The sequence below is a fragment of the Camellia sinensis genome, chromosome 9 (assembly GCF_055761805.1).
Source record: "Camellia sinensis isolate YWXY chromosome 9, ASM5576180v1, whole genome shotgun sequence".
Taxonomy (NCBI): Eukaryota; Viridiplantae; Streptophyta; class Magnoliopsida; order Ericales; family Theaceae; genus Camellia; species Camellia sinensis.
The window spans coordinates 52,181,189-52,253,277 of record NC_138969.1 but is presented as its reverse complement, the minus strand read 5'-3'; the positions used below and the strand labels follow the sequence as shown (position 1 = coordinate 52,253,277).

At 34.1% G+C, this 72,089-nt stretch overlaps 4 protein-coding genes across 4 annotated transcripts; 3 read left to right on the top strand and 1 right to left on the bottom strand.

Annotated features, from left to right (window-relative positions):
- Positions 1–17,499: 17,499 nt before the first annotated feature.
- On the top strand, positions 17,500–19,949 carry LOC114271509 (uncharacterized). Its single transcript, XM_028213125.2, has 3 exons — positions 17,500–17,723; positions 17,897–18,026; positions 19,293–19,949. Exons 1-3 carry the CDS (start codon positions 17,591–17,593, stop codon positions 19,789–19,791), a joined length of 762 nt encoding a protein of 253 aa, XP_028068926.2. The 5' UTR covers positions 17,500–17,590; the 3' UTR covers positions 19,792–19,949.
- Positions 19,950–37,102: 17,153 nt separating this feature from the next.
- Positions 37,103–38,269, top strand: LOC114315001 (nucleoside diphosphate kinase IV, chloroplastic/mitochondrial-like). The gene has a single exon (XM_082886817.1). It carries the CDS (start codon positions 37,519–37,521, stop codon positions 38,125–38,127), a length of 609 nt encoding a protein of 202 aa, XP_082742943.1. The 5' UTR covers positions 37,103–37,518; the 3' UTR covers positions 38,128–38,269.
- A 2,489-nt stretch (positions 38,270–40,758) lies between these two features.
- Positions 40,759–43,530, bottom strand: LOC114271493 (FACT complex subunit SSRP1-like). The gene is made up of 6 exons (XM_082889000.1): positions 43,457–43,530; positions 43,011–43,068; positions 42,688–42,873; positions 41,761–41,866; positions 41,004–41,140; positions 40,759–40,884 (listed from the first exon to the last, which is right to left on the bottom strand). The coding sequence occupies exons 1-6, from the start codon at positions 43,528–43,530 to the stop codon at positions 40,759–40,761; spliced, it is 687 nt and encodes a 228-aa protein (XP_082745126.1).
- Positions 43,531–48,399: 4,869 nt separating this feature from the next.
- On the top strand, positions 48,400–56,790 carry LOC114271467 (putative disease resistance protein At4g19050). The gene is made up of 3 exons (XM_082886816.1): positions 48,400–48,539; positions 52,068–56,089; positions 56,426–56,790. Exon 2 carries the CDS (start codon positions 52,088–52,090, stop codon positions 55,796–55,798), a length of 3,711 nt encoding a protein of 1,236 aa, XP_082742942.1. The 5' UTR covers positions 48,400–48,539; positions 52,068–52,087; the 3' UTR covers positions 55,799–56,089; positions 56,426–56,790.
- Positions 56,791–72,089: the final 15,299 nt, after the last annotated feature.

Below are 72,089 nucleotides of genomic sequence, written 5' to 3'. Positions count from 1 at the left end.
CTCCAGCACTTTTGTAGACAACAGACAAACCGTTTGAGCGTAAGAAGGGCCGCTCGAGCGCCCACCCACTCGATCGTAGGAAACGCCGCTCGAGCGTGGAAAACATCCCTCCAGCACCTTTGCAGACGGGCAAAGTACTGAGAGTTTGCAAATCTCGCTCGAGCGCAAAAAGGGCCGCTTGAGCGGAGTACCAAAATTCTGGGCAGCATAAGGTTTGAAAACCCAGCAGCCAACCTGTTCCACACACACTCAAAGTGCCCACATAACCAAATTTAAGAGGAAAAGACAATGAGCAACATTCTGAAACCATAAATCCGAGTCTGAACTACCACAAGTGTCGAGTCAAAACTGGGATCGCTATAACCTTCCCCCCTTAATGAATTTCGTCCCCGAAATTTCAAATTAAGTTTCAAAACACAGTTAAAACTAATTACGACAATGATAATAATTCAATTCCATCACCATGACCTATTCACCGGTCATCTCAAAAGGTCCAATGAATTGATGGGACAACTTCTCACTCTTTCCAAACCTCATCAAACCCCTCCCAGGTGATATTTTCAAGAACACATGATCCCCCACCTCAAAAGACAAGAGTCTCCTCCTATGGTCGGTGTAACTTTTTTGATGACTCTGGGCCGTAATCAACCTCTTACAAATAAGCGCAACCTTCTCCGTTGTTTTTCGGACCAACTCCGGGCCCAACATAGGTGCATCACCCACCTCGGCCCAACACACAAGGGACCTACACGGTCGGCCATACAAGGCCTCAAATGGTGCTATGCCAATACTCAATTGGAAACTGTTATTGTAGGCGAATTCCACTAAAGGAAAATGCCTCTCCCATGAACCCTTAAAATTAAGGACACAATCCCGAAGCATATCCTTCAAAATCTAAATGGTACGCTCTGACTGCCCATCAATCTGACGATGATATGCTGTGCTGAAAGTCATTCTAGTGCCCAAGGCACTCTACAAACTCTGCCATAATCGAGTCGTAAAATGCGAATCTTTATCTGATACAATCATTACTGGGACCACGTGTAACCTTATTACATCCCGAATATACAAGTCGATAAGGAAATCTATTAAGTCACTCACACGCATAAGTATAAAGTACGCCGACTTGGTCAACCGGTCAACTACCACCCAAATGGCATCACTGCCCCGTTGAGCTCTAGGAAGACCCATAAAAAAATCCATCATGACATGCTCCCACTTCCACTCGGCTATAGGCAAGGGTTGCAACAAACCCGCTGGCCTCTGATGTTCGGCCTTCATTTGTTGACAAGTAAGGCACTTCGATACAAATGCTACCACGTCCTTCTTCATACCCCTTTACCAAAACTGGCGACTAAGGTCGTGATACATCTTTTTGCCTTCCGGATGCACCGCAAGGCGTAAATGATGAAACTCTTGGAGCACTTCCACTCGGCAAGACTCTGGTACGAACAAGCGGTCACGGTATCTCACACTCTGGTCGGGATATACCTTCAGGCCCTTCTCTACCATCCCATTGGAGATCTTCTCCAGAAGAGATTTCACCTTAAGGTCACCCCTCTGTACTTCTATCACTCGATTCACAAGTGTAGGTTGTGCAGCTATTGAAAACAACACGGCAGACTCAACAGACTTGCCAACATGGAAGTCAAACTCTTCAATAGTACCCAACATCTTCCATTCCCGGATAGCAACACAAGCTACGCTGCTAATAGATTTTCTACTCAATACATCGGCCATAACATTGGCCTTCACGAGATGATAATGTAGCTCAAAATCATAATCCTCTATGAACTCCATCCACCTCTTCTGTCTCAAATTCAAGTCTTTCTGTGTAAACAGATATTTTAGGCTTTTGTGATTAGAAAATACCTCAAATCTCTCACCATACAGATAGTGCCTCCAAATCTTTAAGGCAAAAATCACCGCCGCTAACTCAAAGTCGTGAATAGGGTAATTGCTCTCAAGTGTTTTCAGTTGCCGCGAGCCATAGGCTACTACCTTCCCCATTTGTATCAACACAGAACCCAAACCTTCCTGTAAGGCATCACAATATACTGAATAACCTAAACCCCGCTCCGGAATAATCAACACTGGAGCGGTAGTCAGTCTAACCCTAAGTTCTTGGAATGTTTTCTCACAGGTCTTACTCCACACAAACATAACTCCTTTCCTCGTTAATCTAGTCAAATGTGAGGCTAGTTTAGAAAAATCCTTCACAAATTGACGATAATACCCAGCCAACCCTAAGAAACTATGGATTTCGAGAGCATTATTAGGTTATTCCTAATCTTGAACTGCTTCTATCTTGGATAAGTCTACAGTCACCCCTTCCTCGGATATCACATGTCCTAAGAATTTAAACTCTTTAAGCCAGAACTCACATTTCTCAAACTTAGCATACAGCTTGTAGGCTCTAAGTAACTTAAGTACTACCCGTAAGTGTTCCTCATGCTCCTCCTCAGAGGGTGAGTAAATCAACATGTCGTCCACAAAGACGACCACAAACTCACAGAAGATCCGATTCATTAAATCCATAAATATGGCTGGTGCATTGGTCAGTCCAAAAGGCATCACTAGGAACTCGTGATGGCCATGCCACGTGCGAAAAGCCGTCTTTGGGATGTCCTCCTCCCTCACTCTCAACTGGTGATAACCCGATCTCAAGTCTATTTTAAAGAAACAACAAGACCCCTTCAACTGATCAAACATATCATCTATATGAGGCATTGGGTACTTGTTCTTAATAGTTACCCGATTCAACTTTCGATAATCAATACAAAGTCATAACGCTCCATCTTTCTTTTTAGCAAAGAGAGCTGGTGCTCCCCAAGGCGAAGTACTAGGGCGGATGAAACCCTTATCTAATAATTTCTGGAGTTGAATCTTCAACTCACTCAATTCGGCTAGTGCAAACCTATACGATGCCATAGAAATCGGTACCAAGCCAGACACTAAATCAATAGAGAATTCGATCTCCCGGTGAGGTGATAAACTTATAAGATCCTCGGGAAAGACATCTGAGTATTCATAAACCATTCTTGGCTACTTAACTCGAGCTTCATCACACTCACTATTCAAGAGACTAGCAAGAAGACAACTAAATTCACTCCGCCCATACGGATCATACACCAAAGATGGGACTTTACCAACCCGGTCCCCCAAGAAATGCAAACAATCCCCGTTTAAGGAACATACAGTAACCCTCTGACGGTAGTAATCTATAAGTGCCCAGTATGAAGACAACCAGTCCATACCCAATAGAACATCAAAACAAGACATATCCATCAATACAAATGAAAAGGGAAGTTGGCAATCGACAACCTCTATATCATAACCTCGACACCCATGCTTCAGAACCATCTCATCCCCAATAGGTGACACCACACAAATAGGAGATGCTAACTGGGCTAACTCTAACCCCAAAATCGATGCAACTGCAGACGAGATAAATGAATGAGATGCACCTGTATTAATCAACACATTTGCAACTGAATTGCAAAACAAGAAAGTACCTCTCACAATAAAAGGCGATGGCACTAGATCTGGTGCGGTAACAGCATACACAAGCCCTGTAGGCCTCTGATATACCTGCTCACCCCTCGGAGCATAGGGTTGATGCACTGATTGATCCAAAAAGGCTCCCTGATTGGCCCTTGAGGCCTGTGGTGACTGTACTGGCTGGTGGCTTTGTATCTGTCTCGAACCAGACGCACCAGGTGTGCCACCAAACTGTGGGCAAAATCTCTTCAGGTGACCCGTTTGCCCACATTGATAACATGTGAGTGGCTGCCCTCTCCACTGACTTTGACTCTGAGAATGAGCCGAAGACGAAGCTGCTCGCTGCCCTCCTCCTCTCTGCGGGCAGGCTGGAGACTTGTGGCCCAACTGGCCACATTTGAAACAAGTGAAATCCCCTTGACCACCTCTCCTAGAACCCAAACTTGGTACTGAAAAGGTAGACCTCGAATGTGCTCTCTGGGACTGCTGAGGATTAGAACCTTTTTGCCTCTTACTGTCCCTTTGGGCATCTTGACTCTTCTTAGAGCCCCTCATCCTTTCCTCCTCCATCTGTATCACGGTCTCAAAATGAGTCGCCGCTTCTCCAAGGCACCCCGTAATCTCTAATCATCGAACCGGCCACCTTAAACATTAGCCTGATCCTCAACCTCTTCTCAAACTCTAAGTAACGGCGTTCTTCAGTCGCCACAAGCTCGGGAGCAAACCTAGACAAGCTAGTGAAGGTGGCTTCGAACTCTGCCACAGGTGTGTTCAATTGCACTAGATTAGAAAACTAGTCTCTCAACTTCTCCCTAACTGTGGGAGATAGAAACTTTTCCTAGAAGGCACTGACAAAAGCCTCCTAAGTCATCCCAATATGCCCACATACATACTTCCACCATTGACCCGCATCCCCCTTCAACTAGAAAGGTGCCAAGGTCACCCTCAACTAGTCGTCCTAGATGCCAAGCATCTCGAATGTCTTCACTATCTACTCTAACCACTCATTTGCTTTCAGCGGCTCTTTGGAATCACCCAAAAACTCGTCTGGATTCGACTGGAAGAATTCCCTCTTCAAGAAAGATAGCCCTGTCTCAGGTACTTGGGCCTAGACTTGATTTTCAGCCCTGAGAATGTCCATGGACTACCGTAATGCTCTGGCCATTTTGCGGGCTAAAACCCCCATGGCCTGCTGACCAATTGGTTCGGCCCAGTTGGCCTGACCAACACCCTCCTCCTGTGCCGAAATATCATCCGATACCGGCATCTCCTACCGTCTAGGCCTACCATGCCTACCGCCACCATGTCCACGTCCTGACATCCTAATAAAGGTAACGAAAGAGATTAGCATATTTATAAATATGTCAAAGCTAACTCACTCATGTCCTAATGCAATGGACAATAGTAAATAACTCCATATAAGCATGTAATCACATAAACACATACGAATTTCCTTCCTAAATAATGACCGTCCCGCGACGTTACTAGAGTTCCAATTAGAAACAGCAGTGATCAAGTGCTCTTCTAATAGGACTTCCAGAAACCCGTAGACCCAATCAATATCTTAGGAACTAAATCCCATACCCATATAATCATATAAGCATGTTGTAGACACCCCATTTTTGACCAACCTTAAGACTCAGACGTCATCGATTGAGCGCTCGGTGATTGTGCATGTTTGAGTTCGTTTCGAGTTTTCGGAGTTTTTGGCTGAAAGCCTTGCCTCTAGGCCTCTGAACTCTTTGTGCTTTGGCTCGGTTTGTGGACCGAACCTTGTTTTCTCTTTCCTGGAGGGAGGGAGAGGTCTTGTAGACCATCCTTTTGTGGTTGTAGACCACTTTTCCCGCTTGGAGATTAGTTTCTAGTTTTCAGAGCCTTCGGACGCGCGCCTTGTCTCAGGACCGCTTAACGTTCTCCGTTTGGCTTGGTTTTCGAACCATGCCTTGTTGCCATGGCCTAGAGGGCTACTGTGGTTTGGGAGACCACTTTTGGTGCCCCGTAGACTAGTTTTTTAGGCTCCCGGCTGCGCGCCTTGTCTCCCGAACTTTCGCCTTGCATCCTTTTTGGTTTGTTTTTGGTACAAACCTTGTTTTCCTTGTTTAGAAGGTTGTACAGGGGTGGGAGACCAGTTTCTCCCTTTGGAGACCACTTTCCTTCCTGCCAGCCAGTTTTCTGGTCAGGCAACTGGTTTTTTTGGTCTTTGAGCCACCATTTCTGGTCGGCCACCACACCACTGCCTTGTTTTCATGCTGCAGACCATCTCCCCCACATGGCCGACCACTTCCACTGGTTGGCCAACCAGTGTAAGTAGCTGGCCGACCACTTCAAGTGGTCGGCAGTTTTCCATCACCTTTTTGTAGATATTTTCTAGCCAGTTGTTACAACTGGAAGGCACAGAAGCCATCCTCCATACACGTGTATGGAGGGATGGCTTTAGGCCTAAAGCTTGTCCAACAAGCTTGTTGCATGTTTTTCTATATAAGGGAGCCTCCTCCCTCATGCCTTAGGTTCAAAAAATTGTGCTTGAGCTATGCATACATCCTTGTCTCTATATCTTCTTGCTTGCTCTATATTTGTGCTTGAAAGTGTAGTTTTTTCATATTATTGCACACAAACACACACTCAAACACCATACTCTTGTTGCTGAGGCTCTTTGAGGTTGGTTTTGGAGTCTTTGGACTGGTTTTGGTCAGAAAAAGCTGCTGGAGTTGTTGCTCTAGAGTTGTTCTACAAAGGTGAGAAACTAATCTCTTAAACCCTTATTTTTGCTTAAGGTTTTGGCCCTACTTGCATGTTGTTTTAGACCTAAATTTTTACTTCAAAAAGGTCTTATTTTTTATGTTTGAAATGTTTATTTAAGACCTTGTTGGTGTTAGGGGTGGTCTACCCCCTCTTGTGCCTTGTTTGGCCTTGTGTTTTGCTTTCCTTTTAAGCTATTGGGATCACCATGTTTTAGCCTTCTCACCACTGAAACTCAGAGGAATTTCAGTGGTGGAAATGGTGTTTTAAGGTCCCAAATAGGAGAGGGTCATCCACTTTCCTTGTGTTTTGTATGCTTGCTTCATTTGCCTCATGTTTAAGCATGTTTGTTAAGCTTATGTTGGCTCCATCTCAGGCCATTTTTTGCCTTAATTCAGCATGGCATACCACTGTTTTGATTTGGTTTTGTTACCTCATGCATGCCTTATACACTTGTAGTGTAAATTTTGCAAACTAGTCTTGTATGCCTCATGAAGTAGCATGTCTTTCTAGCTTGTTTTGGGGCCATCTCAGCATGTTCTTGGTATTGTTTTGCCGTGATATACCTCTGTTAAGGTTTGGTTTGATAGCCCCTTGCATGCTCCATGCACTTATAGTGCATTTCCAAACTAGCCTAATGTGTGTCATGCTTTTGATCATAATTCTAGCATGCTTTTGGCTCAACTCTAAGAAGCTTTTGTCCATGTTTTAGCATGCTTAAGTTCTGATTTATGTTGTTTTGGTCATGCATGCATTGCTTTGTATAGCCATGGTTCAATCTTGCTCACTATCTTTGTGCATTGAGTCCATTAGCATGCATTACTTGGACTATTATCATGATTTGGCATCATTTTTTATGTGATTTCAGTTCATGTTTCATGTTCATGCACTCACATTTGTCACTCTTTCCATGCTTTGGAGGGTTGGTCCTTTATGTCTAGGAATGAGTCATTGCGTATGCCTTCATGCCTAAGCTTGCGAGCTATCATTTCAGTGTGTTTTTAGGATTATTTTGCCATGATATAACTCTAATTTTTGTTGGTTAAGTCATCTCATGCTTGGTCTTGATAGGTGTAGTGTAATCATTCTTTTTGGCCTTGTATATTTCATGCCTTATGCCCTTCATGCTAGCTTGTTTTGGCTTCCTTACATGCATGTTTTAGACTCATTTTGACATGTTCTAGGACTGTGTTGGGTTTCCTCGACCATATGCTTTATGTTTTGTATAGCTATAGTGCAAGTGCCTATGCTAGCTTTGAGTTTTGAGCATCATAGCATGCTTCATTTGCATCGTGTGTATGATTTGGCATCATTTATCATGATATTTCAGAGTTTATAGCATTGCTATGTTCCCACTTCTTTCATGCTTTGAATACCTTTAAGGGTTATACATTGTTGCCTAGCTTATGGCCTAGCTTGTATGCTTGCATGCCTAGACTTTTGAGCTCCTATCTTAGCATGTTTTGGTCTTTGTTTTGACCTACTTGAGCTCTGTTTGTGGCTGGTTCATGCTTTTGTGCCATGTATTGCATGTCCCTAGAGTAGTCCTCTTTGCTAGCTTTAATGCTTAAGGACCCTTGCATGCTTTGCTTGTGTTGTTTGAATGATTTGACATCATTTCATACTTTATTTCAGTATATATAGTGTTGTTACACTTCCATATTTATCACTCCTTGAGCACTCTTGAGGGTTGTGCTCTTAGGCCTAGTTGATAGGCCAATGCATGTGCATGCTTGTATATGCTTTTGTGCCTTCATTTCTTAGCATTCTGGCCACTAATTTGGGCATGGCTGAGGTCTGTCCACATTCAGTTTAAGTCCATTTAGCATGTTTATTTGCATGTTGTTTGCATGCTTATGTTACATTGCATTGAGTATGCCATGTTGTTCTTTGCAAGGTGTATGCCATGTTATTCTTTTTATTGTGTATGCCATATTGTTAATTGCATTGTGTTATGCATGTTGTTGCTTGCGTTGTGTTTGGATTAGGTGTTAGTCCAAACACGAGAAATGAGGGACGTTTCATACTTGCAGTGATGAAACGTGCCTCAATTTTCGGTCGCCCACCCTCTTGATCATACATGATAGAGGTCAAGGCTTTATGTGTTTATGTGTGCATTCATTTCATATTGAATTATGCAATTTGGCTTCTTGGCCATTATGCATTGAAATGCGCGTGGTGGCCCAAGGGTCGAAAACCGCACTCCCTTGAGCTTATGAAATGATGGGGAGGGTAGTTGTGCACACATACCTTGCAAATACATTTCCATGCCCTTTCTTGCTCTCTGTTGCAACAAACTGGCAAAGTGCAGCAACAAGTGGTCGGCAAGCCAGAAAAACTAGTTGGTCGATCACTTTTTCTGGTTTGCAGCAATGGTAACTGGTCGGCAGGTGGTTGGCACCCCCAAAAAGTGGTTGGCCATGCTCCTACAGGTCCCCAAAGTGAGTTAGAAGCTTTCTGGAGCTTGGTGTAAGGTTCTGAGAACAGTTGCAAACAGAGGCAAATCGGGGCATCGCGTTGGATTTCCAAACGAGGCGACCGAGCATGCATGCACTCTTCATCCCGAGGACCTCATTTTACTGCTTTCCTTAGCTAGTTTATGCTTTGGTTCTGTACCTAAGTAGTTAATGCATTTAGCTGCTTATTTGTGTTGTAATAACTAATTAGTTAATTAGTTTCGTTTTGTACTTAATTAGTTAGCTTGTTAGTTAATTAGTTTTGTGGTGTAATAATTAGTTTAATTAGCTTAGATTAGCTAGTTAGCTCATTATTCGGACCCTTCGTCAAGAGGGCCAACTGTTGTAATAAGCGTATGTGTGTGTGATGCATGTCTTCCAACCCCCATTTCTTTCTCCCTTTTACTTAACCGCTTACGATGGTTAGTTTTAGGGCATATTTCGATTAGCGTACTTATGCTTCGCATGTGTGCATTCATTCATCTGTCTTGCATGCACCAGGGTCGGCGCATCATATTAACTACATTGTATTTCAATACATTTACTTGAATACGTGTTCAACAGCATGTTATCAAGTTGCATTTCACATGACATCATAGGATAGCCAAACCTATCTTAGTTGCATTTTCGCATGTGTTGCATTAGCCATTTTAACATGAACTAGGATCATGCATGATTTCTAACTAGTTCTCTGTTTTGGCTCGGAGTACACTGTGAGTGTTTTGTGTTTTAGCATCCCTGCATGAGATGTGTATGTTGCCATGTTAGCATGCTTGCCATGAGGCTAACTGCTTAACTGATATAACTGCATGAATGTCTGTGGATGAATGTTGAAATGCTTGAATTGGAACAATTCATCGAAATGCGAGTTTTAAGCCCACTTGAGGGTGGCAAAATCTACGACTTAGCCTACTTGCGAGTAGCAAACTTCAAATCATTTTTATAAACGAACATGCAATATTTTGTTCCAACTTAGACGATCTAGTCTATACTTGTATGCTGTGCGCATCACATAGTAATTCTAGGTTAATAACTGGAATAAGAATACATGTGTTTTCAAAAACAAAATATCATGTTAGTAAAGGCTGATCTTTGATCGGGTGAGCAAGGGTGCTCATTGCATGACTTTCCCCTCTCGTATCCAAGTTCCCGAGTCGAGGCAACTTTGGTGATAACGGACACGTGGCCTTAGGAACGAGTCAGGGTTTCTTAAATTTTCCAAAACTAAAATATTTAGGTGGCGACTCTGTATCTGGCAAAGCAGTCCATGTTTGGCACTTCTTTATTAAAATCAGTTTTCCAAAATGATTTGTCAGATTTGGACTCTTTGGTGATTTATCAGTCTTGCATTGCACTTTGCAAGATTAGATTCAGAACCGTGACACGAGTCCAAACTATAGTAGCTAAAGAACAAACGAATTCGCGCCCTCGCGAGCGGAGCCGGGATTCCTCGGGCGGTCTACACGTGTTACCACATAAGCATATAATACATACTAACGTCTCAACCAAGCAAGACAAACCCATTGTGGTACTAACCACTCCCCACGTACCCAAAGTATTCAAACCCGGTACGCTCTAATACCAAGTTGTAACATTCCCAAAATAATATAATAAACCCAACTCATGAACGGAAGAATAACAGAAATAAAATACTTTCATTCATCAGAGATCGTATTACAAAAGATACCACATACAATATACATTCATAAATATACATCTTGAATCCATAGCATGTAGTACTAGTTAGTGATCAACAAAATAAGTGCCCTATGGGCTTACATCTTTCCAAGATATGTCTCAGTTATAACAAAAGAGAGTCATAAGCTATATACATATAAAGCCCTCGACTTGAATAAACATTTAAGCATAAATAACAAAATAGAGCCTCTAGTCCCTAGGTCCTCCCAAGCTATGTCTTTGGAGGAAGCATGTCACTGGTACCTGAAAATGGTTTCTCAAGTAGGGTGAGCCAAAACCCAGTAGAAACAATTTATCACAATATATGAGGTTTAACGAAGATATGAGTGTCAAGTGTATATTCAATATTCATGACAAAACACACATTCTCCACATAACCAGACAGTACCGATATTCACATCTCAATCCATTCCCATCTATTGATTTCAAGTTAATTTCTTCCATCTCAATTCATGGGCCAAGTTTATAATTTTCCAAACAAACCATCTAAGACTACAACTCAATAGTTCCCAAATCAACACAATCATCATACAAGCACTTCAATTTTGTCATTTTACGAAAATTTCGTCCGCAGGATCGGTACCCATGTATACACAAGATTTCGGGACTTTCATCCTAGACACTCCGGCCAACTTAAGTTCAATGGAGTCCATCCCCTATCTCCTCCCAAAAATATGGAGTACATCCCTTTTCTCCTCCCAAAATATTATACATATACAATGTATTTAAAAGTACCGTCATATTCAATGACTATCAATCATACATATTCAATGCCTTAACATACCACCATATTCAATGACACAATTAAATGATTAGTTTCAATTCACCTAATCCTCATGCAATTTCTACAACAATCATAGTTATCCTTCACCGATAGCCCAATACAGATATCTCTAAACAGATATTCAATCTCAAGATATATAATTTATTCAAATTTTCCAAAGAAGAGACATATCATTTACTCAATCCCACCATGTATTTCAGTACTCGTCCAATTTCATGTTTACAACCCCAATTTCATTTATATATACAAAATAAATATCATAACCATTTTAGGGCAAACTCGCTTCCTTTCCCAAGTATGAACCATGTACCAAATCAATAATTTTGACACCATACAACATCATTATCAAACCCCACAATCATTTTCCCTTCCTTCACCAAAAACTCCTCTTTCCATTTTACACCCAAACCCTAGGTTTGTTTTCATTATCCCCAAATCCCACCATTGTTACACAACGACACATAACTAAGTTAAAAATCATATTAAAGTGTAGAAAAATCCCTACCTCAAGAAGAGAAGACCAAGTAAAGCAAAGTGGAATCCTTAACAACGCCAAAACCAAGTTCTAATCGAATCAAAATGAAGCTCTTGGAATGCTCTAACTCTTTCTCAAAGACACTAGGGTAGAGAATCCAAAGGATCTAGTCAAAATGTAGAGAGAGAGAGTATTTTAGAGAGAGAGAGAGTCAAGATTTAGATTTTTGGAAAGTTTTAGAGAGAGAAGAATGAAAAAGTGATATAAAATGTCGTTTTCGCGATCTGATATACGCACAGTCCGCCCGAGCGTCAGACACAAAAATTTGTTCGACTCGAGCGCACGAAGTCCCGCTTGAGCACAAAATACACACCTCCAGCACTTTTGCAGACAACAAACAAACCACTCGAGCGCAAGAAGGCCCGCTCGAGCGTAGGAAACGCCACTTGAGCGTGGAAAACATCCCTCCAGTACCTTTGCAGACGTGCAAAGTACTGAGAGTTTGCAAATCCCACTCGAGTGCAAAAAGGGCCGCTCGAGCAGAGAACCAAAATTCTGGGCAGCACAAAGTTTGAAAACCAGCAATCAACCTGTTCCAAATACACTCAAAATATCCAAATAACCAAATTTAAGGAGAAATAAAGAAGAAAAGACAATGAGCAACATTCATAAATCATAAACCCGAGTCCGGACTACCACAAGTGTCGGGTTAAAACTGGGATCACTATAAAAATTTTGGTGGAAAAAATAAAAAAAATGTTTAGGCCCGCCTAGGCCCGGCACAAGCCCAAGCCCAAGCCTAGGCCCAGGCCCACCAACCCGGCCCAAATATTTCCCTAGACTTGGGCCTAATTTTCTGGTTCGTAGACCAGCTTGACCTGACCCAAATTTTGACAAGAGCCCACGCAACCCAACAGGAGCCTGGCCAGGCCAAATTTAGACCCCTATATAAATATATCCATGTGAAACACGTTCTAGTTTGACTACCTTGCATTGTCTTGACCATTAATTAATTAATTCAAAATTTTGTTACTTTCCATTTTACCTTGGGTGTTTGGCATTAGGGTTTTTTTGGCTTTTTAGATTAAAATAATACAAGATAAAAATAGGTTAAAATAATTAATAAGATAAAATGTCATATCAAATTCATAATTATTTCACTTTTTCTCTCAAAAATATGATATCCAACTATAAAAAAATCCAACTCCATTTCCAAACAGAATTATTTTAACCTACTAAAATAGCCAAAAATTGAAATAGTCTACTAAAATAGCTAATGTCCCAAACATCTCAGGTTTTAAACAAGAGTAATGCTAGAAATACTAATTAGGGTTATTTTGAAAAGTGATTTGTAAGTCAATTATTTTTCTTATTACAAAAAGACATATAAAAAGTAGAGAGATATTGTAACCTAAATAAATTAAAAAGTCAATAAACTAGCTTATAAATCATTTTTCAAAAGAGACCTTAGAATAATAATTAACATACTAATAAAGACACGAGACATACATTTGAATTTCACTACTTAATATAATTCTACCTAATATTATATTTAATTAATATATGAATTTCACTACTTAATATAATTCTACCTAATATTATATTTAATTAATATATTAATTGATACATTTATACCATTACTCTTGTCTCGACTTATTAATGATGTCTGTCAAGCAGAGCATATGTAACCAAACAAGTTTTCCAAACAAATCTCTCTCTCACACACATCAAATCAATCACTTTTTCCAAAACTCTCTCTCAAAATAATTTTCCAAAACATCTTTTGAAAAAAACCAAACCAAACAACTTTTCGTACTTTTTATCTCTAAAACACATCTCTCAAACACAAACCAAACATACCCTTTATGTTCGTACAAGTTAAAAGACAAATTAATCTTTATTTAAGGATTTAGCTGAGGTAACGGCGGCTCTAGGATTTTAATCTCATGCCGTCGTCATAATAATAATAATAATAATAATAATAATAATAATAAATATTTAAGAAAAAAAAGAAAAAGCAATTCTGTAAATAAAAAAAATTTCTTACTTAGTTTTTTTTTTTTTTAAGTTACTTTTTCATAATTTTGCCACATTTTATTGATTACTTAATGCGAAATACTCACAACTAAATGCAAATGCATCACAGTTAGAGGTAAAGAGAATATGATAAATATTGCATTATTAATAAATAAATTGGTGGGTCATGGTTCTTTAATGCCGAGACAAGGTGTAAATACATATAATATGATATAATAATATAAGAGTGGTATTGTATATATCAATTAGTATATTAATTAGTGTATCAATACTAGTTATGATGTTATTATTGATCTCACTCATTATACAAATTACAAATATTAAAAATATCTTAAATTATGTCACACCATCAATTAATACACTAGTTAGTATACTAATTGGTATATATAGCATTATTCGTAATATAATTTATTATTATTATTATTATTATTATTTAAAAGTTGCAAGCAATAGCCAATGAAAAATACACTTTGATTAGTTAACATAGAGTGTAATCAACTGCATTTAAAATATGACCTTACTATTTTAACCAATGAACGATTATCTTTTATATATACAGCTTATTAGGTGTATAAACAAAATAAGAGTCTAGCCAATGGATGCAAACAATAGCAGATGAGTACACAGTGAAGATAAATGAGTGCAAATAAATATTAATATTAAAAATAATATTTTTATTAGTAATCTTTCAATTGCTAAGGGGTCAATTGACCCATTGAGTATAACGTGGTGCTACTCCTGACCTGAGATCAAAACACATTTTGATAAACATGAGATCTTAATTGATTTTCCTGATAATCAAAGCATATGAAAATGGTTTTTATACTTGCTTATATGAGTGAGATTTCAACGAACCCGAAGGGCACTTGATCCTCTCCCTTAAGTTTCACTCTCCCATGTATTCACAACAATTAACTTTTGTTTTGAAGTTCTTATACTTAAAACAATCTTAGATGAGAATTCAATGCACTGAAAATTTGAAGACGGGATTATTCCGATGTACTGAAAAAAAGAAAATTTAAAGACAGGAGACAAGAGACGAGAGGAGTACAAGTTTATTTCTAATAGACTGTGTTTTTTTTTTTTTTTTTTTAACATGAATTTATGATCCGATTAGATGATTACAATTATTTGACTAATTTGATTTATTGCATGGATAATCTTTTAAGCGGGTCCTGTAAGATGACCATGTTGGATTATCAAAGATGATAGGTCTATAATAAAGCCAACAACACTTTCTAGTCCAAATAATGGACTAGAGAGAAGTTATGTCCAAAATAACAAAATTACCAATCGTACCTACTTGGCTCATTTATAAAACACAATATAATTCCAAACAAGAAAAGTATTAAAGATATGAAAAATAAAATAAAATAATTCATCTCTAACAACTTAAAGTTTTTAGATAAGAGTTGCTCAACAATTGATATTTTTATCTTACATCTGAATCCTTTATTCAGTAGGTGTTGTGTTGATCTGGTTTTCACCATTTTGGTTTGATGATGGTAAGAAGTGGAGAACTTAGGATTCACACAAACATATATCTATCTATCTATCTATCTATCTATCTATCTATCTATCTATAGTTGTGATGTGTGAATAGAATAGATAACTCATATGTTCCTATAGTGTTCAATTTGTCAATCACTTATCTTCATCTTCAACTTACTCAAACTCATTAGCTAAGCTAACCAATCTCAACATGAACATAAAAGCAATGAGTATTGGCACCAAAATGTTTAATTATTCATGTTCCTTGGATTTTTTAGAGTGATCTGAAATAAAATTTACTCATTTGATGGTTCACACTTCAATTATTTATGAATAATATTTTTTTTCCTTCATCTGTCAACTCATACATTTTGACTACCTCAATTATAAAAATGTATTTACCATCTTTAGATCATCTCCAAAAATAGTGTATTTGTACTATTTTCATAATCAAAGGGTCAATATATGCATACTCATAAATAAGAGAGTAAAGTGATATTCACTAGTAATTGAAGGGGTTTGGGTGTAATTAATCCAAATGTTAACTACAATCCCTTCAAATGAAGATGGCTCCTAAATTGGATGGCTCAATAAATTAGATGGTTTGATAAATAGTTTTGAACTGATAGTATTATATCAAATATATGTGGGCTGGTGTGAGGTTAAAGAAGAAGAAAAGAAAGATACGGAGACATTCCCCTGGCTGTTTTGTGGTCCTTATGAAAACATAGGAATGAATGTGTGTTTAAGGCAACTACCCCTAATCTGGCCGAGTGTGTGAATTGATCAAAATTGGAGTTCCATTATGGATGAAGTCATCCACTAAGGAATCTCAGTTCACAATCCATGATTTTCTTGGTAATTTGAGGCAGATAAGAGTTTGCTTAGGAGGAAGAGTGAAGTAGTGACAGAAGAATCCTTGGCTGCTGCTGCCTGATATGCAGGGGTTTTGATTGCTAGTGGTGCTGTTGTCTGATTTGCAGGGCTTGTCTGATATGCAGCTGCTGTTTTGCTAATGTTGGCTGTTTTTCTATATTGTGTGGGACTTGGCTGCTGCAATTTCTTTTTTCTGCATTGGTGTGTATTTGTTGATTGGTCACTCACCACCTTGGTGTTGTGCTAGCAAATGATTAGGCAGGGATTGTTTAGTTTTGCTACGATACTATTTGCACTCACTCGCTTTATTGATATATGTCATTTGTATTGAACTTTGATTATAATCAATAAATCTTTGTCTTTTTTGCTGATAAATATATATGTATATATATATGGAGCGCCAATAATGACATTTTTTTTATTGGAAAAAATAATAATATATTAAATGATTATACAACATTACAAATAAATAGAGAAAAAAAAATCAATTAAACAAATCTTTCAACCTCCCCCGCATAGTACAAAAGAAAGTTGTTCTATACTCAGACACACTATAACCTTTCATAAAAATTAAGGTGGGTGCTTGGGATTGATCTTTTTTTTTTTTTTCCTGTCAAACTTTAGTGAACTTTGTAAAAATATTTAAAAAATTTATATTTCTCCACCAAACGGAGTAAAAGAGTTTTAAAAATAATAAAAATTTTAGAAAATGTCCATGACAAAACATGGTGGCCTTTTTGGTTTTATTTATTTTGTCTAGTGAACCTTTTTTGAATTTTGAATTTTTTTTTTTTACTTTCCAGATTTTTTACACTAGAAGAAATTGAAAAGTAAAATATTATGATACAAATTAAAAAATAAAATAAAATAATATGACTTCTTTAAGTTGATCCCATACTCATCCTAAACGTACAAAATGGCAACTAAACAACTAAAGGAAGTTTCGACTGTCACCTCTACAGATGGCAACTACATAACTATATAAATTAATAAATTTTCTAAACTTTTCTTATATAAGTTGTTCTTGGCATATTATTTTGGTGGTTCTGTTTCAAATTTCGAAATTTTATTATGCATCACTTGTGTGAGTAAGAAAAAATTATAAATTTTATTAGTTTATATAATATTTACTAGTAATGATATACTAACCGAAAAAAAAAAAAAAAAAAAAAAAATCTACAAAATCATGTGAAAAAAATTATATCCATTCATTTCCAATCAAAACACATTAAAATGGCTTATTATTTTAAAAATACCACTATGACATCTTTCTGTAAGTCTTTCTCTATAACTTTCTGTAAGTCATTTTATATTTCTTAAACAAATATTAAGTGATGTTCTAGGTGAGACACCATCTTGAAAATGTTTGGTCTTGTCTTTGAAAACAATTGCACCCATTAAAAAATGTTAGGTAACTTTGAAATTTAACACGTTTGATTTTTGATCATATTAGTTTATATATACAGACTACCTTTACTGAGGAGCTTTGAGGTTTTGGGAGCTGAAAATTTAGAGACAGCTACTCTCACAGAGATGGTGAGAACTCGGCGCTGTGAAAAGACGGGTTTAAAGAAAGGCATATGGAGTCCTGAAGAAGATCAGAAGTTGATAACTTACATCAGGAGACATGGCATTTGGAACTGGAGTGAGATGGCAAAACCTGCAGGTAGGAAACAATTATGTCAATAGGCGATATGGTTATGAAAACCCTTCTTACTTCTTTTACGTGCTCTTTTTGTTTCTGGGTACATAGTATTTTTGTTTTTAATTTGTTTTGGTGCACGTGTTTGTGCGACTCATGTTAATGTTGTCCTTTCTTTTCTTTTCTAATTATTCCAGGTTTATTAAGGTCTGGAAAGAGTTGTAGACTTCGATGGGTGAATTATCTAAGGCCAGATCTCAAACGCGGAAACTTTACCAGAGGAGAAGAAGAAACCATACTCAAAATGCATGAAAAGCTGGGAAACAAGTAAGTAATCCATCTGTTAAATTATCTGTATCTAGGCCTTCACTTACCAATTAGTTTTGACAAAAACTGAGGGTTATAGGAGATCATAGTTAAGCTTAAATTATTATTGTAATCTCAAGCTTTTTGCCAAGTAATTTAAGCTTGATTGATACTATGGGTTGAATATGGATTGATCTCTGAAAAGTAGTAGTTTCTCAGTAAAAAAACAAATATTGGAATATCAAATAACCTAGATCATCGTGAGTTCCTAAATCAAACAATATACTGTCATGTTGATGAAATTTACTGGTTATGGTACTTTCAATATGCATAAAAGTCACAAGATCAGGACTTAATATTTCTGTTTTAGTGCCATAACTAGTATATTGTAACAGGAAATATTGCAATATGATGTCTCTCAACAAATGTTGACATCGTAAAGCATATAGTCTGCATGGTTTTTCATTTTCATACAAGATTAGCAATTGGTACAACAATATCCATCCAACAACTTAGATGCTATTTTAGATTTTTACTTTCAAGATTGCTTTGAAACCTATATGACATAGCATAAAATATTGCCGTACGATGTGGGGAAGTAATGTTTGGTAATGGAAAACATTACCATGCAGCCTTAAAATGTCATACCATTCATGACTCGAAACATTTTAGTATTTAGCATTAGAGAGTTTTTATTCATCCTCCTTCAATGCTAAGTACTCTTGTTGGTGTACTCATACAAGAAAAGGAAAACAATAAAATTTTCCAGAGAAGTGTAAGAAATGCAGTGCATCCAAGATGAAAAGCTGTGTAGTTTTATGTATTTGTAGTGTTACTATAAGGAAATGATGGAACAATTTCTAGTACACGAGACTTTAACACAAGATCCTTGAAATTTTGATGGCACAGGTGTGTGGCATAGGATATGTGATACTTGAGTTGAAGAGGTTGATGCAATAAGGAGTAAATATTAGATGTAACGGTGATACTATGTGGCGGTATCACCATATCCGATAAAAATCTTAGTTAACTATGTGGCGGTATCACCATATCCGATAAAAATCTTAGTTAACGATTTAAGAAACTACAACATTGTTAGGTTAATGGGAGACAAGGCTTATCCACCTAATTCATTTACAGTTTTTTATTAGACAGTGGCATTATATCGGATATTTTTAATTCCAATCTAAGATGCTTATATCTATTGCATGCAGTATTTGTTTTTTCTTCAATTTATGTGTTAAGACATAGAACTACTAATGTTTTGACATCTTTCTCTCATCTCAGATGGTCTGCAATAGCAGCAGCACTACCTGGAAGAACCGACAACGAAGTAAAGAACTACTGGCACACCCACCTGAAAAAGCGCTTGCACAAACCAGCACAGTTGAAAACATCCAAGGCTGAATCCAACCAAAACAATTTACCAGAATTGAATCTATTGCTTCCTAATCCTCCAGAAGCTTCAAGCTCCTCCGATGGGTCTAGGAACATCCCAGCACTGTTACCAAGTACTACTGGCCCTGCTATTGGGAACGTAGAGGCTTATATTGGCTCACAAACATGCATAGAACTTCAAAGTTTATCGGAACTGGAAAAATTGTACATGGAAAATCTTCAAGGGACGTTGGTTGATCCTGGATTTATACTTCCACACTCTGAGCTATGGTGCCTAGACCCTGCAAGTCTGTATTGTTTTGAAAATGATGCAAACAGTGATCTTTTGTTCAACCTCTCATTGCCAGGAGAGATTGGTGGAATCAAAGAGCCTAATGTCCATTTTTAAGCGAAATGCTAAATGTTCATGGTTGGGATGTACATATGTAGCCTTGGGGGCATGAACCAATAGTTCCATCTATGTTGTTTTTGCCAAAGTTGACATTGTGCTGTGAATGAATGAAGTTGGGAGTGCCTGAAATTCATTTCAATAAAAGATTGGGGTTTGCTTATTTAGGGTTGGTTTGGCATAAATTAAATAATACAAAAAGTCAAAAAGTCACTATCCTATTTAAGTCACATCATCTTATTTAAATCAAATCACCTCTCTAATATATCACATCAAACCCAACCCAAACCCAACCCATATAAGCCAATAAGTCAAAAAATATACTTTTTTAAAACATCCCAAACCAATCCTTAAGTCACATCATCTTATTTAAGTCACTATCCTATGAATAATTCCTGGTAGCTCGAATAATTGGCTCGAATTTTGGCTCGAATCTGTAAAACGACGTCGTTTTACATTTTTATTTTTATTTCCCTTTCTTTTTCTTCCTTTTCTTTCTTTCTTTTCTTCTTTTCTTCTTCGTCTTCTTCGTTGAAACCAGGAACAGAGGGGAAGAGGAGAGAGGGAGCTCCCCCGCCTCCGCCCGCCGTCCTCATCGCGAGGAGCTCGTCGCCTCCGCCGCCACCGCCCGCCGTCCCCGTCGCAGCACGCCGCCGATCGTCGCAGAAGCTCCGATCATCGCAGCACGCCGCAGCTCCGCGCAGCCCCGCCTCCGGTCCCGACTCCTCCTCCAGCCATTTTTATGGCCCCCTCCCCTCCCTCCCCCTTCCTCCTCCTCCTCCTCCTCCTCCTCCCTCCTCCTCCGACTTCGACTCCGACGAATTCGAGCCAAATTCGAGCCTCGAATTCGAGCTACGAATCATCGCCGCTATCCTATTTAAGTCACATTATCTTATTTAAATCACATCACATCTCTAACACATCACATCACATCAAACCCAAATCCATATAAGCCAAGTGCACTTTTTGACTTATTGACTTATATGGGTTGAGTTTGGGTTGGATTTGATGTGATGTGTTAGAGAGGTGATGTGATTTAAATAAGATGATAGTGACTTTTTAACTTTTTATATTATTTAAGTTATGCCAAACTTGACCTTAGTATATTTTTTGATTTTTTATGAAGATGTATAAAAAATTAGAGAGGTGATATTTGCCAAATAAGTACACTTATTTAAATCATTCCAAACAACTCTTAAATTTTTGCTTCATTTCAAGTTCTTTCTAATCGCCCATCATTCAAATTTTTGTTTCATTTCAAGTTTTTTCTAATCAACCATCATTCAATCATATATACCCTTTAGCGTGCATATCATATGTATCCTATTACAAATTGTCATAATTTCACCACACAATTTCATAAGATCAACCAAAAAATGCGTAATTTCGCCACAAATTAGCATAATGAAAAATGTCATAATCAAACTACAAACTTTTATAACATCAATCACAAAATTTTAGACATTTTGTTACCCTAATTTATAATGAGAATACATATTTTGTGATTAATATTATGAAATTTTGTGATAACGTCTTGTCAATTTGTGGTAGGATATATGCATAGCATAAACTTTCCCTTCAAATAGATCTTATGTGAGATAGGAGATTTTTATTTTTTATTTGAGTTAATTACCTAAAGTTATATTTACAAATGTTAGGATAAGTCCTACGTAAGATTTTTTGAACCAATAAATCTTATTTAGTAAAATTGAGAATATTACCATTTTTTCCCAATTTTTAAAACTAAAAACATTATCAATTTGCATAGTAATGTTCTAGATAATTATTTCACTAAAGAAAAAAAAATAGAATATGAGATTAAATATTTTTGTCCGTTTACTTATTGGTTTGATTCAACTATCTAATAAAATCGAGAAAATTATCAATTTTTTTCAGTTTTAAAACTGAGAACATTATCAGTTTCTTCATTTTTTTTTTTTTTACAATTTTACACATCAATGTTCCATCATCATGCTCCCTTATAAACATAATTTTCAGTTTTGCACAAAAAAAAAAAAAAAAAAACAGTTTTTTAAAAAACAAATAATTTTTTTTTGCACATAATTTTTATTTTAGTTTTTTTAATTTGAAAGTTGATGTTTTAAAGTTTTGAAAATCAAAATAAATGTTAAATCATCATGTTCCTTTATAGATAATCATAAATGATGAACAATCATTATTTGAAAGGCAATCCGACTATTAAAAATTTAATGGGACTTGAAGGTCTAAAAAATCTTAATTAGAATTTAATGGAGCATAAGTTCATAAATTAAAACTTGTGTATAACTGCCCCTTTTTATTTTTATTTATGGGGGAAAAAATAAATTGATGAAAACAAATTAATACAAATAGAGTAAATCAAAGTTCTACTTAAAATTTTATAATAGATGTTCATAGTTATCACAATCTCAATCTCGATCATCTCACTTGGATCAAACGATTTGAATCACATTAAAATCTTAAATTTTACAGAATTATTACTATTTTAATCATAAAAATTTTATAGAATTATTACTATTTTAATCATAAAATTGTGTAGAATCACCTTGATTACGATTCCATTACAATCATGATCCTGTCAAAAACAATTCTTATAATTTATTTCTTATGGGATAAATTTCACTTTACTCTTTTATAGTTTGGCTCTTGTACGGATTACCTCACTCTCATTTGGAAATAACTACACAATCCTCTTGTGATTTGTAAATTAAAGTGCACTGTTAGGCTCATTAACAATTTAATAAAAATTGTCTAAAATACCATTGTATATAAGTAGCCTAAGTGTGTGAAGTAATATTTTTGTCATTTATTTGGGAGGCAAAATGTACTTTAACCTCATATGTGATTTACCCCTTTTAAATTTAAAAATGAGCATATAAGCCCCTTATGTTTGGCACATATTTCATACTTCTTGTTAAGTTAAAAAAAAATGTTTAATGGTGCACTTTAATTTACAAACCACAAGGGAATTATATGATTATTTATAAATGAGAAGAGTATAATCCGCATATGAGCAAAAACACAATGGGATAAAGTAAAATTTTCCCTTTCTGTTTATATTTGTATGCAAAAAAATTGACTATAGATTACATCTCCAAACATCTCTTCTAATTTATATTAACAAAAAATGCATCATATTAAATTATTTTTCTTTAATAATTTTAAAATTATTGGACATACATTATTATTATCAATAAGTTTTTATTTTATTTTGTATTGAAACTTAAATTTTATGATTTTTTATCCTATTTTACGATATGATCCATAAATTCCTTCCAATGAGCTCACTTATGATTCCAATTTGAAGGATTTACAATTCAGTAAAACAGAAAATAAAAATAAAAAAGTAAAAATAAAAAAAAATAAAAATAAACAAACATAAAGGAGTTGAGTTGCACCCTACCTCTTTGTGAGTTACACCATCATATTTTATTAAAAGAAGAACTAATTATATTAAATGTTCCTATAGTTTGAGGATTGTATTACTTTGATTCTTAACTTTTCAATTGTGACATATTTTATTTTAAATTTTGAATCTTATTTTAAATAAGAACAATTGAATATACCATTGTTTAATTTTAAAAGTAAAGTCATTAATTTAATAAAATATAAATTAATTTGACAAAATAATATTATTATTTATTAAAAATACGATAATTATCACATGCTTCATGTTTGCTTCATGCTTCATGTTTGGCTTGGTTTGATTTTCCTTCCTTTGAAACCGTGTCATCAATGAAACGAATTGAACGTGATAAGGGCATGTTTGATTGGAATGATTAAAGTATGGGATTAGGATTGTTAATCCGTGGGCCCAATCATCCTTTGTTTGTTTTGACATTTTAGTTTAGGACTATTAATCCAATGGATAATTAATCTAACAAATTTGTAGGATTATTAGTAATGGGGTAGGGGTGGGATAGTTAATACCACACTAATTTGATAGGATTATTAATATTTCACTATTAATATTGTGAATCAAACATGGCTTCAATGTATTATTTTATTTTGATTTGCTTAATGAAGACACCCATGTGATGGATTTGGTGGTTTTGGTCAAAATAAGAAATGGATTTGTCATTTATAGATAGATAGAGTGGGGTGCTCCTTGTTCATCAAAAAAAAAGAAAAAAAAAAAAAAAAACTAAACCTCAAAATGTTTATTTATTTATTTTTTAAATATGGTTTGATTATTATATGTATTTTGTAACAAATGAGAACTTCAACTATCAATGAAAAAGTAATAGTACATTCAGCCCAAAAAAAAATGATTAAGTTGATTTCACTCTTTTTGTTTTTTTTTTAAACACAATATTAAGAGCCGTAGGTGGTGCATTAAATTTTTCAAAAATGCTAGATGTCAAGAAAAAAAGGAGAAAAAAATTTCATGAAATTTTTAGAAATAATCTAGTGTGGTATGTAACAAAATAAAAAATAAAAAAAACTTACCTTAGTGTAAATATATTTTAATTTTGAAATCTTAGTTTGCAAATAGTATAAATTTTGATAATAATAAAATGCCGCAAGTTAATTCAATAGTAGAGAATCTTTATGACCATCTTCCTCAAAAAAAAATTCTCAAGTATAGTATTGCTCTAATTTTTTTTTTATAGAGTTTCTTAGTCAACATATATCTTATTCAATAGATTTCGACCAAAAAATTTCAAAAATAGTTTTTTTTTCCCTTAAAAGGGAATATATAAAAAAAAAGTATGACATTTTGCAATTTAAAATTTAGTTTAGTAAATAAAAATATTTTAATAATCATAATATACAGTGTATGCGCTGTCAAATTATAAGTTAATAATCATGTTAAAATCTTATTGGTAAGGATAAAATCTCAAATATTAATTCAAAACTCTAAACATATGGGGTTTGGTGCAATGTTCTTAAATTGGGACCATGAAGTAAAATTATATATATAATAAAGCAGGATGATTTTTGAAAATGTATATATCAAAATGTTTAAGAGATACATTTCGTTTGAATGGCTGAGATGAATCCTAAATTTATATTGACGGTTCAAAGCAATGATGATTCCCACCCAAACATCTCTCTCCCTAAGCACCACACCAATAAACAGTCTCACCTACCCACGTCTGTCCCCCTCTCACCTTCCCTCTCTATCTCTCTCTCGCTCTCTGTTCTTCTTCTTGAACAGAACGAAAAAAAACCCACCCTTTTTGCTCCTCCTCCTTCCATTACATCCTTTACAACCCTTCGGATTTCAATTTACAACTTGCAAGGGGTAAGATTTCAATTTACTTCTTCAATTTATTATATAGATATTTCTACACAGACTTTACTCTTTCTTTGATCTCTCTCTCTAGCTTTCTCTCTCATTTGTGGTGGCTTCGCGATAAACAAGTATGGTTCGATCACGTCAATGTCCGAGTCTAATTGGCTGAAATCGATTCTAATTTCTATTATTTTTATTTTTTTTTATTTTTGTTCAAATTTATGTTGTATTCATATATTGGAAATGACTTAACTAAAATAAGATATGGGTAACGATTGCTAGAGATAGAACTGTTTTATCAAATTGGTTGAGTATACTTTGTTGAATAGTGCTTTGTTGGTGTTTAGCCATTTAAGGTGTTTTTGATCCATCTTAGTAAGCAATCTAGGGTTTTTCAGGATGTGGGTTGATTTTTGAATTCGGGCTCTTAGGTAGGTGGTTGTTTTAGATAAAAATGTATTACTCTTATCCATAGAGAGATTATAGTGAACATTAATGGATGTTGGAGGGAAATTCACTACAGAGGAGTTTATTCTTTCCCTCTATGAAATAGAAGATTGGATTCTTTGATTCAGATTGAAAATTTGAGTTCAATTTGGTAAAATAAGCTCCAGAATCAAAGGCTTTGGAATTGAGTTGGTGTCGTTTGGTTTTATCAGTTGATACTTCTAATACTGATACAATTTGTTATTGCTTTTTATCTTGATATAGTGACTTCATTAATGCTTCATATCTTGATATACAATTTGTTATTGTTCTGACTCTCCCCTTCTCTATCTGTTTTTGTTTTTGGCTGATGGTTGTGTCTGTTTTTGAATTTCCCTTGCTGCAATTCAAATCCCAGCAGTGGCTTCAAGGTTTTGATAATGGCTTCAAGACCCATCGTTCAACACCAAAACAGAGGTATTTTTCATTCTCTTTATTTCTCTCTCTAAAAATTTGCTATCTTCATTGGTTTTTCTTCAGTTCTTCAGTTCTTTGTGGGTCATTGAGAATCTTGAGGTTTTTTAATCTTTTTGATATGTACATTTTTATGGATGATTTAGATTGGACTCCATACTGTTATTATTAGAATTTCATTCTCCCAAACCCATATTTTTTTTTTTAATCACAACACATCCTCCACAAATTAATTAAACTCATCTCACGAGTCATTTGTTTTTTCCTATCCATTCAAGTTGAAGATCCAAGCACCAAGAACTTTTAGTTTTTGCTTTAATTTTATTGGGGTGCATTTACAAAACTCATGTGAAATTTGAAAGTCGAAACTAACTAGAAAATTGGTAGCAAAATTCATTTCAAATTCATTTACAAAATTTATATTTTAGGAATGAATTTGATAAAACAGTAGGTATGGTTTAATGATTAGAAAACTGGTTTGTCTATATGGTTGCAACATCTGCTTGCAGTGTAGTATGGTTGCGGTGATAGTGTATGAAGATCACCCTATTGGTTTCCAATTTTGTGTAGAACACCGTTGAGTGTTATTCTCTGCTTCTTTTCTTTTGTGTAGAACACCATTGAGAGATTGATTTCAAGTCACTGTGTGATTTGCAGGCCCATATACAGTTCTTAGACATGATGCCCCAAAGTTTTTTCAGCTATTAAGTGGGTATTTTGATTGTTATGAAATAGACGATTGGATTCTTTTATTCAAATTGAAAATTTGAGTTCAATTTGGCACAATAAGCTCCAGAATAAAGGGCTTTGGAATTGAGTTAGTATCGTTTGGTTTTATCAGTTGATACTCCTAATAATAATACAATTTGTTATTGCTTTGTATCTTTATATAGTGACTTAATTAATGCTTCATATTACTACTACTAATTAACAGTTTTAATTGTGTACAACCTTTTCCACACCATTGAGTGTTATTCTGTGCTTTTTTTCTTTTGTGTAGAACACCATTGGTTACCAACACTACAAGAATTAACACTTTTGGCAACAAAAAAATTGGTCGCTAAAAGTCTATTTTTGGTCGGCAAAAGTTATCCGCGACCAATTTTTTTGGTCGCTACTTTGGTCGCCAATTGAGGGTCGGCAAAAGTAATTCGCAACCAAAATTTTGGTTGGTCGGCAAAAGTTGGATTTGCCGACTGAATTTTTGGTCGCTAATTATTTAATTACCGCGACTAATTTATTTTGTCGCTAAAACACTTTGGTCGCGAAAAGTCGCCTTTTGCCGACCAAATTTCTTAGTCGCCAATTGACACATTTCGCGACCAAAAAGTTTGGTCGCCAATTGTGACATTCTGCGACCAAATATTTTGGTTGCCAATCGTGACATTCCGCGACCAAAAAATTTTGGTCGGCAATCGTGACATTCCGCGACCAAAAAGTTTGGTCGCCAATTGTGACATTCCACAACCAAAAAAGGTTTTGGTCGCCATTTGTTACTTTTCGCGACCAATACTTTTGGTCGGCAAAAGTGAGTTTCCACGACCAAGAGCTGTTTTGGTCGGCAATAGATGTATTTTTTGCGACCAAAACTCTTGGTCGGCAATTGTCATTTTTTGCGAAAAAAAATTATTTATTTGTCGTGACTAATAAATTGGTCGCCAAAGCAGGAAAACAATACATCTGTAATTCCTAATAATTCATTCAATCCATAATAAACCTATAATTTTAAAGCATCATTCAAATTAACTGAATCATTAACATTCAATCACAATACATAATTCATTAACATTCAACACAATACAACTATTCTAAGTTTTCATTCACAAGTCATATCCATCCAGCATAACAATTTGAAACATAACTATTTGTTATCCATGCGCAGCTATCAACAAATAAAACTACTAATATTTGCTATCAACAAGTAAGGTGCTTAGCAGCTGCTTTAGCATCCTTTATGTTCCTAATGCACTCCACTGCCTCCTGATTTGTTTTTACCTGATACCAAAAGTCCAGTCTGTTCAGAGCATACATTACAGGGAAAAAGAGAAATATACACAAAAAAAAAAAAAAACAGGTGCCAATAGAAACCAAACATGGAATGGGACACAAAACTCTGTGTTCCTAGCATGACTAATATGATACAGATCAATTACAGCACCAAATTTCACAAGCAGCAATAGCTAGAAAATGTTTAATATCAGTTGAATCAGCACAGACAGTGAACTGATATGTACCAATGATAACAAATGATTTAGTAAGAGAATTTTAAAATTTGTAGACAAAGTAGAAATGTATATATATATATATAATCACAATCTACAATATAAACAGAGTAATTAACACCAAATGACCCATAATACAGTGATGACGATAGTTTTTACCTTATCCGCTAGTTGAAAGCTCATGATTGCATGATAAAGGCAGCTAGTGTTGTCAATAAACATTGCCTAAACTTGGATTCAGGTATTTGATGGCATAGATCACTGTAAGTAAGTCTGGAACTGGAAGATATTTAAAAACTAAATCCGAACCGGCATGGTTTATGCTAAAACCAAACAATGTATGCAGAGACATAAAAGTAACACCTACTACTTTGCATATTGGAAGGTTCCAGGTCCTGCCAAATTTAAATAGTATCTCAGTGAGAATGTCGTTCAATGAAAAAGTGTCTGCGTGTGTGTGTGTGTGTGTCATTCAACCATTATTTAATTATCCACTCTATCAAGGGCTATATGCTCACATAATTAAATAATTCATATATTCCGCTTCTACCATTTCCATTTACGGTGATCATCACTTGTAGATGACTCAAGGTTATAATTTTGCATGTAATATAGTGGCATCAAAATGATAACCATAATGATATACTTGGTTCTATTGATCTTAAGGAAATGTAACACACAAACCACGCCTAGGCCAAAGAAGTCCAAACCCACAAACTTATCTCCAAAAGGACCTGACTCACGAAAGAGTGATGGAGACTTATTGGCTCACTAGGGTGGGACAACTACTGGATGTGGGCCGAATACACTTTTCTGTCCTTTGATCTTAAAGAAGTATAAAAGAAACAGAGAGAAACCATATCGGAACAAAAATAAGTCCAAACTCATGCACTACCTCTAGAAGGGCATAACACTAAGATGATTGGAGAGTTATAAGACCAACTAAAGTGAGACAACTATGCGATGAGGGACGGGATACACTTTTCTTTCTTTTGTTCTTAAGGAAATCTACAGATTGATAAACTACACCTGGCCCAAAGAAGTCCAAACCAACACACAAACACAATGATGTGCAAGTATCTTGTTTCTTTTCACTTTGTTTATCTCCAGCTGCTTCAGTAATGAATTCAATTGATAATAGAATGCAGCAGCATACCTCCTGCAAAATATTTTTCAAGACAGAATGGGTTACTGAGAGAACCTCCTGCATAAAGAAGCTTTGTATCTTTTCAGCAAGACCAGAAACATCCTCAATCAACGCATAAGCATCAACCACCTATAAAGCATTGAAACACTCGTATCAAGAAAAAAATGAAAACAACAAGAATGCTGAACAACAATTGTTACTTTCTTTTTTCTTTTTACCATTGTATTGGCTAAGTTACTTGTACTGTGTTTCATGTGTGTGTGTAAGCAATGGACATGTGTGTCCCCCATGCATCAGAAGTGTGTCTTGGTCTAAAACTAATAAAAAATAATAATATAACACATTTGACTATATGCCCAACACATGTCAGGAAGTGTCCGATGAGCATTGGTTTGGACATGGACATGCACCTTGGAAGTGTCCATGCTGGTAACAAGTCCATTGAAAAAACCAACCACGTAATGAATGCATAAAAAGATGTCAGAAAGAGAAGAACACATCAAACATTGCAACAATGATTAATCCCCAATCAATAATTACTATAAGAAAAGAATTGTAACAATTATTTAATAATATCCAGTTTTGACTATTGGCTAATGATATCTAGTACTGAATATTGATATGAACAATAAAATATTCCAAAAAAAAGTAAAACCAAAAGAATTTTAACCTAGAATGATTGAAGCAGAAATTGCATTCCTGATGCAAAATCCAAAAAATCAAAAATAAAAAGACCAACATGTGGGAAACAGAGTATAAAAGCAAAGAAAGAATTGAGAATTGTAACCAATTTCCCCAAGAAATAAAATTGACAAGACCAAGCATCTTCTGGTTGATATAAAGTATACGGATCATTATACAGGCCGACAAGTTGAACATCTCAATAACAATACCAGATGATGCAGTTAAATCACCATACATGTTCCAAAGTACATTTCCTTATATTACAAAGAAAACCAGGTATCAATTTATAAAAAAAAATAATTACTGTCCTAATTAGGTCAACAATTGATCCAAACCTAGAGCCCGCTTGAGCGCTGATCGAGCAAGGCAATTTGGAGCTTTTTGGAAAATAAAAACGTGCTCAAGCTCGAGCTGGAATCAAGCCCACTTCATGTGGGACCTTCTGGAGTTGAAACTCCAAGAATCCACCTAACCAACTCACTTGGGTTGTTATACATGCCAATACAAAAGTTGTACATAGTTTCTAAGAATCCCATACTTCTTTTAAGAATTAGAAGATCCACAGCCTCCATATTTAAATTGCAAATGAAAATCTCATTCCACAAGTAATTTAGTTTAATCTTTCTACACCTATATCAATCTTTAAAATGGAAAGTAAATTAAAAATTTGGAAAAAAAAATGCAGAGAGTTGTAGAATTCTAAAGAAACAATGTAAAATTTTAGGTGAGAGAAGACGGCATGACAATTCCATGACTATAATGATGGCTTTTGTTCTAGCAAACGTAGGTGTTTTGCAATGTTTAAGGTGGTATGGATTGAAGCAAATAAGATCGTTAGCTATAAGACACCATTTTGGATTCCTAAAATAAATTATTGGTGAAGTTCAAGGATGTAGTGAGTGGTGATGGGTGGTGCATGGTGGTAGAAGACAACAATGGTAATTGTTGTGGTGATGGTTATAGTGTGATCACTTGCTAAAGATGGTTTTGTTGTTTGGTTGTTTTTGTTTCGGCCATGTGGCATGGGTGTCATGTTGGATGGTTGGGTTTGATGAAGAGCGGAAAAGAGAGAGAGAGAGAGTTGAAAGATTGGGCGGCAATGGTCTTGTGAGGCTATGGTCGCGAAGTGTGGGTGGCAGTGTTTCGCGCTTATCATCATTCATGGGGATGATAATGGTGCATTTGGGTAAAGGGAGATGACAGCATGGAATCACCGAGTTTACTCAAGAAGTGAATCAGTAATTTAGGAATTTATTATTCGAAAAAGTCATTTTAGATAGAAAGGATAATATAATAAATTCATTGCTTTTGTTAGAGTTGTTTTTGATAGGGTGGATCAATGTAATTTTGTCAAAACACTTTTGCAATGTAGTATAATGTAATGTAATATGCCGACCAAAGGAAAATGCTGTCCAATAACACTTTTGTACTTTTGCCTAATGGAAAATGCACGAAACATTAATTTGGATAGTATTTTACACTGCTTCGATCAGTGTATGTTGCATATAGGTCGGCATATGCAACATACACTGCTTCCCAAAGTACACGAAACATTAATTTGGACAGCATTTTACCTAATGGAAAGAAATAATAAATTTCAGTGGAAAGGTCAATGCAAGTTTGCATATGCCGTATTATTTTACCACATTCTACAACTTTAGGAACAAACACATGCCAACAATGTATACTCAATCGAGCTAAAGAATTCTTGGAAACATATGAGAGAAACAATAGAGCTGATATTTGCACTTGACAAAATATTTATATCAAAATAATAGAAGTAGACCGCTTTCCATGATTTTGAACATCAAAATCAGCAATTTTTTTTGTTAATCCTTGCTACCTGTATTTTGATAGTCTCTGGGCTTACCCCAGAGGTTGCTCCAATATGATTCAGTTTGATCAGAACCCTTCTGCTTCATCATCCTCACTTTAGCTTTTGCCTAGACACAATATATATAAGCCATTCGTCAAACCTAACACTGTTTTGATTTATAATAACAAAAATCAATGAACATAACAAATATACTTGCCCAGTGCAGCATTAAAAGATGAAACATGATGCAGACAATATCCAAGGTCAAAACATAAAGAAAATCGTAGGTTTAATATATATCTCAACTGGAATGCCATCATTCTCGTCATTCCATGTTTGTGGCTTATTTAGGAAACATTTGCTTCACTAATTCAAATAATAATTGCCATGTGAAATTGTAGGCAATGCAGTTTAAAAATGCATTGCTAAAGATGAATAAAGAAGATTACAAGAAAGGCTTTTATAAAATCAAAAAAAGCATAGATATGAAAAATATTGAGACACCAAATAATAGCTGAAATCCAATACAGAAGAACCCACAAAAAAAGAAAATGAAGAAAAAGGAAAAAATATCAGAGTTTTTAACAACATTTTAGCTTGTCTCTTTTCCCATCGAGAGGTTGCCTGCCACATTGGAGTAATTTGATGAAAAATAATAATCAAATACATTAATACTGAAAAGATTAAAGTATGCTAGCAGTTTAATTATCTCTATCAGAGATCTTCCTAAGAGACAAGGTCTGCTGCTAGAAAACTTTTCAAGGTTTTCAATGATTTTGCCTATTGATGACAGCAATAAGTATTAAATGCGGCATTGCCATCAAATAACTACTGACTAAAGAGCTGCAAATATCAAACTATCCATTCCTTGTACCACAACCTCTTTGAAATGCCACCTGAAGAACTTAGTAACTGATTAAAGAACCAGCATTTAGAAATAGATGAAGGAATTTGTGAGCATAATTTGACACTTTATTCAATAAAAGAAAGTTGTCAATAGGAAAATAATTAAATTCCATCGAATCCTATGAAAATCTCAAAAGGTGTTAATAACACAAGACGTTGTGCCTGAATAATTGCAATCAAGTTCACTAAACCATACAAGGCACAAAAGCAGCATAAATATTTTAGGTTCTTTAAATAGATATCAACTTTGTTTTTACAAAGTAATTCACTTTCATAAATGAATCAAAAGTTTGAGCACTACTACATTTCAGGAGGTTATCAGGGACAATGAGGCATGGTCAAACCATTCAACTAAACTATGTTCTGATCAACTAAACAAATAATAGTCTCCAAGATGGCAACATTAATTCCTACACAAAAGTTCAACATTAATTCCTATACAAAAGTCCCATTTCGCCCGATTACTAGTAAACATATAAGCGTGAGGACACCCTCACCCCAATAGTTAGCTTTTGAGTTGAGTTCTACCCATGACCATGTAACATGGTATCAAAGCCAGAGTACTCAGGTATGGGTAGGGTGTGTGTCCCTGGTATGCACATCGCAAGTGCTGCCGAGTGAGCACGCTGGGCATGAGGGAGGGTGTGAAGCAAAGTCCCACATTACTAAAGTAACATTAAGTATATAAGCATGAGCGCACCCTTACCTCAATAGCTAGTTTTTGAGTTGAGTCTTACCCAAGACCATGTAACAAGCAAGCCATCACTCAGTTCATCCCTATAGGAATTGTACAATGAACAATTAAGAATTGAGGTCTTACCATTCTAAAAACATCCACCAAAGAAGATCCCATTTCTGAAAGCATCAGTGCAACCTGATTGTCATTAATGAAAACCGTTAATTTTTAACTATTTCAGTTTTTATTTTTAATGAACTTGACAAATGAACAAAGTTATCATGCACAGTACTAAGGCATACTTTTAATGTGAGATGAAGATTTTCTTCCTTTTTATTTTTTATTTATTTTTATTTTAAAGTAACTGACAATGTCACATATTAGAAGATAAGTTTTGAAAGATTATTTGGTCTCTTCAAGGTGTCCTGATGAATTCATCTCTACAGTAGAATATCAAGCAAGAAAAACTAGTCTCTAATATCATTCAAAAGATGTAACTCATAAAAGAAATTATGAATTCTATGTTAAGAAACCAGTGAAACCCAAGTAACATCATGTCTAAAAGGCAAGTCATGCCCAGATATTCAGATTTTTGGGGTGATTTTTGGGCCTGAACCCGTTTTGAAAATGATGTTAAATCCCTTGGATCTGCAATAAAGATAATATTTAAACTTGAAAATAGACAACAGCAAGCCAAAAAGTCACAAATTCTGTTAACTATAAACAGATTCAACATAGTGATATCAGATACACAAATTATTGTAAAATAAACTGCGAAGCAATGAAACTTTAAGCGTGTGCCTCACATTTACTCTTTCTACCCTCCGCATTTCGTCTTCAAGCAAAGATAGTTGTGCAGCAGAAGTCCAATGGATGCAATCAACTGGGCTGAAATGAAAAAGAAGTAACTATCTAACTATCTAAAGACGTCCACTGCACTAACTTTTTAACATGTGGCAAAAATTCTATGATTACTGATTATTCAGATCTCATCAAGAAACCATAAACCAGCTAATGTACTAGGTTTCAGGAGCTAAAATATCAAGAGGTCTTGCCAAAACCAATGTCCAGGTAGGTTCATCTAGCAACTACTTCACATTAGTTCGAAACTTAGTTAGGGTTGTCCAAAAGTGACACCATCCATTAAAATATTCACATAAAGTGTTAAACGACAAAGATCACTGGGTTTTCCCTTACCTTAAATCAGCTAATATATGTACTATAAATGCCAGGGAAGTTGATCATTCTTACAAGTTAATGTAAATTCTATAGAACAATTACACAACAATTGTAAATCATGAAGAGCAAACTCAAAAAAAGATAGGCACCAACTCTCCAAGATTCTTTGGTCTATTTGTTAAAGGGTGTTTGAATGTTAAGGGAAATGTGTAAAAGAAAAATAAGTATATTACCTAAAGATAATTGGCAAAATACAGAGAAAAAAGTAAGATAGAAATATCATATTCATTCCTTGAACACAAAAAATAAAAAATAAAAAATCCTCAAAAATGACGTCTTGTTAAAATAACAATGTTTTGTGTCTCTAATCTGTCACTAAATGACAAATAAAAGTAACAACTTAAGAGCTATACAATAGTGCAAAAAGGGTTTGATTCATTTTTTGCCATACTAGATAAAGTTAATACTCGATGATTGAAGTAAAATGCCTGCAACTTTTTCACTTTCTTACAGTACGCCTGAGCAAACCATAATTAGTGCATCACAGCCATAACCATTGATTAGGAACTTACGAACTATCTATTCCTTGTTGAACTAATTCAGGTTTCCCACACTGACTATATGCTCTGGCTCTTCCAAATCTTCCTCAATGCCAAATACATCTGGGGCTACATTGGCACAATTTTTACAACCTGTGGACAAAAAGTTGTTATATTGTAATTCCAAAGGTATCATAACTCATAGATTGCTATAGAGGATGACACTAACACGGCTATATATCAAGAGTAGTAGAATCCCTCCAGCCTTGATTCTACACTCCAACAAAATTAAATAAAGATCTAAAAATAGCATTCACCAGACAAGGAATAATGTCTTAACCACTCACAAATGAAAAATTAAGTAATAGAAATCTCATAAGCATTAAGGAAAAGTCTTTTGTGTTAATTACAGCATCATTTATCTTCACAGAAGAGATCATTTTCAAACAATTTTCATATTAGGGTAGTTAAATAATGCTGAAACCAGAAATGGTAAAGAGGTTTTCAGAATTTCAGAAATTCTCAGGGGTAGCAAATGTCAGATTTCAAATGTTAGGGGGAAATATGTATTAAACATAAACGTCAAGGGGTGTCAGTGTAATTTACCCATATATATATATATATATATAAGCAATGCGTAATTAGGTAAAGAACTACATTTACTTTTTGGAATAATTGTATAAAGTGGTTGCCTTCAAGTTCGAACCCATAACCTCAATAAGAGTAAAATAAATAAATGGGGCCATAATAATTAAAATTTCATAATCTTCTCATAGAGAATTCTTAGTCAAACAAAACACTTGAATAACATCGACACGTGATTTTATTCCTAGCAATGTCATCCAAACATAACCTAAAGTTTAGCATTGAAGAAAAATTGTTGGTTGAGAAATGGGAAATTCTCAATTACAATGAGATAAATAAAAAGGACAAATATATGTTGTAGTCCTTAAAGTATGTTTACCATGTTACTTTAATCCTTCAAACTTCAATTTTGCCAATTTCATTTATAAAATTTTCAATCCAAGTCAAATTGGTCTAATTTCAAACGGTCCTCTAAATAAATAACCAGATAATTATAAAATACACAAATTTTCCCTAAAGTATGCATTATGTGTCATTTTGGTCCCAAATTTCAATTTTATTAGTTTCACTGCTAAACACTATAAGACCATGCTTCATCTTCATCATATATATTATATGCTTAGGGACCAAAGAGATAAAACTAAAAACTGAAGAAAAAGGTGATACGGAGTGCACATATTTTAGAAACCCACAAGTATAGTTTACTACTATTGTGTAAACGAATTAGACAGTACATTTGAAATTAGACCAATTTTGACTCATTTGAAATGGGTTATGTCTATTCTAATTTTATTTTCTAATTTGCAGTGGGAGTGTGAGTTGATGACATTTTTATTTGGAGTAAACTGTAACTGAGTTATAAGAGATACTTACCTAAGCCTTTTGCTGTTGAGGTGGAGGAGGTCCTCTTGATCATCAATTCCAGGACTTCCACTGGATCCTTCTGCTGCATCATAGTCATTGTCATTAAGGTCGTTTCGTCTTGTCTTTGATGTAGTAGCACTACTAGCAACTTGTACTCCTGCTGATCTGTCCAAGTCTCCATGGAACACACCCATGTTGTTATCTTCAGAGCTGTGTATACTCAATGCTTGTTGTTTATTTACCTGGGAGAGAGATTCCAAAGACAGGGTGCTTTCAATGCTTGTATCAATGCTTGTGTATACTCAATGCTTGTGTATTTGCTATTCAAAAGATCTTCATTCATTGACAGGGTGCTTTCAACCACATAGTCTGTTTCAAACTGCATAAAGATGGTAGGGTACAATATAAATCATCACATGGACACATGATCTCTAAGAAAGCTTCAATGGTGACCTTAATGAAACACAACCAACAATACCTACAAGACAATATGTGGGTACAAAGTTTGGCCTTTACGGATAGGTGGATCGAGAGTAACAACAACAAAGGTGTTAAAATCCACCTACTCTCCATCTACTTCACCCACTTAAACCTACTCCACTAAACCTAACCCACTACACCACTACCACCTCACCTACTCCACTAAACCTAACCCACTACACCACTACCACCTCCACTTCACCTACTTTTTACCTACTACACACTCACCCTCTTCTATATATAGGAATCATGAATCATTGTAATACAACATAACAATACATCAATCAATAATACATCAGTTTTTTTACATGGTATCAGAGCAAGGTTAAGAACTTTGTATTTTTCGCTTCACCGGCGGGCGGCAACCTCACCTTGGCCGTCCGCCGGACCTCAACCTAGTCTGCTAGAATTTTTTACACATACCTTCACTCTTCTTCACCACCTCGCCGAAGCAAACCCAAAATCCCTCTGGGACATTTCGTCGAACACCATGTCTGCAACGATGAGCTCTCAAGTATGCAGATCTGCTTCCCGAGCTGCCAGGTCTCTACTTTCTGCTTCTATGCAGACCTCTCATGTCTTTTCTGAAAGTCGAGCTGTAGCTAGTGCTGCGACAGTTTTATTAAGAGGAAATGTGCCTTATTTAGCTTCATACGGGAGGACCGATTCTGGAAATACGTCCCGAGGATGGATGTCTGGGGCGCTTGCCCTTCCTGCTGCAGCCTACATGCTTCAGGAGCAGGAGGCGCATGCTGCAGAGATGGAGCGCACTTTCATTGCTATCAAGCCCGATGGTGTTCAGAGAGGGCTGATTGCAGAAATCATATCGTGTTTTGAGCGAAAAGGTTTTAAGCTTGTGGCGATTAAAATAGTGGTTCCTTCAAAGGCTTTTGCCCAAAAGCATTATCCTGATCTCAAGGAAAGACCTTTCTTTAATGGCCTGTGCAACTTCCTTAGTTCTGGCCCTGTCATTGCAATGGTCTGGGAAGGCGAAGGAGTGATAACATATGGCAGGAAGCTCATTGGAGCCACTGACCCACAGAAATTAGAAATCAGCCATGGGAGAGATTGGACTTTTTGGTGTAAATTCAGACTGTAAAACCCTTTATCCAAGAAAGCATGCCTGGAACAAAGTTGCAAATATATTATTTCTGGAGTCCCCAGCAGCCACTTTATCACATGGGCTTGTCCCCTCTCTCTCCTCCTTTTGATTTCCAACTCCATTATTTTTTTTTATTTTCTCCATACCATTTTCCTTATTTCCCCCATCTTTCATTTTTGATTTCAAATATATTTTTATTCTTTTTTCTTTATTTTTCTTTCACATTATTTTTAATCTTTTTTCTAATTCCATTCATACCATATAGCTTTGCACACCAAACCATATTTTATTCATCTCAGGGATCCACCCCGATCACAATTTTACACCAAAAAAAAAAAAAAAAAAAAAACAACAACAACAACACCAACAGCTTTGTTTTCTTTTCTGCAGCCGGCCACCAATCGACCTCACTTCTTCGCCTATTCCGCCGGTCTTTTCTTCTTGCCTCCGTCCTGGGCGGCCCTTGACGGTGTTGCCTCCGTGCTTCCTCCTCCACTGGGCATGATCACTACTCCCTGCTCCTCCACTGCAGCATATGGCGGCCCTCCAAACCGGAACATCACGGTGGCCTTCCGCTTCAGCTCCTTGTTTTCTGTCTTTAGCACACTTATCTCTGCTCGCGCATCCTTATACATGCGTTGGAGCAGAGCCAGCTGGGAGTTTAACTGTTGCACCTCATTTGTCCTGCTCTGCAGCCGGTGCGACAAGTTTGTGACCGCAGTCATGGTTTCCACACATGACTTCAGAGTATACTGATTGGCCTCAATATCAGTTTGCACCGCCATTTTTTGCTCCACCGACCGCATCGAAAAGTTCAACGGAGCAAAACCAGAGGTGTTTGGTTGAGGTTCACTGGACACCGCACCAGTTATTTCTCTTATGGACTCGTTCAGTTCTGGAAAGAGCGTGAGCAGACCACGGGAAGAGGAGGCCATGTTCTGGGTAGCTGGACGGGAAGAAGAGGCCATGTTGCTGAGTGTTTCAGAGACGGGTTGGTTACAGAGTATTACAGAGTTTCTCTCTCAGCAAAGGAAGAGTTTTTTCAGAGGATTTTCAGAAGTTTTTTGTCTGCCTCAGCCTCAGCATCAACCTTGGTTAAATAGCGAGGCAGCCACGCGTATCGCGCGCCACTTGACGCCAGACGACAAACGGGCGCGCCAGCCAAGGCACTCACATGCCTCGCCATCATGTCCGGCACATCTTTTTATGACTTGGGCTTACCTTTTGATGGCACGCCTTTTTATGGATTGGGCACGCCTTTTGATGGCACGCCTTTTTGAAAGATTGGGCACACCTTTTGAGGGTGCGACTTTACAAGGGTCCGACAAGACTTTGTAAACTGTCCCGACATTGATTCCGGTTAGCTCCTTCATGGGTCCGACAAGACTCTGTAAACTGTCCCGACATTAATTCCGGTTAGCTCCTTCATGGGTCCGACAAGACTCTGTAAACTGTCCCGACATTGATTCCGGTTAGCTCCTTTATGGGTCCGACAAGACTCTGTAAACTGTCCCGACATTGATTCCGGTTAGTTTCTACAAGGGTCCAGCAAGACTCTGTAAACTGTCACAACATTGTCTGCTACAACGGTCCGACATGACCCCATAAACTGTCTTCTACATCGGTCTGACACCACCATACAGTGTCCTCTACATGGTTATGACACCCCCATACAGTGTCCTCTACAACGTTATGACACCACCATCCAGTGTCTTCACCAATGGTCTGACACGACCATACAGTGTCTCTTATCCTCTTTTATTTTTATGTATTTTCTTGTTTTGTTACTCTCTCCAAACTCAAGTTGGTTAGTTCCTATCCCTCTTGAGTTTGTGGGGGGCTGTTAAAATCCACCTACTCTCCACCTACTTCACCCACTTAAACCTACTCCACTAAACCTAACCCACTACACCACTACCACCTCACCTACTCCACTAAACCTAACCCACTACACCACTACCACCTCCACTTCACCTACTTTTTACCTACTACACACTCACCCTCTTCTATATATAGGAATCATGAATCATTGTAATACAACATAACAATACATCAATCAATAATACATCAGTTTTTTTACAAAATGTATGTGGTTGGTTAGACTGCAGAAACACATGACAATATATGTGAGTTAAGTTCAATATTGTTGCATCTTCCAAAAAACACAACTAGTCAATATTGATCAATTGACAATTTGCATGTTAATTTTTCTAACATTAAGCAAAGAAAATGAACTTCTGGATCAAAAAAAAAAAAAACTTCTAAACTATAAATAATAAATAACCTTAGGCAGTAGAAAAAGGCAAACAACACTGCTGTACTGAATTTTAAAATCATTAGCTTGCCCTTGGAGCCTCAAAAATGAAAGATGAAGGTCAACATTGTATCGACCCCCGCACAAAGAAAAACCAACATAATATAAAAGACACATAAATACCACGGAACTACAAAAGATACCAGATAGAAGCACAGTACTCACCTTGGAGTAAGAATCGCAATTCCTTCAAACGTAACAATAGACTCTTCACTGCCTGCACCAACATCCGCCATTGACATGATTTTGTCACGAAAGACCTAACATAAAAGGAAAAAATATAAGTAAACAATTGTTCGATTTCTACCCGTGATTCAAAGAAAACCCAGGAAACCAAAAGAAAAAAAAAAACTTACCTGAGCAGAGGGACGATTTTCATCACCAACAAACTGAGTGTTGGAATTAGGAATGTGAAAACTTATCTCCATCAATGAATCTTTCTGCAACCATAACGCCAAAGCATCATGATAATGAAATTGCTCCAATAATTTCAACCTAGAAAGCATCAGATGTACAAAGACAGCATGATTCAGAAAACTCAATATGAACTCAAATCAACCTCATTAGCACCAGTTGTGTCATCCACATGGAACTCTAAAATGACATCATTTTTTCCTTGAAGTTGTGTTTGGGAGACATCTGCTAAAGATACCTCAAATGCTTGCTTTGAACCAACTAGAAAAGTCAGCATATTCCCTACAAATTTAAAAATGAAAATAAATAAAAACTTGTGAGTTGTTTTAAAAAAACAACAGGATATATGTGAAGGAAGTAATGTATACAAGTAAAATGGTAAATCGTCTCAAGCCCTCCACGCACGCAAACTCCAAAGTAATGGCTTGAATGAGAAAAAAGATATATAAACTAATTCATCATCCAAAAGCCAATGATGAAATAGGGTGGCACAAGTCCATTCTCTTATTTATGATAAAAAAAAAAAGAGCAAACATAAGATGATAACTACATATTACCAATGAAAGAGGCTATAATTTGCAAAATTGATGGGGAAAGTTACTAAGGCTTTATTTGGAGCTTCGAACCAACTAGGGAAAATGAAAAGGTATGAAAAATAAAATAAAAGAACCATTTATGAAGAAAAAAAAAATTCTTTTCTTTCCTTCACATTTTCTTCTACACCTGGATTTCCAAAAGACCAAACCATTTAAAATGTAATGCCTCATAATTTCTTCCTTCTTAGTTTAGGAGTTCCAAACAAAACCAAAACAAATTTACTTTCAATAAATTGCTTCTAAGGCAAAAAAGGAATAAATACAGAAATGACATAACAACACTACATGCCAACAAAATCCACTCACCATTTAAATCAACTTCACCCCAGTTTTTTTCACTGACAGAAAGCTGCTTCTTTTCGGGTGCAATTCCACAACTGCTCTGAAGAAAACTGGTTACAGTAGCCATATCCTGAAAGGCAGGTATGGATGCACAACATAAGAATTATTATCAAGTTTAAGAAAGGTAAAATGTATATAGCCACATCCTACAAGGCAGGTACTGATGAACAACATAAGAATTATCAACAAGTTTAAGAAAAGGAAATTGTATAACTATTACAAGGACCCAATGATGGGAAGGTTTACAATATTTACATGGAGATATGACAAATAGAACTCCAATGGCTGAAGTTAAAAAATGTAAACCATGAAGAAGCAAACTTCTAGGTTAAAGTTAGTATATTACTGGAATCATAAAAAGAGGCAATTTAAGAACCACAATGGAGGTGGGATTATAAGCCACTACGCAACTTGAAATACCATATGAGCAAGGAGTTCAATAGTACAAAAGTTCAAAAGAACCAAAAATACCCTATTGGGCAAAGGCTCCTTATTCTTTTGCAGTAACCCAACCACACGTGAGAGTGCGAAAAAAAAATGTTGGGAAAATTATAAATTAAAACACATAGTCAACATCATGTCTAATAAGGTTGACAAACACAGCAGTCTGGGACATAACCAAACAACAACAAGCTTGTATATTAAACATATACACAATAAGCATATGACAGGTTCCATAATAGGCTTAACCTTCTGGATAATGATGAAACTATTAAGTTACCCAACCAGGAGTACTCAACTTTGTCATAAATAAAATTAAAAGTTCCTAATGTATACACAGAAATAATAATATCCCTTCAGTATGACACTCAACAGACTTAATTAAGGAACTACATTACCACGATATAAATCAAATGCAGAAAAGAAAACAATCCCAGATAAAGAAATTACCTGGTCACGGAAGCCAGTGAATTTGTAGTACAGACCGTCCTTAATTCTAACCCCTAGTTGATTAGACCAGGGTACCTTCATCCAGGTTAGGCCCACAACATCAGCCTTGTCAACTTCCACCGCTTTCCCACCTCCTGATTTTTTCCACAATATACCCCCTGAGTGAATCCTAAGTTGCCCTGCATTCTGCATTTCCCAACATATGCAAGTTAAGAAGGCAATTTTCACATCATCGAAAATCCATCCAAATTTAAATAAAACAAAAAAAATTTCCCAGAAACTCGACTAAACTCCAATCTAAAACCCTAAAATTCTGCCCATACAGGAGATTGGTTTAAATCACTGCCATGACTAAAAACCAGATGAGGCACTACAGCAGCCCTTCCAAGCACCAAAACAGATCACCAAAACAGAACAGGCAGAGAAGACAACCAGCCCTTCAGGCAGAGAATCCAAAACAGAACAGAACTGCCATGAAATACTACAGCCCAGCAATCATCAACACAAACATTGACAGTGAGAGGGAGACACAGGCACCCAAAATTTTTTTATTCTCATTAAGTATATTTCCCAATATAAAAAGGGATACTTAAAGAAAGAGGAGAAATAAAACACTACAAGAACATCGCAAATTGGGGGACTTCACAAACAACAGAACGAAATCTTATAATCGACATATCCCAGTAGCAAACATCAACACAAACATTGACAGTGAGAAGGAGACACAGGTAGAGACTGAGTCTATGAGAGTGATACAGAGGATTTATACCTGAAATTGTTTTTAGGGAGAGTTGAAGATGATCCAAAGAATCGCAATGGTGAGGGCCCTGGTGGGTGAGACATTGTAGAACAAGACGAGTATGAGAAATCAAAGAGAAAAAGTGAGACACAGAGATATAAACACAGAAACTATTATAAGTTGAAAAAAATACCTAGATGAATCAGAAATGGAGAAGACGAAACAGAAATGGCAAAGACGAACGAAGGCGCAGATGGTGGAGAGGCGACGACGGCAAGGTCGATGGTAAGGTGAGGTGATTAGTGCAACTGAGCTTTGATCGAATTCGACTGAGGTGTGTGAAAGAGGCGCGTATTTATGATTTATATGTGTTTGAATTAGTAAATTATCCCCTACCAACCTGTTGGTCGGCTAATGTTTGTATGCGATTTTATATACCAAAACGACGTTGTTTTGGTATCAGCGACCAAATTATATTGGTCGCTGAAAGATCATACAGCTCCCGCCCAGATTTTATTCTCCCGCCCAGATTTTTGGCGACAAAAATTGTAATTTGGTCGCAAAAAATTACTTATTTGCAACAAAAAAAATTTAGTCGGTAATAGAAAATATTTTCAGCTATGAAATTTTAATTTGGTCGGCAAATGTCATTTTTTTGCGACCAAAATTTTTTTGGTCGGCAAAAGTGGTCGGCAATTGTGTAAATTCTTGTAGTGCAAAATAAGTTCAATTTGTTAAATTGGAGTTAGTTTTTTGATTTATTGTAAAAAAAAGTGCACCATTAAGTGTTTATGTTTTGTTGATTTAGATTAGATTTTGTTTTTCTTTTTTCTTTTTTCCCTATTAGTTAGTGTCGTTTGGTTTTAATCTTAACATTATTTATACCGTGCCTTTAGGCATACACATACACTAGTATATATAAAAATTACAAGAAGGAATTTTTGTATAGTGTTTACTAATAATATTTTATATTGTCACAATCGAAAAAAAAAATATCATTAATTTTGATTTTCGAGTAAATGAAACTTCTAATAATTTCTGAACCAATTATTTAAAAATTGGAGCAGACCAATTAATTGAACCAATCGACTTACCAACTATTCTAAGAAATAGCTGAGTCAAACCATCAAAACAATTCTTAGCCTAAAATCAGAGAATTTGATTAGGGATGACAATTTATTTTCCAACCTGCATCCTCCATCCGGTGTGAATTTTGATGAAGTGAGCAGGGACAGATTTTGCTCCCTCTATCTCGTTCTACTCCGCGCTTGCTTTAATTATATTTATTAAATATATATATAATATATAATTTATGTTTTTCAATATAATAAGATTAAAATATTAACTCATGTGTTTTTATTTTACATTTTTTAACTCTAATTAATAATAAATTATCATCATACATAATATTATATAAACATTAACCTCTATTGCTATTTATAGTTTTAAAATGATAATGCTACTTAAGCCTAAAAATTATACTAACTTTCGAACTCAATGATATGGCATTGTCTTAGAATATTTAAAGTTACACTTTCTCTCATTTTTTTTTAATTATTAATCAATTATCTTACTTACACATTTACAAATAGATCTAAAAAAAGGACTTATATATTATTTTAAACACAAAATTAACTCACCCTTGTCTCACCCCAAATGTAAGATAGAAGCGAAGCATAGAGGATCTGGACTCACCATGTTGTCATCCTAAGTTGGACGACACTTCCTTTTGTTCCCCTCTTGATTTTTATTAATTAATTTATTTATTTCAATAAAGAGTGATTTTAAAATTCATTGGGTCCGATCACGAGACAAGAGTGAATCAATTCAATAAGCTGGTATTCGATAATTAGAACATTAGTTGGGTGGACTAGTTGCACCTTGGTGGAAAAAACTTTTAACACAACGGTGATACTACATTTTTAGTATTACCATTTAATAATAAGTTACTATTTATTTTTCTATGCATATGTGACAACATAATTTTATCTGAAAAGTAAGGTTCATTCTAATCATATATGCTTGGGTCCAGTCTGGGACTCTGGGCCTGGGCTTGGACAGTCATTTTAAAGCCCAGTCTGACCCGTGGGCCTACCCAATTAACCCTCTCAAAGCTCGGCCCGCCTGCCTTGTTAAAGTTTCAGTGTCATTTTTAGTCCAAAAAATAAAATTTTGGTAGAAAAAAGTTTAATATTTTCTGGCCCGTGACCTAACCCGACCCGATCCAAATTTTAGCGAGAGCTCGGACGACTTGACATGGACCAACCTGAACTCAAGCCCGAGTGGGCCTGGCCGGGCCAGGGCGGACCCAATTTACACCCCTAAGGTGGGAAACGGGAGTACTATTGTGCCTAAGGCATAGCAATTACTACTGTGCTCTTTGTAAAAGGTCGTCCCGAGTGTTTTTCGATAATCTGAATTATTCTTATTGTTAAATTCGTCGAGTAGATCATTCATAAAAACAATCAAGTTGATTGGATGTCTGTAATCTTATAACCAAAGCACATTTGTTTTTATAAAAATTAACGATTAACATAACTTTCATAAATTTTTAAAAGCAATTAGGACCTAATCAGGGGGTTATGAATATCCGATTTACTTGAATTTCTACATTAATAATATTCTTGACGAACTCTACAATATGAACGGTTCAGATTATCGAAAAACGCTCGAGACGACCTCCCACATAGAGTACAACAATAACTGTTGTACTTTAGGCAGAGTAGTATCTCATTCAAAAATGTTTGAGACCTCTAAAGTTGGGGACCGCCATGACTCCCAAAATGATATAGATTAATCATATGTTTTTGCTTTTATTTTTTTTCTTTTCTTTCTAAACAAATTACAGATAAATAAAAATTATGAAAGTTTTGTTTTTTAGGAGCCTATAGCATTGTTGATCCCCGTTTCCCCTAAGGTGGGCCACCCTATTACCAGCATAACTTGCATGGTAGGGTTGGTATAAAGTTTGTAAACTATATTTAATTAATAAAAGGTATAACTTTGCCAGCCTGGTAGATAAAGAAAGAACAATAGCGACCGAACAAAGAAACGGAAAGCAGTATGCTTAGGTCATGTTTGATTCAAAAGATTAATAGTGAAGTATTAATAATCCTATTAAATTAGTGTAGGATTCACTATCCAATTGGATTAATATCCATTGGATTAATAATCCCACCCCTACCCCATTACTAATAATCCTATAAATTTGTTGGATTAATTATCCATTGGATTAATAATCCTAAGCCAAAATGTTAAAACAAACATGAGATAATTGGGCCCACGGATTAATAATCCTAATTCCATGCTCTAATCCACCCAATCAAACATGCCCTTATGGTATCCGAAGTTCCTTTTAGAAATTTACTCACTGTGTTATCATTTGGGATGTGGTTTTTTTTTTTTTTTAGCTAAATTTGTTATAAAATAGATTAAAAAATTAGTAAAAAAAAAAATATCACATTCAAATCATAATCATTTTATTTTTTTTTACAAATATTAAAACAGTCAAAAAAATCAATCAAAATGAACTTTTTAACTAGGATTAAAATAACCAAAAAATCAACTCAACTTCCCAAACGAAGTTATGATTGATTAATGATAGATAGTTAAAGTTATTATTATGAGATTATTTGTTAAGTGATTTTTGGCCATAAATTTAAATTTTGAATTTTTTTAGGTTTCTTTTCTCTTCTTATTTTGTAGTATTGTTGGAAGAAATAATGGTAAATTTTACAAATATTAATAATTAAATTTTAATTTTTTCATGAATTTATAATTATTTTGTAAAACTATTACTAAACTGTAATTTCTCTATGAAGATACAATCACACTCATTTATACAACAAAATGTATTTTTACAGAGAGAGTGACATTTTATTTGGAAACGTAGGAAATAAAAGAAAAGACATAATTATGTAAATTAGAAAAGAAAAAATTGTAATTTTTCTCAATCTTGTGTCAAAATTTTTTAATTCTTTTTTCGTAAATTAGAAATACTCAATGAGATCTTTTATTTCATGAATTTTTTTTTTTAAAATTTCTATATGAAAATATATTATTTTTAACTTTTTTTTTCATATCGAACTAATAATTTAGGAAGAAGAGAGTGATATTTAGTTAGTTTATTTTCTATTTCAATCTCTTCATTTTTGAAGAAATTCAAAATTAAAATTATAAGATAAATGCATTTTTTTAAAAAAATTTTATTTCTGTTATTTACCAGACGGATAATATAAATCAATAAAAATACATGTCTTTTCTTTCTTCTCTCCAATCAACCCATCCAAACATAGTGTGAGTGCATGAATCTCATACCCATGCAGAGTGTTTAGTAAAATATTTTATATCTAACATTACTCATTTCTGTAATAAAAATATTAAAGACACCAAAAATTTTACCAAACACTCATATATAGGTATGAGTAATTATTCAGTAAAATATTTTAGAATAAATTACAAATATACCCCTGAAAATTTGTTTAAAATACGAATTGCCTCTTGTGATTTTAAAAATAACATCCTACTTCTTCAAGTTTTCAATTTCCATAACAAATAGCTCTTTTATGAATAATTTATCAAGTCAATTAATATTTTTTAATGATGTCAGAAGTTTATTTTAATTAATAATTCAAGTAAATAGTTAGAAATTTTAATTTTTCAATTAATTCTATTAAATAAAAAATTATGACAAAAGAATATTTGTAACTTTCTAATAATTTATATTTTAAGCAAATATCAGATAGTGTATTTATAAGTTAACCAATATTTTATGAGAGTCATTATTCTCACTCCACTTTATTTCAAATACTTTCTAGTTTTTGTCCTTATTATATATAATTATATTAATACCCTTTCATACAAAATACACCTCTCGAAAAGAAAAATTAAAATTCCAAAATATTAACATAACTATATAATAAAATAAAAAATAAAAATATATATTTAAAACAAAGTGGAGCTCCCTATTTTATATCTACCATTACTGTTTCGATAAATGTGACTTTAATAACGGTCGGAGGAATGAGGTCACTGAGCTGAAATATATTCAAACTACATTTGCGATCCCAACTTGCTGCGTCTTTGGAAGAGGATAACTTCTTGCTTTGTACAGGTTTCCCTTCTCTCTCTCTCTCTCTCTCTCTCTGTGGCTCTGTCTTTGGGCTTGAAAATGCTCTTTGAAAAGTTGTGTATCTGTAACTTATTAGTGCTGTTAATTACAGATTCAAGAAGACTCAAGTCTTGTGAAAAATGCAAATCCAACAATACAATCATCTCAAATTCCCAAACTTGTTAATCATGCTTCGATAATAGTTATAATTTGGAATGTTCTTAGGAGACAGATCTTCAAGAATCTATAATTAGGACACAGATCTTTAAAGATTGCTTTCAATTGACTCATTCTTAGCCCTTATAATTCTGCATATTACAAATAAATTGAATTCCAAAAGTTAGAAACACACAATGAGCCATGTGAAACACTATTTATTGAATGGGGGTAAAAGAATCATACATGTAATATATTACTAAGATCAGATCAAGCAATAGACTTTCTTGAATGTTCTTGAAAATCTTACCATGATATTAAGCTTACTCGTTGAACTTTATTTTTTATTTTATTGTGAATTGTTGAACTTACTCATGTCAAATTTTGTAAATCTGAATTTTCCCCAATTATTTATTTGTTGGATCTCGTGTTTGGTTGAATTATTAAATTTAATTTAAATGAATATATGCTGACTTGTCACATAATTTTCTTATCCTCTTGGATTCCAACGATCCCATGATATATCCTATTTAAATTCTGTCCCTTTAATTCATTTATGATGAATCAAGGAAAAAAAAAATTAAATAGAAATTCTGAGAATTCAAACAAATCTAGCTAGTTTCATACACATTCTGCAATGACGATATCACAAACCCTTGTGCACTTTGGCCTAAAAGAGGCACTGAACAACAGTTCCAATCCAAATACAGCACTAGTGAGTGATTTGAAAATTGTGTATTTCAATCCTAGATGTAGTAATTGTGGTTGTCATTGCATTTTAGTAAATCCATTTTGGCCAATCCTTATTAGTACTTCACTGAAATATAAAAATATAATGGTAATCCATCATAACTAATTTTCTAAAATGTTAATTGGTTTCTTCTAAAGACATTTATTGTTCTGCTTATTATGTTCATCTCCAAACAGGCTGCTTGTTTTATTGATTTGGCTATCATTATGTTACTTGTGTTCTTACTTCTATTCACATGCCCAATTATTATTATTTACCTTTTGCTTTCTGCATATAATGGCTGTACTGTAGTTGATTCAAGGAGACTGATTTCAAACATTTTTTCATTTTTTTTGGAGTTTTGTTGTTAATTAGAAGGTTCTCTAACATTTTGTGTTCTATAGCTCTTACATGAGGTGTACGGTGCATCTATGTTTGTGTGCATAAGATCAAATGTTCATGGATCTACCAATTTATAAGATACTTCCATGTTTTGTCATCAATTAGTGGATATTAAATAATATGTACTCAAGATATTTCGGTGACTTTTCTAAACAAAACAAAATGTGATTAGTCTAGTCTAGTCTAGTCTAGTAAGCTCTCTCTATCACCAACAAGAAAAGGTTGGTTGCATGCAAAGTCATCCCGATATATATATATATATATATATTTTTTACCTACACAAATTTGCTAGCATATATAAACACTAAAATTACTAGTTTTTTAACCATTCCATACACAGAAATCACTTAAAGTATTAAGTGATAAATCCAATTTGAAAATATTATATTAGTGAGTGAATCTATTATAATTTGTTTTTCATAATAATTACAATATTGTATTTTGTGAGTAATTTCCATATGACTTTTATAGTTGACATAAATCGTAGTTCTTAAGATACACATAAATCATAATTTTTGAGATAGATTTTGGACTCAATGGGTAACATTATTAATTTATTCAAAAAAAAAAATTGACATAGGCAATTGAATGTAAAATTGATCAACTTCAGCTTAAAATTTATTTATCTAGAGGCAATATAACTCGTATAGTTATTTATAAACAATCCATACATTTGGTAAACATCCATCTAGTACTTTTAAATAATTCACCACTTCAATTGTTTATTAAATTTTTTCTGTAAAACTTCATTTTTATACTACTAATACTACAACATAATGATTGGTTCACTGGAATGAAATTAAATAGAAAGGAATAGTTATTCCTTAGCCTGTCTCTATAGAATGACTATTTTCTCATAATAATAAGAGATGAATTTATTTGTAATATATTTTTTATAATTTTTTTAGTGAACCAAACGTGAGAATGGACATTATGTGGGATGATTATTTCATCCACTTCATCGCAATGAACCAAACATAACCTAAGGGCTAAAATTATTTGGAGTCCCTATTTTTTAGATAGAATTCCAGAGCCCGAGGCGGCCTTGCCCTCCTTGCCTTAGGACCGGCCCTGGTTGTATGGTTTCTAGCTTTGGTGAAAGAGTTAGCAATGTTTGGGATAGTGACCCATTGGTTAATAGATCAATAAAATGAGGCATAGAAAATGTGGTCTTGTTCATTATTTTGAAATTTGGGACCACATTGTTATTCAAATTAGCTCCAAGTTGGAAGGTCAATCTATTGGGAAGTTAGGATTCAAAGTAACTTTTTGTTGTTCTTGTATTATCTTCAATTAGAATGTAATCGCATGATTTTTGAGAATAGTGTGGGTGTAAGGTTTGAATGCTCATGGTGTAAAGATGTTCGTAGCAGTCCTTAATTGGGCCTTTTTGGTTGAGGTTGTTTTGATCATAGTATTGATTTTCTGTCATATAAGTGGTGCTCATAATTAGGACTTGCCATTATCCGGTTTTCTCAAAGGATGTTCCTCAGCTGTGGCTGCGCTTCTTTTTTAAATCTTTGTTGTTCCAATAAACTCGTCTTCTTACAGAGCAATCAATTCAATACATACATACATACATATATATACATATTTATTATATAAATGATAATGTTTATGCACATAGCAGATATTGGATAATATTAGCTGAAAACCATGCAAAGTTCATCACTTTCATTTTTGTTGTTTCAATAAATTTCTTAGACCGGAGATTATAATATGTATAGAGATGATACTATATATGTATCGTCGATGTTGGATAATATGAGCTGTGAAACATGGAACAAAGTCCATCTTTCATAATTTAGATGTCCTAAATATATCTAGTATATATATTTTGTAGAGTATTATTAAGCATGTTATTGTCTTACAGTTCATAGAAAAGAAATTTCAGATGTATTGGGAGTTTGGACCCATAAACAAACAAACACAAAAGAAAACCTGAACTTCCATGTCTGCCTATTTACATAAAAATTCTGTGAAGTTTAAAGGAACTTGAAATGCATTTCATCTTTTTATTTTTCATCATTACTGATTACGGTATCTAGAACAAAGGGCTTGTATGTTTTTCGAATGTAATCAAAGTAAGCGGGGAACATGCAATATTTGATGTTGCCAACTTGCTATGGTACTGTTTTGCTTCTTCTGGTTTTTCATTACCCTGGCAAATACCAAATCTACGTTCTTTTTGTCTCTGTTGTGTTTTTTTTATGATTAATTCTTTAACATAAAAACTTATGCAGTGGGATTTATTACATCAGCAATGCCTCCGAGTACAGTTGCAGAGAGGAAAAGAGAGTTATTCAAACTGCTGACAGATACAGAAGTCCCAAGGATTGTTCTTTTCGGGGAATCTGGAGTTGGAAAAACATGGACAGCCAGAGAGATGAGTCTTTTCGCAAAAAATAAGGGAGTAATTGACATTGCTCTCTGGGTATTTCTCAACAGACAACATGACAGGGCCTCTCTTTGTGACAGTATAGCTCATCAGTTATCCCTACTTTCCACCACCGGGGAGTCAGAAGTAGAGGATAAAAATGAGAAATCAGAGGACCCTGGAGACTTGCAACAGCATATTTCTGCAGCAATTGCAGGAATGAGGCTCCTTATAGTTTTGGATGATGAGGGAAATAAAATGAGTGAACAACAGATAATGTCTGAATTGGGAATGCTGTTGAATCTCAACCAACAAAATTATAAAGTTCTAATCACAAAAAGAATCAATTCTGAGGAGGTTAATGGGTCAGAGATTGAGGTAAAGCCCTTGTCAAAGGACGAGTCATTGTCCTTATTGCAAAAACAAGTTGGGACTGGAGTTTACGAGCTTCCAGGCATTAAAGCTTTAGCCGAAGCTTTATTTGAAAAGACTGAAAATTTGACTAAAAATTTTCCTGCTGCAATTGTCTTGATGGCAAAAGCATTCAATTATTTTGCTCAACAAGATAATGGGTTGCAGAAGCTGAAACGTTCTCTGGAGGAAGCATCTGGCAATGACATCTACAACATCACACATTTACTATGCAGTGGGTATGATTTGCTTCCAAACAGTGTTTTAATTGACTGCTTTTGCAGCGGTAGCCACTTCTTTCGTGATTGTCGGCGCATTCATTATAATGAATTGATAGCTTATTGGATGATGGAAGGATATCTTGGTCAAATCAATTGTATGGAAGAGGCTTATGAGAGAGGACATCAAGTTTTGATGGAGCTTATAGATTGTCAGATTCTGAAAATAGTGGAAGCTGATTGTGTTACAATGGAAGGACTAGCGCCGAATTTGGCTGATATTGTAATGGAAAGGGCAATAATGAACTTCAATGACTGTTACCGTTGTGGTTTTGGGGGCACAGCTAGTCTGGGATTAGCTAATGTGTTTGGGTATGGGAATTGGCAGGGCCTTGGGAGAATCACTCAGAAGGATGGTGGGATGAGAACACTTCAGAGTCGCAAACAAGGTCCGAAATTCTCTACTTTACTGCTTGATGGGAATTTTCTCACTAGGGAATTTCCTCGTAATTTCTTTCAGTCCAACCAAGAACTCCAAGTTCTTGCCCTTTTTAACCCTCCATTGAATACATTGTCTCCTTCCTCATCTATGATGCACAAACTTTGCATACTTGTGCTCAGAGGCTGTCCTTTCATGGAAAAGATTGACAAGGTAGAGGGCACCCTAAAATTTGAAAAATTAACTGTTCTTGAGATATCTGGTCCAAACTCCTTGACGACAATCCCTGATGAGTTTTTTAAGCACCTGCCCCAACTTCGTAGCCTCAACCTATCTGCACTTCAAATTGAGTCATTACCCTCATCTCTTTATGAACTTGGTGAACTAAGCTGGCTCATCCTAAGAGACTGTTCTCGCTTGAAAACTCTGAAAAGTTTGAGAAACTTTAAAAACCTCACAGTGCTAGATCTTTCTGGTGCTACATGTTTGGAAAGTATCCAAGACAAAACTTTTTCGCAAAATGGGAAACTTCAAATGCTTAATTTTTCCAAAACGAAGATTAAAAGCATACCATTGATTAAGAATCTTAAAAATCTCACACATCTCTTGCTAAGTGGCTGCCCAGAGTTGGTTCGACTGCGCGGCATTAATTCAGTAGCAAGTCTCCAAGTTCTTGATCTTTCAAATGCTAGCAAATTTAATGAGTTCCATGATCAATCGCTAGAAAATAATGTAAGCCTTAAGATTCTTGATCTATCAGGAACTGTACTTGATCATGGCAATCCTCGTCAACTCAATTCAAAAAATTCCCCTCCGGAAAAATCTCTATTATGCATAGAGACACTTGGAGTCCTAGAAGTACTTGATCTTTCAAAAACCCATATCCGAACTCTGCCATCACTTTCTAATCATTTGAACCTTCGTCGACTATTGCTGTCCTCTTGTGCATACCTGGAGGAGTTGGTAGACTTGAATCCCCTTAAAAAACTGGAGGTGCTTGATCTTTCTGGTTGCATTGCTTTGACAGAACTACCCGATGACATGTTTGACCAGATGTCTTGCCTATGGAGACTTGATCTTTCTGAAACTAAGATCAAATATCTGCCGTCACTTTCAAATCTTAGCAAACTCCGCCACCTCTTACTGAAAAAATGTACCGACCTGCAACTCCCTCTACACCTAAAGTCTCTATCAAAACTTGAGGAGCTAAATTTGTGCGGCATTACCTCTTTGCGAGAGATTGGAGCTGATTTGTTGGGAAATATGAGTCACCTTCGGATTCTTGACCTCTCTGAAACCCCGCTTCAACAATTACCATCCATGTCAAACCTCAAAAACATTCGCCAGCTTTATCTAAGGGATTGTCCGAGCTTGAAAGCAGTGCCCGGTTTGGAAGCATTGACAAAACTGGAAGTCCTGGACCTTTCTGGAACTGCAATTGATCATCTTCCATCGCTAAAGAACTTTAGCAACCTCCGGCAGCTTCTGCTTAGAGATTGTCCAGGCTTACAAGAGTTTCTGCAACTTGAATTGCTTCATCTACTCCGGGGCACTGTTAAAGATCTTCCCAATGGGATCTCAGAATTGACTCATCTTGAGCTCCTTGATCTGCCGAACATGAAGAATACTCAAGGAGCTGGCAGCAACAAGTTAAAGGAGCCAAATCAGTATGGATGGGGCATCTCCAGTTTGCCAGCTAAAACAGTTGGGGACAAGAACAAAGCTCCTGTATCTGTAAGTAGTTCCCAATTTCTTCAATTTCTGGGGAACAATCCACTGTTGCAGAACACAATCTTCAAGCAATTCCACTTCTCTGTTCATCCCATCAAGGAGCGTGATAGAAAAGGAGTTGTTTCTTTCTACCGAGATGATTTTATGTTCAGAGATATCTACTTCCAAACCAGACAGTTCTCTAAATTTGAAGAGCAAGGTTCATTGGCAATCCATGGCTTCCGTCATTCCCCCAAGGGCATCAACGAAGTTCTCTCTCATGCTGATTGTGTTTTTTTGGTCGATAATGCATTTCAAAGATGGATATCTGATTTGGGTGCGTCCAACCTCAAGGTACTGAAAGGCTGTTGGATAGAGAGATGCAGAGAAATGGAGTGTGTTTTTCATGAAGAAGATGTAGAAGAAATAGTGAAACTAGAAAGTTTAGAGGTCTTATGGGTTTCTAATTCTGTTAATTTGAAGGGTATATACTGTGGGAGCTGGCAAAGTAAGACCTTTCAAAACCTTAAGCATCTGTATCTAGACTGTTGTCCGAAGTTGTCGATTGTTTTCTCTTCTTCCCAGCTGCCAATAAACCTTCTAGTCCTTCATATTAAGTTTTGTGATGAATTGGAGGCTGTGTTTGAACATGCATCACCCAAGCCTGAGTTGCCACATTTGAACACATTGTATCTGTGGGAACTGCCCAAATTGAAGAGGATCGGGTGTGCATTGCCACCTCCACTAACTCCAAAAGTTTGGGGATGCCCAAATCTAGCGGACTTCAAAGAAAATGTCAAATTGGCCAGAAGTTCGTAGACTGTGTATTCCCTACTTTGCTGAGATTATTTCCAGTGTAATCTCGCAATAAAGTGGAGAGTGCATTTGGAGGCAGCATCTTCGTGATCATACTTCGCCATATCACGCGCTGTATCCTCAGGAATTGCTGAAATTGGCAATCTAGTCGGGACTGAATTGCAGCCATCTCTAATATTAGATCCTATTCTCCTGGGAAGAAATTGACTTGAGAAAGGAAATTAGAAGGCAGATGATAAATTCCTTGCAATACTGAACAACTCTGACCTTTGTGTGTACAATATCTTACTTCAGGTTCTTTTTTTACTTCATTTCCTTTTGAATTTGATGCATGTTTGTTCTCTCTCTCTCTCCCTCTCTCTCTCTCACACACACACACACACACACACACACACATTATCCCCTATCTACACCATAAATGATCTGTCTTTTATTCAGTAGCAGTGGAAGAAGACAGTGTTAAAAAAAGGCAGATAATGTTTTGTGAATGCACTCACAAAATCTGTTTTCCGAAATGTTCTTCCCCAAAATTGCCATTTCTGAAGAACTAATAAAAGTTGTTTATATTTGTTTTCAAATATTTTTGTAACTTGAACAAATTATATGACTTATATGCATGACTATATCTAGTGGTGTGGCTGCCACAAGAAGCTACTTTGTGTGTGGAGTGTAGCACACAACACAAGCATGGGTTTTGGAGCAAACAACAGCTGGATCACTTCCCAGTCAGAGCTAGCTGGTGGAAATTACTTGATCAACTCAAAGCTTTGATTTAATTTTGTCACAAACTCAAATACTCGGCTGGACTATTAGTCAATTCAACTTGAATCTCATATATGTTGAATTTTAGTAAGTTTTATATGTATTTTAAATGTGAGACAAAAGAGGGACCATTTTTGGGATGTTGATAAGATACCATACATATTTGTATTAGACATTTATATGTAACATGAGTTTGTGTGCCTGTCATAAGCATTTACATGATGAGTTTGTGTTAATTTTTTTTTTTTTCAATTTTATATTATAGTTTTAATTTATAATTCATAACCTACACCATCAAAACTATTTTATTTTTATTTTTATTTTTTTGTTGACAATACCTAATATTCCTAACTTTCACATTCAAAACGATTGTAATAATTAATGGAAAAAATGTTGAGAAGTCATTTTGGAACGTGTATGGCATTAGGTTCAATGATCATTTTGTTTTGGTTATAAGGACATGATTAATGAAATTGTTTGGTGAGAATGACGATTTATTGTTTTGACCGGATCAGCATTTGACGGAAATGTCGCCGGAGGTGGCCGGCAACAATTGATAGTGGTGGTGATATAGACAGATAGGTACATTACGTGAATATATAGGTCGAAAGTTTACCATTATAATGCATCATGAGGTGAGTTTAAATGTTCTTGTGACATTTTTTTTATTGGTCGAAAGTTTAATTTTTATCATTTTAATGAGAAACGAGTGAGAAGCAGAGAGTTTGGAATCTGGTGGGAGGGAGTGGGAGGGGAAAAGGGGGAGAGGGGTTAACAGGTTTGTTCGGTTTTCTTTTTTCAACAAATAAATCAATCGCCAAGATCAAATTTTCACAATCCAATGGTTTTACATGTGGGGTGCACACCATATGCATCCCACAAGGGGCTGAAGGGGTTATCCACCCATCTCTTCAACCCGGTTAATGGCAAGGAGTTGTGGCCAAAAACAAGATATATTCCAATATTTCCACCAATAATGTTTTGTGGATGCACTCTTGAAAGCTTCTTTCCAAAAATTTCATCCGCAAAATTGCCATTTCTCCTGCAAAATTGCTATTTCTCAAGAACTATGTAGTGGTTGCTGCCACAACAGAACGACTTTGTATGTGCAGTGTTGGACACAAGCATGGTACTATGGCTTTCGAAGCAAATCAACTCCCAGATTATCACATAGCTTTGAAGCAACAGAACACACACACACACGCAAAGAGCAACCAAAAAAAGAAAAAAAAAATTACAAAGTTGAAGAATTAAGAAACAAAACTGTAATCCAAATCAAATATTGTTGTTTACGTTGGTGGTGAGGAGAAAAGACCAAGCACATTCATGATGCCATTTGTTGCTACTGCTTGTCCCATTGTTTACTTCAAGCACGCTGAATTATGATCCTATTTATTTCATGGAGGGCTATTTACTAAATAGAATGAAAAACTCTATTTCATTTTATAAGACTGCAATACATCATCAAAACTCAAAAACAATTGATGTCATTATATGAAATAGAGATATGTATTCCGTCCCTGAAATATAAAATATCCGAATCCATCGATACTTGACTATTGTCGATTGGGAACAACCAAATGAGTTTCGGACAATTTACCATCTCCAAGAATTTCAATTTTGGAAATACTTCCTGCAGACCACTCCAATCCATCTCTAAGTCATCTAAGTACTTCAAACACAATACCTCGACTTCCCACTTGTCCTTCTCAGCCTTCTTGTCATCAAGTTTTTGACCCAGGTCAGAGAATTGACCTCCTCTGATACAGAGTTTCTTTAAGTTCTTGAGATTGCAAGCCCTCAGCCAACTAGGTGTAGTCATCCAAGGGAAACACTGAACGTCTAATTTTATTAGTCCTAAGGGAAGCATTGCCAACTCTGCTGGCTTAGAGGTAAATGATCTTGATCTTGGGAGACTCGGTTTCTTGGTAGCTACTGTTGGTTGCACAGAACCCCTTGCCCACACGATTGTTAGCTTGGTAAGTGCTTTAAACTGATATAAGGCACACAAATCTCTGTCTGAAGGAAATCCATGGACAACAGCGTAAATGCTCAACTTTCTCAACCTGGAAAATTTTCGCAAATCATCAAGAGTACATGAGCTTTTACCCTCTGAAACCAAGAATCCTCTGAGGACTTGGAGTTTGGAGAGCGATGCAAGCGCCTTGGGCATCTGATCTAGCAGGTAACATTCAGACATGTCCAAATGTGTCAAATTCTTGAGCAAGCCAATTCCATCGGGAATCACCTCAAGGTTGTGACATGCTCTAATGTCAAGGATTGTAAGATTGGTGAGCTTTGAAATCGACTCGGGAAGCTCTGAAATTCTAGAGATTCCACCAAGGTTCAGAAACCTCAGAAGCGTGAGATTTTCCAATCCATCCAAAACATTTGCATTTTTCTTCATGTCCTTGGTGTCGGCGAATTCAATGTGATGCGAGACCGAGGTCTGCCACCTTCCCAAGTAAAGAACTTTGACATTTTTCATCTTTGAAAAATATTCAGTCTTGATTTCAAGAATATCCTCATTAACATTAAACAATGTATTAAGCTTTTCCAAAGCTTGAATCTTTGTTAACCCATCACCCGTTAAGCATGCACGGGGCGTGGCACTAGCACTGTAATCATTATCATCATCAAAGTTGGCAAAGTTAATACTCTTGGCGATCTTAATCACCATGGAACGGACAAGAGGGTCCATCTTGCAAATGTTCCCTCCTAAACTACTATTACCCACTTTGCACACGGGCTCAATGAAGCCCTTCACAATAAACTTGTTGAATAATTCATTGGCTAATCTCTCCGTTGTCATCAAACCTTCCCCGATCCACCAGTACATCATGACCCTCTTCTTTATTTTAGCATTTTCTGGGAAAACAGAAAAGAAAAGTAAACAGATTCTCGACACTTCATCGAGCTGATCATAACAGGCCCTGAATTCTTTGACTGCGAATCTTCGCTTTAAAGCCTGGTTTTTTAGCGTATTATCGGCATTACCTTTGTTTGACCGTTGACGGCGATGAGGATCGGACTCTTCACGATCATCCTCGTGATTCGAAGAGATCTGCTGCTTCAATTTCATGATATTCCTCTTCAATTCCCCAAATTGGTCTTCAGTTCCACCCTCTTGTTCGAGCTTGTTGAACTCCTCGAACATATCTTTGATTCGATCTTCGTATTTTCTGATCTTCTTCGAAATCTTGTCAAGGGAATTCAGATTTGCGATAATCAATTTAGAAAGCATCTCAGCCATACTGCTTCTGTTGTTGTTGTTGTCGTCGTCGTCATTTGATGTGGGTTCGATGCGGTTGTTAACGTTATGGGATATCGCGATCTGGATCGGATTGTTGGAGGAGAAAGTGTGGTTTGTGTCTTCGATCGGCATGATTTCGTCGCAGGTGCCAGAGGAAGAGGGGATCGACATGTTCTTTTGAAATAGAGTAAAGCTGTAGAATGATTTTTCTAATGAATTCAACCTAGCACTTATTCACTGTGACAAACCAGAACATTTTTTTCTTCTTTTCAATACTGTAAACTTAGCGAGATTTACGTAAACTAGCCATAAGTTTTCATAGTTGGAATTAATCATTTATTAAATATAAATCTTAGTATAATTATAGTTAAAAATAATTTTTTTATAGTAATTTTTTATATATATCATTAAAAATTAATAATTAGTGATTTTTTTTTTGTCATAAATTTTATAAATTATCGCTAAAATTTACGATTAATAACTTTTTTTATAACAAATTTTTATCATAAAACTTAATAAATAATAAAATCACTTATTATGACCCTTAGATTTATTAATTTATTAGTAAAATTAATATATCAGTTAAAGAGCCGTTGCTGTATCATCGTCTCAAATCCCTTACTTTTAATTAGAACATTTTTATGGTGGTTATGACAAAATTTATATCTTAAAGGAATGTGGGTCACTGTACAATAGTGATTATTGTACCTTAATTTAATGTATATTATAAGCCTATTTTATGATTTGAATCGTTATATTGCAGGATTTGTTGAGTACTTCATGTCTATCAAAAATCATATTAATCGGATATCAATAACTATATGATTGGTAATTAAAGAAATAAACAATAAGTTTTTCTTTTGAAAAATAGCATAAAAAATATGCAATTCGATCATATACTTATTGATATCCGATTAATATGATTTTTGGTAAGTATAAAGTACTCAACAAACCCTACAAAACAAACGGTTCAAATCATAAGCCCATAATACACTTCAAATTAAGGTACAACGGTCACTGTTGTGCCTTTAACGCAGCAGTGACCCCAATTCCTATCTTAAAGGGATGTAAAGGGAAAAATTACACACAGTATATATCATATGCACCTTATAATTATAAAAAAAAAATTATATAATTTTATAATTTCTGAGTTATAAAGATAAATAATAATAAAAAAAAAAGTCATAATCAAATACAAATGAGTCATAATTAAAGATCTCAAAATAATGTCATAATTAAAGAATAAAATTGATCATAATTAAAGAAGAAAATGCCATAACTAAAAATGCATATGGTATGGGGTGTGCATAATAGAATTCTTCGAATGTAAATCCTAGATTAAAGGGCAAAATTTTTTTTTTTAAATCCTTAATATTAAGATTTTATAAGATAAAGGATTTGCAATATTTTCATAGTAGTTGAGGTCCCTCAACATTTTTCTAGAGAAATTTCGATTCAGAAAATTTTCAAAACACAGAGAAGAGATATTTCAAATTTCACTGTGTTTTGAAATTTCTCTGATTTGTTCAATTTCTTTGATTTTCTCTGTGTTTGGAAGTTTCTCTAGGTTGAAATTTCTTTAGTTTGCTCAAAATTTCTGTGTTTTGACCAATTTTTTTTTTTGGTTGAAATTTTGCTTACAAATTTCTCTATATTTTGATCAATTTTCTCTAATTTGAAATTTCTTTGATTTATTCACAATTTTCTCTGTCTTTGTTTTCACCAAACCAGATAAAATTGAACATTTTTAAAAATAATAATAAAAAAAAGAGTATATAAGTTAGACCCCAACTCAACCCTTCTCTCTCCCTTTGTTTCATTTCTCCCTGTAGCCTTGTTTGTTACTCCATCATTTAGCTTGTTTTTCTACATACATATATATCCAGAAGATGAATATGAATATACATACATATATATCATTATCACCATGAACCTGGTGATGATGATATATATACAAATCACCCAAATCAACAACACATACAGATTATGCATATATATATATATGAATATAAACCTAGTGAAGAGAAAGAAGTGAGATTTTTTAGAAGATTAGGAGAAAAAAGAGGCCGAATTTCCATTGATGTGGAGCTTGGACTCTTGTTCTTCTTCGTTTTCATCATCATCAATCTTGGTTAGCGTGAGATAGGTGAGAGTGAGAATCTCCATTGGGTAAAGCTTTGGGAAGTATTAGAAGATGAGCAGTAATTTCAAAATATACAATAATGTCACAGCATAGAAAGATATGAGAGAGAAGAGAGAATAAGAGAGTGGGTGTGATATATGGGTGTGGTGAGAGACCTTAGGCAACAAAAAAAAAAAATATTGTAAAGCTCTCTCATTACTAAAAGTTGGAGAGGGATGTTAGACTAAATATTCCTAAATTAAATATTTTTGGGGGAATTACGCATAAGTGGAAAAGACAAATAATACTTACAAAAAAATGAAAAAAGTTATGATTTTAATTATTAATATGTGTAATGTTTATCACTATTTTATAATTTTTTATTTTTATTTTTATACTGATATATAGGATTCGTTTGTTTTGACGTAACATACTTTAAAAAAAATATTTTACTTATTTTTTGTTATTTGGTTGAATAAAAAGTATGTAAAATATTTTTTTTCATCATTTTCCTTAAGTCAATTTTTACAAAGTTGATTCTCACTCACTATCTTTTTAACACATTTAGTATTATCAAATAAGTATCTTAACTTACTAAAAAGTCATAAATAACAAATTATTGAATCAAAATTTCTCTTTTAAGCAATAAAATATTTTTATTTCAAGTGTCAATCAAAATCAAATGCTGAAAAGCAAAAACAATTTTTTTTTTCTTGTGTAAAATATTTTATGTCAAAACAAACGGAGCCGTGATTCCCCTAATATTTTTTAGATATATTCTTTTTCTTTATTTTGATATTATAAATTTAGGAGTAAGTGGGACTTAAACTCAGGATCTTAAGTTTATTAAGGAACACTCTTACCACACAACATGTATTAAATATGGGAAATACTATGCCATTTGTGATTTTGATTATCACAAATGGCACAACTCAATACTATGAGATTTATAACTAAAAAAAAAAAAATTGAGTCATAACTTATAACTAAACAACTCTTTGGATTTTAACCAAAATAATGTTATAATTAAAATCATAATGTGTCATGACTAACAACATAGTATGTCATAATAAAAAACAGAAAAGTCGTAACCAAATGTGTACAGGGGTGTGTACCATTGAATTTCTCATTAAATATTTATGTTATTTTTTTACTTATTTAAATTACATACATGTCGTATGTGCCTGTCATATCGCTTTCGGGGGTACCTCAACGTCCTAAATAGTTCGGATCCTCGATCTCTTTAATCTAATATAACGAGTGTAGTGTGAAACATATGCGATAGTCTAAATCCTACAACTTTTATAGAAAATTCATTTTATTACACATTTTTAGCTAAAAATAGATTGTATCACTAGATCTCATAGTCGCCACTTAATCATTTCGGAAAAATTGGGAAACTCGTGACTCGTGCCAAGACCACTGTTTGTCATAGCCAAAGATGTCTTGGTTCTGAACCTTAGGTATGAAAGGAGAAGGTCATTAATTAAGCACTTCCGCTCACCCGATTAAGAGATCAACCTCTACTAAATCATGATATGAGTGTTATTGACTTTATATGTTCATATTCCGATTATTAATAAACCTAAAATTACTATGTGAAGTAAATAAGTATAGACTGCGTTGTTCATTTTAGAACAGTTTGATTTCATGAATTTTGGAAGAATTTTGAGATTTGTGCAATTCACAATGAAATTGAGTCCAAATGCATGAAATCAATATTATTCCAAATTAAGCGACATAACCTCCATCCATCGGCAATCATAGAGTTATATCAATTAAGTAAGTAGCCACATAGTAAGATGCTAGACATAATAAGAAAAATACACACAAACGAGATGCTAAAGCATAAACACTAACCTAATATTTACTAGTGTCCCACGGAAGACTGCAAAACAAAATTAGAGAAATACGCATGATCCTAGATGCAAGATTCTAATGCAACAAATACACAAAAAATGCAACTAAAGATTCGACTACTAAATATATGTGAGTCATCTCAAGACATGGTATAGCATACAAAATCGTATAGGAATTGATTAAATTCACAAATGCAAATGAGCCGAACCTTGACGCATGAAATATGGATGCAAAACACAGGTATGATGAAATATGATACTATTTACAGATATGAAAAGAAAGTAAATAAAAAAAAATAGAAAGAAGTGGAGATTGGAGGTTATTACAATAAGATAAATCTAACAAAACATACAACCAATTTATTTATAACATCTAAGGATAGGTAGCTCAACTAACCATTTCTAACAAGCTAAATCATGTATGTAAAATAAGAAATAAAATTTAGGAAAATAAATAAATTACAGCAGGTGGCTCAACCAACCATTTCTAATAAGCTAAATTACATAATTAAAAACAATAGATAAAAATTCAAAAAAGTAAGGAATCTACATCAGGCGGCTCAGGCATCCATATCTAACAAGCTAAATCACATATTTAAAGATAAGAGAAATAGAAATAAAAATAAAATAAGTGAGAAATTTGCAAAAACTCACATTTGGAGAAAATGATAAATTTTTTGATTACCAAACTTTTTTTATAACACCCTTACGGTTATGGCGTATGTTTTGAAATCCCAGTAATAAGTTTCAAGTTTAAACTTTAATGAAGTTTTGGATGATATATATAAGTGGATAAAAAGGTTGATTGAATGCTTTTGGTTAAAAAAAAAAAAAAAAAAACTCTTGCTCTCAAAAGAACTCAAGGTTTTTGAAAATCAAGTTTTCTCCCTCTAGATTTTTTGGGGAAAAAAAAAATCTTGAAACAAACTTTCTTTTTTTTTTCTTCTTTTTTTTTTTTTTTTGACACAAAATTTTCTCTCCTTTTTTCAAACAACAAAATGAGGAGTATTTATAGAATTCCAAAACACCCAAAACACATGGGTAGCCATGTTGCATTTCTAAAAACATGTGACTTGCCATGTGGTATAGGAGTCAATTTTTTCAAAACTACTAAATTTTCCGGATAAGAAAATATTCAAAAAAATGTTTTTGAATATGTCTAAAATAATTTGGGCAAAACGGGTGTAAGGTTAAAATTAAAGCTTATACCCGGCTTTTCTGCTGAGAAATTTATAAAAGAGTACATTCCAATTTTCATCATCGGATGTTTAAAAGAAAGTATCTAAGTCTTAAGACTAGTCAAAATGGACAGTCTACAGTGCCAACGCTCGTATAAATTATGTGTACAGTGCTCCAAAACATATTGTTTGATAAATTATTTCAAAAATAAATCCCACAAATTTTTTTAAACTTTTTTACATCTATATGTTTCTGTTCCAAATTCTGCCGAAAGTACAAATCAATTTCATAGAAAATTTTAGGAGAGATAACATGACAGTGATGCCATGAAAAAATAGTGACAAGTAAGTGACAAATATCATAAATATTAATAATTAAAATTACAGATTTTTCTCTAAATTTGTAATAATTTTTAGAAACTACCACTGAATGATAACTTTTTCAAAACTATATGAGTTTAACTTTTAACATAGCAAATTTTTTCACTAATTTGTAAATATTTCCTTTACCTTCCACTAAAATGATATTTTCCCATTAAAAATAGCTAAAACGTACGTAATCTGATTTTAAAAAAAAATTGTTTCTAATTAATTTGAAAACAAAAAATTATTATTTAAACCATGTAGCTAATGATTTTTTAAAATAAAATAACCTAATAATTTTGAATAAAATAAAATTTAGAAAAACTTCTCCTCTTTATACTATTATCGTCCATACATCTTTGTACTTCATTTTGTGGGTCTCACTCTAAGTCCGTAACGATGATTAAAAACATTTTTGTGGGTCTCACTCTAACTCCGTAACGATGATTAGAAACATTTATCTTGTAAATCTTACTGTGGAGATTGTTTGCGCAAAAAATTAGCTTTATTAGATATTGAAAAAAATGAATAAATCGCATTTTTATTTTATAAAACATAAAAAATTTAAGTTTAAACTCACAGTTATTATTCATTTTAAAAAATAAAATTTAATTTATTTATATGTCTAGTGATATTTCATAAAATTAATTTATTGTATGATTTATTTTTATTATTAAATTTACATAATGAATAGTTGAAATTATCATTGGGAGCATGGAATGATATCATAAAACAAATGGACCTCGGTCTATTTTGAGAACTCGGCTAAACCTATGTTTGGCGATGAATTTTTGGTTAAAAAAACACAAGAGACAAAATTGGTTACATAAATTAATAAGACAAAATAACACATTAAAATCATAATCATTACACTTTTTCTCTTACAAAAGTCGAAAAAGTCAAAAACAAAAACCAAACAAGGCTAAAAAAGTCATAAAGTCAGGCTATTTTAGCTCTTTCCAAACGAAGACTTAGTTTTGGGCTATTTGACTTTTTAAAGTCACATTAACTCTCTATTTTTTTATATATTTTTTTAAAAAAAATCAAAAAAATTAACTTTTAACTTATTTTCGAAAATAAGTTATAATAAGAAAATTCTCCAGAACATTACCCTAATAATATATTGGAGTTAAGTCATTACTCATATCTTTTTTTTTTTCTTTTTTTTTTAAACAAAAAAAAAGGACATTTCATAAGGTATTATAGCGTTCATGAGCCGTAATCTTGAGTTAATCAATTACTGATCAAATTTAGGTCAAGTTTGGCATGATTGAAAAAAGACAAAAAGTCAAAAAGTCACTATCTTATTTAAATCACATCATCTTATTTAAGTCACATCACTTCTCTAACACATCACTTCAAACTCAACTTATATTTCATAAAAAGTCAAAAAGTACACTTATTTAGTCTTGCCAAACTAGACCTTAATATAACCCGTAAAAAGAATCTACCACACACAAATAAACTTCACTCACCTGCTACACAAAAGGAAAAATATCAATTTAAATATAGTGCAATAAGCCAAAATAAATTGACGTCCCCCGAGAATCAACCTTACTCAGTTCGGTGGAGGGGGAGATGCATAATCCACTGGATTGGAATGCAAAGTTTCAAAATATCACCAACATGGCTTGCATGATAGGATTGGAATGCAAAGTTTTCAAAATACTTCTCGACTGAAAAATTAATAAAATGATGACTTTGCCCATCTGGTACGTTGACAAAAAAGTCACCAGCATGACTTGCATTTAGGGATGGCGAGGGAGGTTAATGGGTGGATATTAATTCTCTATTCTTATTCTCTTATAATAAATTTTTTTCATTCTTCATTCCTCATTTCTCATTTTTTATGGGTACCATTCTTCCAATTTTTTAATGGGTTTGAATTTTTCCCAATCCACTTTAATCCCCATTTTTATTTTATTTTTATTTTGTATATTTAATGTTAACAACCATTTTTTTTTAAGGTTCACAACAAAAATTAAATATACCTTCAATATTTTTTCTTTTTTTTTTTAACATATTTAATGTTAACAACTTTTTTTTTTAAGGTTTACAACAAAAATTAAATATACCTTCAATTTTTTTTCTTTTCTTCTTCTTCTTCTTCTTCTTTTTTTTTTTTTTTTTCCCCAAAGTTTTAGCTAAATATACCTTCAATTTTTTTCTTTCTTTTTTAATATATTTAATGTTAACAACTTTTTTTTTTTATTTTATTTTTTAAGGTTCACAACAAAAGCTAAATATATATTCAATCTTATTTTATTTTATTTGTTTCAACAACAAAATCAAATACACATTAATTAATTAATTAAAAAGTTTGTTTTATAATAATCAAATATATAATTTTGAGACAATCAAATAAGTTTTAGTTATTGAACAAAAATGTGGAAGAACGTGAAAGATTAAAAAAAAAATTATAACCATCTCTCTTTCTCTCACTCTCACTCTCACTCTCACTCTCTTCCCTATATGTTATAAGAACTTGTTTACAATGTTATAAGAGTCTGTTTGAAGAAATAAAATGTGAAAGAACTTGTTTGAAGAAAGTGTTATAAGACCTATATTAAATTGCATTAGGACATAAACAAGAAATTGTTTGTTGATCTCTTAGCCACGGACATTTTAGACATTAAACCATCTTTCTCTTAGAAAATTTGAACTATTCATTTTAATTTATCCAAAACCTAATTATACCTTTTAACAAATCTGAACCACTCATTTTAAGATATCTATGCCTTACTACACCCAATCCATCCTCCATCTTCTTTCCTTTAGTCCTCCACGAATTTTGTTGTTTGTTACTTTTAAAAAACAAAAAATATTTTTTCAATTAAATTTTTATTAATTTCACAACACCATCACCACTATTCTCACCTTCACTATCACACTACCATCACCATAGCCACTACCATCATCACTGCCGCCATCAACCCACCACTATGTCACAATCTCTACTTTCATCTTCGTTCCATCACCACCACCACCAAATATAAAAAAATATATTTTTAATTTTTAAAAAAAAAATATTTTTCATTAAAAAATATTTTCTATCTAAATAAATGAAGCATAACATTGGAAACAAGCTGATTTCAATTAAATCTGTTCATAACTAAGAAAAATTCTTTTATTTTAAAAAAAATTATTTAATAAGACTTTGTATCCCCTTTTTGTTTTTCCACCAAATAAATCTTTGTATCCATCATTTCTAACCAATCACGACTCATGCTTGTTTCGATTCTTTACAATTTTCTTATTTTCAAATACATTCATATATATATATGACGTATAAATTGTGTGATAACATAAAACAAATAGATTCATACTCGTTAATTGAAATTTCAGAACAAGCAAACCATTCTGAAAATTACAATACATAACAAAATAAAATAACATAGAAAAGCAAACCGAAACCTACACTAGACAATGTCCTTAATTTTTTTAAATAAATTTAAAAAATTCTAGATATGCATAAAATTTGACAAGAATAATGTGAAAATGTTAATTAATGTGTATTTGATTTTATTGTTGAGCCAAATAAAATAAAATAAGATTGAATGCATATTTAGCTTTGGTTGTGAATCTTAAAAAAAAAAAAAAAAAAAAGATTGAATGCATATTTAGCTTTGGTTGTGAATCTTAAAAATTAAAAAAAAAAAAAGGTTGTGAACCTTAAAAATAATTAAAAAAATAAGAAAAAAAGATTGGATGTATATTTAGCTTTGATTGTGGATCTTAAAAAAAAAAAAAAGTTGGTTGTGAACCTGAATAAATTAAAAAAAAAAGAAAGATTGAATGTATATTTAGTTTTGGTTGTGAATCTTAAAAAAAAAAAAAAAAAAAAAAAACATATGGGGAAATTAGTGGATACCCATCCCCAACCCATCTCCTGTGGATATTTAAAGAAGGGTGAATTACACTAATGGTTCCTATAGTTTAGAGCTTGTGTCATTTTGGTTCCTGACTTTTCAATTGTGACACATTTGACCCTGAATTTTGAATCTTGTTCCAAATAAGGACAATTGTAAATACTATTGGATTTTTCAAGGGTAAAATCGTCAATTTGATAAAATATAAATTAATTTGACATTTATTAATAAATGTGAAAAATTATTTTTAAATTTTTAAAAATTATTTCTAGCTACTAAAGATAAAATTATATAAAATTGATAAATCTTTTAGACATTTATTTATTTTTTTACCAAATTAATTTTTATTATGTATTTAGATGATGATCATGTAAATTTAATTTTTAAAAATTAATTATGTAATTTTTATTATTTTTTATCAATTTTACATAATTTTATTTTTGGTGGGTAGAAATAATTTTTAAAAAGAATTAAAATATTTTTTTGACACTTATTTTGGTCAAATTAGTTTATATTTTATTAAATTGACGATTTTGCCCTTGAAATTAAGCAATGGTATGTTCAATTGTCCTTATTTGAAACAAGATTCAAAATTTAAGGTCAAATGTGTCATAATTGAAAAGTCAGGGACTAAAGTGACACGAGTCACAAACTATAGGGACTAATAGTGTAATTTGCCCTTTAAAGAAAATCACTTACCCTACCCAATGGATAAGAAAAAAAAGGGAAAAATCCATATATTTGGATTGGGTCTTCATGGATACCCACAGGGTAGGTTATCCATTGCCATCCCTACTTGCATTATAGGATTGGGATCTAGGGCCGGCCAGAGTTTCCGATAGCCTAAGGCAAAATAATTTTTCAGAGTTTTTTTAGATATTTATAAAAAATAAAAATAAAAATCACTCTGTTTGGTTTAGAATTTTTAAAAATATTTGTCTGAGTTTGCAATTCGTATTTTTTTAATATTTTTTTTGTATTTGGTAATGTTTTTTTAAATATATATATATATATATATATATATATATATAAATGTTATAGTTTTTAAGCATATTTAAATTAGATGTATCTACAAAATAAATAAATAAATATTGTGTAAAATATATTTTTTAAAAAAATACTAAAAAACACATAATTGGGCCATAACGAGAGAAAAAAAATAAGCCACACAAAATTAGGTTAACGACTAATATATATACATATATTTTATTTTTTATTTTTTAATTGAACTAACAACTAAAACTTATAAGGGAAAATTGGTCTAAGGTCCCTATCCAACTTTTAGTATGAGGAAAGATCCACAATAATATTTTCTGGTGTCTAAGGTCCCTCAATGTTAGTTTAGTTTATAAAATACTTATTTTACCCTTTTGTATATTATACGTGGTTTTCAATTTTGGAATCTGAAGATTACGTTACTATTTTTGTGGAAGATTACTTTGGGATGAACTTGGCGATCGATGGAGATTTCGATGATGCAAATTTCGTGGAAATTTTATAGGAATTTTGTAGTCGTATAGTAGTTGAGTTTCGTTGATCGTGTAGAAGTTGAAGTCGTGTTGAAGCTCGAATTTCCAGTAGAGCTGAATCAGGTAAGTTTAATAATCTGCTTAAGTTTTTTATTTTTCATTTGATTTATATATATGGACTCTGATTTCAAATAAGTTTTTGTAGTTTATTTTGAATTAGGTTTTTATTTTCAGTTTTGATCAAAGTGATAGAAAAGCCAGCTTAGTGAATTATTTTTTGATTTTTGAAGTTGATTTTTCATTCTTTGTTATTGACAATGGAGTTGATTTTTTATTCTGTGTTACATGTTTATCAATGATAAGTTTTGTTCTTCGTGTTTGGAAACCGGCTCTGTTTTTCTTCACTGTCTTAAGTTTTGTGCTCTGTTTTTTTCATTTATTCTGCACTTTTCATTTTTCTACACTTTGCTTTGTATTCCAGAGAAAATTATATGTTCATATTCCAGAGAAAATTGTATGTTTATATTCCAGAGAAATTTCTCTGCATTCTGATTTGAGTCCAATAATGCACAATCACACAGAGAAAATTATAAACTTGTAGTCCAGTAAAAATCACAGAGAAGCTTATAATTTGATAACTGATCTTCTGTGTGATTTTTGTCTATGATTTTGTTTAATAGTTAGCATTGAATATCTCTGTGATTTTCTCTAGATTCATTAATTCTTCTGCAATTTTGTTTTTGTTATCTTGAAGGTGAATTTAAGTTTGTAAATTTCTCTAGACTTTTATTTGAGTCCAGAGAACATTATAAGGTAGGTATTATAATCCAGAGAAAATTATAATTATTAGAAATTTCTCTAGACTTTTTATGTTGTTCTTGTGAAGTATTTTTATATTGAACAAGTTATTTTTGGTATTTTTTGTTTTAGTTTAGATGGACAGTGTAGTGTTGTTGCTGTGCAAATATGGGAATGATACTATTATCATTAATGTTTCATGCGAATTGAATTGATGATGCTATGATTTTACTTGCATTGAGTAAGAGACCAGCTGGGAAGCCAAAGAAGAACAAAATTGCTTCTACTAAAGAGTTTAAAAGGGTGATTAAGTGTAGTCAATGTGATAGGATTGATCGCTATAATAAGAGGACATGCAAGGAACCTTTGTTAAATAGTTGAGAATATTACATTTATTGATTGAATAATACATTTGAGAATTACTTTGTGTATTTTATTTTGTGAAATGTACTTTTTGGACAGTGCATATATAATACCAATTAAATTCATCTAGAGAAATTTTTTAATAGCAGTGAAAATTACTTTTTATGTTGCGTTTTTAGAAACATACTTTGTGAGTGCCTTTATAATACCAATCAAATTGATCCAGAGAAATTTTCCTATAGCAGAGAAATTTGCTAT

Excerpts from the sequence above, each read along its gene's own strand:
- LOC114271509 (XM_028213125.2), top strand. The coding sequence starts at position 17,591 with ATGGTGAGAACTCGGCGCTGTGAAAAGACGGGTTTAAAGAAAGGCATA. Across the intron at positions 17,724-17,896 it reads TGAGATGGCAAAACCTGCAG|GTTTATTAAGGTCTGGAAAG; the intron begins GTAGGAAACAAT and ends TAATTATTCCAG. Across the intron at positions 18,027-19,292 it reads CATGAAAAGCTGGGAAACAA|ATGGTCTGCAATAGCAGCAG; the intron begins GTAAGTAATCCA and ends CTCTCATCTCAG.
- LOC114315001 (XM_082886817.1), top strand. The coding sequence starts at position 37,519 with ATGTCTGCAACGATGAGCTCTCAAGTATGCAGATCTGCTTCCCGAGCT.
- LOC114271493 (XM_082889000.1), bottom strand. The coding sequence starts at position 43,530 with ATGTCTCACCCACCAGGGCCCTCACCATTGCGATTCTTTGGATCATCT. Across the intron at positions 43,069-43,456 it reads CTCCCTAAAAACAATTTCAG|GGCTGCTGTAGTGCCTCATC; the intron begins GTATAAATCCTC and ends GGTGCTTGGAAG. Across the intron at positions 42,874-43,010 it reads GTGATTTAAACCAATCTCCT|AATGCAGGGCAACTTAGGAT; the intron begins GTATGGGCAGAA and ends TGGGAAATGCAG.
- LOC114271467 (XM_082886816.1), top strand. The coding sequence starts at position 52,088 with ATGCCTCCGAGTACAGTTGCAGAGAGGAAAAGAGAGTTATTCAAACTG.